This window comes from Tachysurus fulvidraco, chromosome 7 (genome assembly GCF_022655615.1).
Source record: "Tachysurus fulvidraco isolate hzauxx_2018 chromosome 7, HZAU_PFXX_2.0, whole genome shotgun sequence".
Taxonomy (NCBI): Eukaryota; Metazoa; Chordata; class Actinopteri; order Siluriformes; family Bagridae; genus Tachysurus; species Tachysurus fulvidraco.
This window is the reverse complement of record NC_062524.1, coordinates 8729759-8801847: the sequence shown is the minus strand read 5'-3', so window position 1 is coordinate 8801847 and position 72089 is coordinate 8729759. Positions and strand designations below refer to the sequence as shown.

The following is a 72089-nucleotide window of genomic DNA, read 5'->3' as shown; positions in this document are numbered from 1 at the left end:
TAGCTCACTGGTGCTGTAAAAGCTCTTTTCAGTAAAACTACTACCAGCATCCAGGCCCACACAAAACAAGAAGGTGCTTTCTTTTCCACTGTTTACAGCCATGTAAGAAGTGGCAACAGGATGATATTAAAATTTAATGGTTCTAATATTATTTTTGGTACGGCTTGGGGCACCATATACAGTATGCATGTGCATGAACACTGGGTTCAGGGGGAAATTTAAAGCAATTTTCTAGATAATCAACCCAAGACAAAATTGGGCTTATTTGGTTTTGCTAATGCAATGGTAGGCTAATGCAGTGTGTAACAATGTTAAATGTAGCTGATTTTTTTAAATTAGTTTTTTATTGAAGGGTTTTTTTAACTTGTGAATAGCAAAACTTTTAGATACTATAAGACACTATAATTATATTTATATAAGATAATATAAGATATTACATGAAGACACCCGACCATCACGTCTATTAGTGCTTTTTGAACATCTCAGTCCAAAATCTTGTAGTTTCTTCTAGATGCTGGACCATGGCTGTATGGGATTTGTGCCCATTTAACCATGTGAAAAAGATTGGGTACTGATGATGGATGAGAAGGTTTGGTACACAGTCAAGTACACAGTTGAGTTGAGTCAGCTTCAGGAGTCCCTAGTTCTTTCACTCCAAACTTAAAACACTATGTCTACATGGAATTTGCTTTGTGCACTGGAGCATTGTCATGCTGGGAAAAGCTTGGGGCTCTTAGTTCCAGTAAATGGAAATTGTTAATGCTACAGCATACAAATACATTGTAGACAATTGTGTACTTCTACACAATGTGGCAATGGTTTGGGAAAGAACCTCCTGATGTACTGTAGGTACAGTAGATGCATATAGTGACAAGTCAACAGTCAAGAGAGCTTTTATTGTCATTTCAACCGTATATAGCTGATGCAGTACATAGACAACGCATCTAAAGGACCATGGTGCTGCTGTACATAAAACAACATAGAACTTAGGACTTAATGTAAGTAACAACCTAGTGCAAACAGCGCGAGACAAAAGACAATGCAAATAGACAATAGAAAACACTATAGGACAGATACTCAAAATACCGCTGACCAGTGTGCAGCATACTACAGTATAATTGTAAACAATAATACTTATTATTTTTTCATGCAGGTCAGTTTCATATCTGGACCTCTGTAAGCAAGGAATTTAATAATAATTATATATCTGCGTGTTGTTGGTGACTGATTTGTGGTATTAAGTTCCTGAGGCAATGATGAAAGTTTATGACTTTAAGCCACTGCCATGCCTTTAAAGAAGACCCCTAACTTCCCATAGCAGTGCTATGATGGTATTCTACCACATTCTGAGCTCTAATGCAGCACCGTTTGCTATAAATGCACTTTTCTTGTGAAATAGTCAACACAGGAAATGGAAGTGTATGTTTGCTATACACGTTAGTCTGTTCATGCTGTAGAGCATCTGTAATGAGAATGTGTTTTGTTCCCACCGTGAATCCCTGCTCATCTTTTTAAAATGGAGTTATATATTTTACTATTCTCAGGCCATTTTAAAAAACAATTTAGAAAAAAAGGACAACGTGGCAGAAACAAAAGATTTAAAAACCGTTCCCCAGGAGCCGATGAGTTAATGCTTGATGGGGTTATTGTTGCTGAAGTGTTTCCATAGCTGTGATTGGGATTTTAAGTGGAAATTATCTCACTGGGGGGGTTGGCATTGTCCAACTGTGAGTACTGTTCATTAACACAGTCTCTTTCTTTCTTTGTCTGTTTCTAATATGTCTGTAGATAACATCCTGCAGCAGCACAATGAGGTGACTTACTGCCGCATGCTTTTCACACCATCTGAGTTCATAAACACAATTCTTATCTACACTGCTCTCGCTGTATGACACAGTGTGATCGAACAGCTAAGGGTGCCGAGGCTATCAGATAACAGGCAGAAAAATCTGTTTCTGGAGTGAGGCCCAGCATCATGGATGGAACTAAGGGGTGGCAGTTATCACCCCAGTGACCACCACAGTGCTGGATGACTGTTCAATTTGAATTTTAGAGAACAAGCACATAAATGAGCCTGGCCTTTAAATCTGATAAGTGGATAGAGTAAAAGAAACTGGGCTACACTTGAAGTGGGAGGTGAGCAGATTTACACACCATGATACCATGGATGTATCAACATTTGTTGCCAAATCAGTTGTATATAAGCATTCTCAAACTTGTCATACATACATGATCTGGCAAGCCTGCTGGCAATGACATCAAACACAAAAAAAGATATGTGGACCTTCTTTAAAAAACAAACAAACGCATACGTAGCAGTGACAGTCTGGAGTTAATCTAGATCACTAAAGATTCTGTGTAGAATGATATAGGATAGGCGGTGGTGTTGGTGTTGGTGGTTGTGGTGGTGGTGGTTGGGGGGGGGGGGTAGTTGTGAATGGACGGAAGGTAGTGCTTCAGGTGTGGTCTTTCTCCCAAACTTCAGGTATTATAGTTTAGGTATAAATATGGAAAATCACTTTAATAAATATAGCTTTTTGGTGCCTGGTGACTTAGCATGATTGTCTTACCACTCTGTGTGTCTACGCATTCTTGCTGTGTTTCAGGTGTTTCTACATGTTCTCTGGTTTCCTCTGCTTGTCCAAAACCATGCATTGTAGGCTGATTGGCATCTCTAGATACATCATAGTGTGTGAATGAGTGTGTGAGGGTGCCTTGCTGGTTATGGTTTGGCAACCTGTCCTTACTTTGTTCTCCTAATCCCCCAGGGTATGCTCCAGGTTCCCCACAACCCTGTGTGCAATAAGCACTACAGAAAATGGATAGATGCTCATGAAGTCTTGCTTTGCTATATCCATCCTATTCAAAAGACAAAAATCCAGAACCAACTTCAGTGTCGTGGATGAAGAGGATTTTAAATATAATAGTGCAGATGTGTGGTTTGTCTCTGAATAACTGGTTGTTACAAATCATCCAGTCCATCTTCATTATCTTAAATATAATGTGTGAAGCTTTGTATGTTGTATATGATATGTTGATGGTCACTCTCACGTTGCATGTTAACCTCACTCTCACTTTGCATGGTTGCAGCTGATGGGACTCGATGACATGATTGGTTCTTTTTTCACACATTCTGCCTCACCCCCTGTGTTAATTTGACAATAATTGTGCGACCTCTTCGGGCAAAAATGGCTGTTCTGAAAGTGCCATGGCCACTTGGCAGTCACACTCATTTAATCACTGAGTGCGTTATTACAGTCAAGCACTTTCCACCTCTCTCGTGTAATCACGTAATGGCTTCTCATGCGTCGCAATGACATTTCCTTTCATAGTCAGCCACACGTCTACAAATGCCAGAAACCCATGTTTGATGGTTCTAGTCAGGAAAGAATTGAAGGATTTAAGATGGATATCTTACATCCCTGATCCTTTATTCCTTCATTATACTTCTTTACAATATCTTTCTGATAACCACAATGTTATATGGAAGTATAAAAATAATAAATCTACACATTTGTCCTGATTTTTCAAAGACCATCAATTGGCCAAGACATATTTGCTGTGTCCAAATGTTCTTAAATTTTCCATTAGGTTACAGAAACAACTACGCTTATTTCTAGCCATAAATGTCCATTACTTAATATATACCTAGCACTGATGTCGTAAGCAGTCATGTATCTAAAAATACAAAAACAATTTTGAATCTCTAGGGTTTAAGAGATAAAAGTGTTGATTAAATGCTTTATTTTTATTATTCACTTATAAATATATATATGTTTTTTTAAATGGGTCTATGTCAGGCTCCATTTATGTTTTTAGTATTATTAGTTAACTTCAGCAATAAGTAAAGCTAGTAAAGCTTCAGCAATAACAAACTATAAGGATGGCAAGCAGGTAATAAATGATTTTCCTTACTAATAACCTGTCTCCATTAATGTAACATGTCCACAACAACCAATACAAACAAATGGCTTGATTAAATATAATGAATATATTTGCTGCAGTTAAGTAGTAAAATTCAGACATAAGGTTAATAGTGGGTAAAGTGGATATAAATACACCCTGAGTAATAAGTTTAATTAATTCTCAAAATTATTTGTGGTAATTTGTTAATATTTATTTATAAACTATGGGTTGATGCAATTGTATTTAGATCAACAATTAACACTTTGTTAGCATTAATTATGCTGAAATCCATGATCTGGAAATAATAAGCTCAATAAAAAACTTTAAAAAGATTAATTATTTGAAACAAAATAATTCTAATAATAATTGCATTAAATAAAAATGATAATTAGTTTTGTTTAAATTCGCAAGGGTGTTCGGCTTTATAGAATGCTGACTAAATGCAAAGGCATGTTTTTATCAGAGGCTTTCTTCATCAGTCCATCACCATCTTCCTCACTGGTTTCTCCTTGCAAAATGACGTGTTCTTCTCCTAGTAGCAATCACAAGGCATTGTCTGTGTTAAGTCAAGCGTATCAACTCCCATGGCAACCGCAGACGATGCTTTATGGCTTCTACCAGCTTTTGTTTGTTGTTATTGATTATTCTGAATGCACTGATGGATGCGTGCTCATACGTATTGATTTAAGTTGTGGTTTTCACCGAAGTTATTTAATGCAAACGGCTGTTCCTACTGGAAAGCCTTCTGTAGGTAGTAGTGTATTGTCTCTTCAAAGAGATTAACTTAATGAATAAATGCTAAATTGCTATAATAGTGAAGAACAGTCGAGTTGTCTGGCTGTCTATGTCAGAAGTTGCTATCATGTAATAAGTAGGGAAGAAAACACAACAGGAAGTGCTGCTAAAGGAAAATAATCAACGCTAGTTTGATGTGTTGCTGCCTGAGAACTAAGATTTAGTCGTCTTCTATGACAACACACCAATAACTGCATTTTTTTCTGAATGAATACATGACGGGAACTTTGTATCTTTTCCCATTATCTTTAATATTGTGAAACGTTAATAAATTGGGTACATTTTACTATTTCTTCAATATCTCAAGCTACAAAGTGCTGACTCTGGAGGCTTCTTTTAAAAATGCTAATTAAATGTCTCCTAAACAAAAAACCATGACCATATCAATGATTTTTTAACGGTGTTACTATAGAAACAATAAAATATTAGAATGAATAATTTAATATAAAGCTTAAAGACAGAGCTGCTGTTATAGAAACTTTATCCACAGCATCTGACCAATCAGAATCCAGCGTTGAAGAGCATTGTGGTACAATACGCAGTAATGTGTACTATATTCAAAATTCAGACAATATGGCATATTTCACATGGTTCACCTGGAGGTTGTAATTTGTGTCATAAGAATACATTGATTTTACTTTTCCGCTGGTTCTGCAAGGTTTCGGTGCACAGAACCCGAGCTTTCTACAACAGTGTAAGAAAATATGTGAAAGCGCAATGCCATTTTTCCCCCTCCAACAGCCATCATGACAGAAGATGATGAAGGTCTTGCACTGACTGATTATAAGACATGCCCTACAAAGCCTGCCTCTATAAAGGTTAGCTAGTGATCCGTGACATAAAGAGCACTTTTCCGTGTAGTTAAAGCCTGGCATCGGTTAATGGAAGACAGGGACAGGGAGAGACAAGCAACTGAGGGAGCTGTCCTCATCCCTGAAAGCAGAATTAGGTTTTAATGTTAGCAAGGGTGTCAAGAGAAAAGAGATCTCAAACGCCTCCACAATTAGCCAGATCCTGGCAGTTTGGCAGGGAAAATCATGCCAAATTGATTTTCTGGAAATGAAACTTTGATAGCCTGCATGTATTTAAGGTCTTTGTGTGTGTGTGTGTGTGTGTGTGTGTGTGTGTGTGTGTGTGTGTGTGTGTGTGTGTGTGTGTGTGTGTGTGTGTGTGTGTGTGTGTGTGTGTGTGTGTGTGCTTGCTAAATCATGACACGTCTTTTCAAGAAGCACAAAGAAATTGTTTATTCAGAGATATTTGATTATTTGCAACAACAATACATTAAGCAATGGTTTTATAACATGTTTATAACATGTTTCTAAACGTTTATAAGACATTACATTATTGTGCATCTCTCTATACTTCCTTTACTCAAATGATAATCTTACACTCGTGTATAGACTTGTTCCCCTGCTCATTTATATAATTCAACCAATCATGATGCAGCAGCTCAGTGCATAAAACTCATGCAGATACAGTCAAAAGCTTCAGTTAATGGGCACATGACACATCAGAATGTAGAAACAATATTATCTCAGTGACATGTTTGTTGGTGTCAGATATGCTAGTTCGAGTATTTCAGTAGCTTCTGAATGGTTTCCAAATAATGGTGAAATGATTACATTGAGAAACATCCAAAACATGGCAGTGTCAGTTCTGTGAGTAGAAATATATATCGATGAGAGAGTTCAGAATATTACATTGGAAAAACATCATTTGGACTTTTACCATATCTTTAACTGATCTTTAACTTTAATTTCTTTTCCCAAAATGCTACATTACAGCTACCTTGGATCTGTAGTAGGGTTTAATAAGCTTGATTCCCAGACAGTAATTACCCAGTAATGCATTATTAAAAAAAAAAAAACTCAGTTGTTTAGATTTAGAACATTTTTCACTATATATAATTTGTTCTGCTCTAAAACCCGGTGTTAAGTTTAGTCTCTTAACTTAAAGACTAACCTGTGACTAACAGGATGTTCACTCAGCTCCTCTGATTGTGCCTTCCTATGACTATGTTCTCAGTCAATAACTTGTTGATTTACATTTTATGATAAATAAAAAAATATATCATTTGTCCATTAGCTTTTCATGACGGATCGATTGATTTAAAACAGTCAGTAGGACCGTACCATATATCAGTGTTTGACGTGCAATGAAGAGTTTTCCTTTGTGATACCTTGAAACAGAATATTGACTGAAAGTAAAATATCCCATTCAGTTCTAACAAAAGTCTAGCATTCAATGCAGTCAAGTGGTAGCCATGGTTACAATAGTTATGGCAACCACTGTCTCTATCATTTGTGCAATGAGGCCTTGCCAAGGTCACTGACTGATGAACCTCTTACAAACTTACAGACTGTGGCTCAATATTTTTTTTTTTTACTTTTTTATTGTGCAATTCATGACTGAAATAGTGTTTTTTTTTTTTATGAATCCTTTGACATCTGCACTGCAGTATTTCAATCATCTCATGAGCAATTATGGGGATTTTATGTGTAACTCCTTCGTCGCCCCCTGATGTGGTGGAGGGAAGGGGGTAAGTGGGTGTAGGCGTCACGGTGACCTTTCTGTGTTGCCACTTTCAGTGCCGCGACCTGCCTGAGCTCATTAAAAGCAATGTAACGGATCATTCCCCGCTAATTGTTTTCCTTGACAAATTAGGTCTTGGACTTAAAGCGTTCCACAGAGAATGAAGTTCTGTCTAATGACACTGTTTGCATTCTGGTTTGTGTGTGTGTGTGTGTGTGTGTGTGTGTGTGTGTGTGTGTGTGTGTGTGTGTGTGTGTGTGTGTGTGTGTGTGTGTGTGTGTGTGTTAAACCGTATGGAAGGAATGTTATAGCTGGAAAATCAACTGGTTTCACCTCCAAGAGCTTCACTTAGCTTTCAGAGTTAATGAAAAACTTCCATTAATGTCTTGTTGCTCAGTAATGAGTAAGTATTTTTATTTACTTGCTCGCTATAGTAGTTTCCTGAATTCTATACACTATCTGCTGTATATACTAATATACAAATACTAGAAAAATATATATTATAATACTATAATAATGCTAGGAGTATACCTACATCACTGCAGTCCATTGGTGTTACATCGCAGGAACATTTTTAGGATCTCAGGGTTTTCAGGTAACGTGTTTTTCAGTAACATGTTTGGAATGTAATAATAAACAGTTAAAAATGATTAAAGAAAACAGCTTAGTAGGACAATATTTTTCTTTCATTTGCATTTGACTATTATTTATTTATTTATTTATTTATTTATTTATTTATTTATTTAACATCATATTTCGTCATATACTGCATATATCATATATATTCTCCAGACTGCTTCAGGAATTGCAGAGATGAGAGATGAGTGCAAGCAAAAAGCAGACAGACTTGCAGAGAGAGACGCTGAACCTGAGGAAATCTCCTACAGAATACTGATGACATGCTTTTCCATAGTGGAATTACAGATTTCATTTGACTCCTCGTCTCCTAAGATGAGAGTCCTTATTTGAACTGTGGAGATTTTGCTGTGAGAGAAGAAGCCTTATTTTGCTGCAGTGGTGCCGAGCTGTTGAGAATTCAGCATCATTGGTATTCAGGTGAGAGAGATATGTGTAGCTTCCTATCCCCTATTCTCCATTCACCTCAAACCTCAACCTCTCTATGCATTTATTCTCTCTCTCTCTCTCTCTCTCTCTCTCTCTCTCTCTCTCTCTCTCTCTCTCTCTCTCTCTCTCTCTCCTTCTACCTGTTCCATGGTCCAGTGAAGGGCTGGGAATGCTATCAGGGGAGAATGCCAGTCCATCACTGGGGCGCTCAGGCATTCTGCCCAGCTGCCCCCCTTCACCCCACCCCCAACTGCAGCATTACAGCATGACGGATGGCTTCATATCAGGTGTTTAAAGCGAGGGGCCACTCCATCTGCCCAAGGATTTGGGAAGTACGAAGCTCATGCTCAGTGAACGGTGAATCGGGACGACAACCAGGCCGTCTCTGTCTCTCTCTCTCTCTCTCTCTCTCTCTCTCTCTTTCTTTCTTTCTCTCTCTCTCTCTCGCTTTCCTTAATCGCCTTTCTCTGCCCACTCTGCACGGGAAGTCAGGAGTGGGAGTAAGGCGCCAGCAGGCACTCGGAAAAATCAGATGTGTTCTGTACACGAGCTATCTGCTGGACTCATTTCTCACTGCTAGTGTGTACACCACCACCGCAGGGTGCGAAGAAAGCCTGTTACCATCGCATATGTGCAGCAAATGTGGTGTTTCACTCAAATCACTAATGTCATTCAAGAAACGTTCCAGCATCTTTACAACATAATCGCTAACTACAGCATTTGTAGCATGTTAACACTGGCAGTCATTTCAACTTGTGTTTCCCATTTACTCAAAACTGAAGACAGTTATTCGGGCATCAATATCATAGTATTTTATAGCACATTTTGGCAGATTATTGTGTCAATTAAGCTGTGTGGCTGTGACATCATTTCAGAGAAGCATCTCTTTTCCAGAAAGAAGAATTTGTGGTTATGTGGTTCAAAAATGGCTTGTCTTTACCCATCATTGCTCAAGATACGAGAAAGATGTGCATCCCTTTACTGACAGCCAGGAGATGGAATGAATTTCTTTTTATGTCTGATGAACATTTGAATTGTAATCATTTTTCTCTAAAAGAAAATCTTCGTAGTATTCCTGAATACTATTCAGACCCCTCAGATATCCAGAATCCATTTGCAGTGGGTTAGTGATCTCTGTTTAAATCACAGACACCACAATCCAAACACTGGACAGATTCCTGCTCTTGGCTGTCAGGAGTAGAACCTAATAAGATCTTCTGCTGTTGTAGTCCAACCACCTAAAGGCTGTGCACTCCGTGGTGTTTTCTGTGCACCACGATTCCATAGAGTGATTGTATAGGATACTTGAGCTTTTTATCTTGTCCTCTGTCTTCTCTCTCACGAGCAAGGCAATTGCATCCACACAATTTATGACTCACTGGATGTTTTTGGCTTCTCACACCATTCTGTATAAACTCTGGAAAATGGCATTTTCTGAAATCCAGTTCATCTGACACTAACATATTTGCCATGGTCAAAATCACTGAGCTGACACTAAGTTTCTCCATTTTGATGATTGATGCCGAAGATTGTATGAAGCTTTTGACCCTGATCTTAATGATTTTATGTATTTCGTGATTGGCTGATTGAACAATTACTAGGTTCAAGCTGGCATACAGGTGTTCCTAATACAAGATGGAGACTACAAACCATTTCTCTTAAGCCCTTTTTCATACTGGACCAGTTTAACATGTGGAGGTTGAGTAATAAATAATAATAAATAATTATTCCTGGAATATCTTTGGGATTTTAGTCCTGTGCGAACCCATCATGTCAGGTTATGTTTTTTCTCCACTGCACATATACACATCTGGAAAGGTTATGCCGTAGTTTACCAGCTATAAAATGAGCAGTAAAAGTAAAACCCAGGTAATATACTGTGTATCCTGTCTGAATTGACATGCTGGGTCATATCCTGTGGTTTGCTGCTTTTTCCTAAGTGTACACACAGTCCAGGAATCCTTCGTTTTTTACTGTTGTCCAAATCTAAAGCTAAAAGGAATCAAAGACCTGGCTTTAGAGTTTCAAATGGCAAATTATCAAACAGTGACAACTTTATTAAAGGGTAGGGAAAGCTTCTGTCAGCTATACCTAAGTAGCTCACTACTGCTAAAGCTTAACTTATGCTAAAACTTTTACTTTTTTTTATAATCATGTCATAATGACAAAAATGAGCTTGCATTAAAGATATGTGTTTGTGTAGGATTACAATCTGACAAAAAAAAAAAAACTGTACTCTAGTTCTATAATAACCTATTTTTTATGACAACCAGGCGTACAAAATAACATAAAGACACTTCCATCTGTCATTTATATGGACATGCTTACGCTTGTCCAGAATGAATTGTATGTAATCATTACAGACGTTGTCTGGCAACATTACTTAACAGAAATATGTCTGGGAAGCTTAAAAGTAGTTAAGTCACACAGGATCAAGATGCCTGCCAAATACTGTGTGTGTTTTATTGATCTCGTACTGAAAAAATTACAATAACTGTCATTTCGAACCATTCTATAGTTTGATGCGTTTGACGGATTTCAGCAACTGCCCTCAGACATGACGGTTTGAATGAGTTTTTCGTGCTTTGCCTTCTACAGGGAGGAATGGAAGCGAAATATAGGTTGAAATATGTTACAGATGTGTAAATATAGAAATATTACACATTCTTTAGTTGTTTCATTCTGTTCGGATCAAATCTGATTTTGAACTTTACTAGCAGTTTTCCAACATGAACTGATTCTCTAAGAAACATTAAAAATTGTATTTATATAATAGAAGCTGTGTTCAGGTTATTTTGACCTGAGAATTCAAATGCCTGTTCTTTAAAAAAAAAAAAAAAAAAAGAGCAATCGTTACTGTTGGATAAATGTGCAGGAAAATAAAAGGTTTATTTAGGACCTGAATGTTCTATTCAGGTCAGCTTGACTCTCATTATATTTGTCAGAAGCACAAAGTGACCTGAATCGCAAATGCAAGGCAAAGCTTTTTAAATGAACGGAGTTATTTAGAAAGGTGAAACAAAATATCATAGGCACAGACTCACTGCTACTGGGCAGCTAAAGACTGGAAAAGAAAAAGGTCAGGTCATTTATTACTAATCATCAGCTCTACATTTGCTTCAGATGCCTGTTCTTGGTTGTCAGGCATTTATGCTGATGTGGTCTTCTGCTTTTGGAGCTCATCCACCTAAAGGTTTTAATGTTTTGTACTTGCTGAGGTGCATTTCTGCTCAACACGGTTGCAATGAGTGATATACTCTAATGCCTCTCCACTCGCTTCTCTTTTTCAACCGATCACAAGGCATTCAGTGATTGTTCCAGCTCCAGTTGTGTTCCATGTGATGAAGATTACGGACTGCACAGTGAGAAGATTCCAAACCTGTGAGGACCCTGACATTCAAAGAGAATGTGGTCTTTGAGGACAACAACCTTCTAATCAATACACAATTATCAGTCTGTATCTGAGTGTAGAAAGGACATTATACATTCATAACCTTCTCTGGTGTTTATAACAGTTTGTCACCCAAATGAGGATGAGGTTCACTTTTGAATCTGGTTCCTCTCAAGGTTTCTTAGGGAGTTTTTCTCACCACGGTCACCTGAGTCACCTCAGGCTTGTTCATTGGGGATAAATACAAACACATTTAAATATAAGTCTAATATTAATCTTGCATTTTTGTATTATATTAATCTTTGTATTCATATGTCCTGTTAAGCTGCTTTGAGACAATGTCCATTGATAAAAGCGCTATACAAATACATGGGAATTGAATTGAATTGAACTAAACTAAACTGAATTGAATTGAATTTGAATTACAGGTCTTACTACTGTATATCCTTCCCCTACTGCAGATCAATCAGGCCATTTTCCTCTGATTTCTCTCAACATTTTCACCCACAGAACTGTCTCTCACTCAATAAGCCCCAGAGACTGCTGAGTGTGTGAAAATTCCACAAGATCAGCAGTTATACAGCAATACTCAAATCTATAAAAAAATAAAATAAATACATAAAAATACACAGACTTCACACTTTTCACTTATTGTGATGTAAATATAAACAACCTCTCCTAACATGTAACTGATCACTACACAGCTGCCACATGATTGGCTGATTGTATATACAGATATTCCTAATAAAGTGGACAAGAAATAGTGATAAGGAATCCTATTATATAAAAGTTAACAATCTATTATCTATTATTTTTTTATTTACATATTAAGGAACTAACATTTTTGATTTGTTCATTATAGTTGCATTTACTTTACTGCAACATCTTTAGCATTCCTGTTATCACTTCCCCTACAGCAGCTATAAACAATTGCTTGCTCGCTTTATTTGCTTATAGTTACTATTACAAAAACTTCGAAGTCTAAAAAAATTCTGTTTCTTCGATTTTTCCTGTGAAGGAAGAAGTTACAAAGCCCTGACACTGGAGACTCCTTCTATACATTTTTAATAAACATCCTAAAAATTTTTTTGTTATTGTTGTTAAACTACAACACCTTTCTGAAACTTATTTGTCTTGTGCCATATGCTCTAAATCTATGTGAGTGAGTTTGTTGCTATAGAAACAATAAGATTTTAGAAGAAGTGCAATAATATAATCCTGTGATTTGCTTTGCTGTGAAATCACTACTGCTGTTAATCGACACCTCCTGACCAATCGGATTCAAGACTTCAGCAGAACGTTTGAAATTAATTCTAGAATAACGTGGCTTAATTATATAGTAAATGATGCTATCAAGTGTCTATCTACTAGCTACTATTTTTAAACCCCCTAAAAAAGAGAAATCACATCTGCTTCAAAAATCAATTATTTTTGACTTAGTTGACAGAGATACTTCATATATTTTTCATATGACAAATACTTCAAGGAGAAAAGCAAATATTTATTTTATAGCAGTAAGCTCTCTGACCTTCTTACAGAAGACTTGACTACTCTGTGTGTGTGTGTGTGTGTGTGTGTGTGTGTGTGTGTGTGTGTGTGTGTGTGTGTGTGTGTGTGTGTGTGTGTGTGTGTGTGTGTGTGTGTGTGTGTGTGTCTGTATGGCGTCTAATACTGTATCTGGCTTTTTAATTTGTCTGTGCTGCAGACAGCACTCTGGAAAAGTCATTCAACTGAGTGCACTTCCAGTTGCGGCAATGAGGCAATTTCATTCTGTCTCTCATCTACATGCTTAGATTTCAGTGAGCGTGATTCACAAGGCTGTGTTTGTGTGTGTGTGTGTGTGTGTGTGTGTGTGTGTGTGTGTGTGTGTGTGTGTGTGTGTGTGTGTGTGTGTGTGTGTGTGTGTGTGTGTGTGTGAGTGAGTGAGTGAGTGCGTGAGTGTGTGTGTGTGACTGACAAGAAAAGCGACGTTACACTTCGTGTGCCTTGTCTGTCGACTTTTAAGCATCAAGGGGAATAGAGGCATTGAGATGGTTTTAACATGTGTATGCTTAAAAAAAACAGCCAGAGAGAGTGCACAGCATAGACTACACTATGAACGAACCTAGATCCCTAAACAGGAGCACTAGGAGACTTATAAATCTGCTATTTTAGACTGATCTGACTCACAACGCTTTCAGGCATGAAACAGTATTCCTTTTTTGTTTTTTTGTGCTTGGTTTCATTTTAACAAAAGGAGCTCTGTTGTGTGTGATGTCCATGGGATTGTCTTTTTTTATTAGCTCTCTTGACAGAGAGAAGTGCCTTATGTTCAGGAAAATAAAACTGTACAACAATGTGGAACAAAGTGTGTGCAAGGATGATCATGTAAGGTGGGTCCACATGGGTTTGTTCCAAGTTATTTGGTTTCTTCTCACCTCTTAAAACATGCCCAATCGTTCCCCAATATCAGATGCAGTGACAGATAAAGGGCTAATGATAAATGGTTAATTGTTCATGGAATCAAGCAGCTACAGTCTCTAATGGTGTAGTTTTCATGATAGCGGTGCCTAATAAAGTGTCCATAAAGATTACACTTCTTTTAAATCAGTGTAGCTTTTACTAATATTTTAGCTGGTCCTGTTTCAGAAATATGAACAAACTAGAGGTCTAACCTAGACCTTAATAACCATGTGAAGAACCAGCTTACTAAGAACGAATAAACTGATGGTGAAAATTCAGGTTCATGAACATGATCTTTGTTTGTCCAGTGAGAAAGTAAACACCTCCCTTTCACACAGCTTTTTGTTGTCTCATGCCAGATACCAGTCGCGATGCAGACGTCTAGTCTGTGTGGTGTGCATCCTATTCTGTATCTCTGTAGTTGTATCAGTTTCAAGCACATTATCTGTTCATTCAGAATAATGTGCTAATATTCAGCTTCATCTATAGTGTATAATGTGTTTGTGTTAATTATTATTATTATTATTATTATTATTATTATTATTATTATTATTATTATTATTATTATATTTTGACAAGCTGATGTCATGGCAAAGCTGTGCATTGTTAACATTTCTTTTGTCAAAACATTGATCATCTGTTCTTATTATTACACAAGTTCAACATAATAGCTCTCACTGATTGTGTGTGTGTCACAGGTGGCCCGGTGGTAGCTGGGGAAGTGCAGGAAGCCTGCGATGTTGTGTGTGTGTGTGTGAGAGTGAGAGAGAGAGAGCTCACAGGCGAGGTATCCTGTATGTTCGTGGCCCATCACCCTGGGCGGCTTCCACTTCCAGGAACCGCAGCGGCAGAAAACAGTGCTGTGTGTTTCCTGGTGTGGGCTGCTGTTATCAGCGGCCACTCGAACCTGTGTCTTTTCCCTTGCAGGTTTCCTAAAGCACCGTCCTTGCACCTCCGGTGTCAAGATGTTGCCTTCTGATTGTGACGGCAGGCCTTTCTCAAACACACAAAAGAGAGCTGAATGAGCCGTTGTGATAATGCAGAGCGGGGGGAGATTACTGATGTTCTGACCTAAGCTTTTTTCTTTCTGTCTTCATCCATAATGCACCAAGTTACAAACTTCATATTCCGTCCATAAATGAGTACTTTCTATTTCCTTATCTTTTGACTTTATAACAATGCAATCTGCAAAATATATTGATCAATAAATATTCCTTTTTTCAACTGTTCATATGCAAACATTTGGTAAAAATACATATACACACATCCTATGAGATGTTCCTGATTGCACGGTTCTGTGTACTGAGGTGTTAGGTGTGATATTGGGTGTGACCCAAAATGTGAGAAAATGAGTTAGGCATGAAAAGTATGAGATTTGAAAACAATATGGTTTCAAAAACTAGACAAACTACTTAAGGTTTGGTGTCCTATCATATCACTAGCTATGTGTAGTGTGTTACAGTAAGCTCTTGACACAACTGGAAAGAAACGCAATAACATGATAGAAGTGTATGGACTCCTTATTACAGGATTCAATTGGAAACACAAATCTCCATGGAAAAAAGATGCTGTATCCTAAAGTCTAGTATACAATTTATTGGTTCCATTGGGGTTAAGGGAGAGATTGCGAGTACAGCCTGCGATGCATTAACTTCAATAGCATCTGCGTGAAAGAGGCTGTTATCATCAGGCTGTAAACGAAGCTTCTGCTTTCTCTGGCTCGGCAGGCCAAGATGAGATCCAGATGGCAGAGGGAAAAGTGTTTGCCTTGAGTTATTGCAGAGAGAGAGAGAGAGAGAGAGAGAGAGAGAGAGAGAGAGAGAGAGAGAGAGAGAGAGAGAGAGAAGCAAGTCAATACACACACACACACACACACACACACACAAACACACTCTCTCTCTCTCACACACACACACACACACACACACACACACACACACACACAAACACACTCTCTCTCTCTCTCTCTCTCACACACACACACACACACACACACACACACACACACACACAAACACACTCTCTCTCTCTCTCTCTCTCTCACACACACACACACACACACACACACACACACACACACACACACACACACACACACACACACACACACACACACACACACACACAGTGCATTTAAGTAAATATCCACACAAATGAACAAGAAAAGCTATAATTGCCAAAGTTAGTTTAACGAGTAAGATGGCGCGAGGTGTTTTTAATGCTTATTCTGCGCATGCGTAACGCGCTCGCTCTCCAGATGTCCGCTCGCTCAGGCTCCGCCCCTCCGCCACACACAAGCCCCGCCCACTCCGTGCACCTGGGTCTTCCCCGAGCTCGCCGACTAGAGGCACAAGAGCAGAGCTCCTCAGTGCGCGCGCGGCTACGCGGAGCGACAGCGCGAGAGCAAAGACCTGCACCTTAGGACGGGGTTTTATTTTTCTCCCTTCTCTTTTATCGGATCAGTGTTTCCTCCTTCGGTCAGCGCAATTACGAGTAGGACGCGATCAGCACGGGGTTTAAAAGCGGACGAGTCTCGCAGCATCCTCTTCTCTCTCTCTCTCTCTCTCTCTCTCTCTCTCTCTCTCTCTCTCTCTCTCTCTCTCTCTCTCTCTATTTATCTCTCTTGCGCGCTCTCCCTCTCTGCCCCGATCCAGGCACGCGCGCGCGCTCCCAGACGCAGCGCTGTCCTCGCGCGCTGGACAGATTGCACAGACTGAGCGCTGATAATTTAACGTTTTCAACCGGAAGCGAGAACTTCCAGGACGTTACGCTGACACGACTCAGAGCACCCGTTTGTAGGCTTACGTTTTCGACCGGAGTCCAAAACCGGGGGATTAATTTTGCCCTGGTGACCAGCCGTGACGCATGGTTGGAATTTCTGCCTCTTTTCAGTGTAAGTTCATTTTGACACATATTATTTATTGATTACGGTTTTGCTCTCAAGCCTGATATATATGTTGTGGTATTGTTGTTTCGATTGTTTTTTGTTTTTTGTTTTTTTTTATTACTCAGTGGATGTGTCAGTAGTCCGTGCATTATAACCCCTTTATAACGCGCCTTAGGCGATATACAGTATAGTGGTGTATTATTTATAGCAGTAAATTACTCTTGTGTTTAGAAATACAATAAATTCTACTAGGATTCTCAATAGAAAATGCATTGAATTGAAATAAAATGCAAATTTAGAAATGTCACACTTTTTCTCTTATCTGTAAAAATAAATAAATAAAACATAAAAAAATAGATCTAGATGAAATAAAATCATATTCATTTGTGATTGGTTTAATGTTTGTATTGTGTTTGGTCACGCGCGCAATATTCAATATTCAGCACGCGCAACTAATCAATAATTACAATAAAACAGAAAATTAATGTTTTAAGAGAAAAAAAAAACATTCCAAGGTATTGTTCTGTTGAACAGACCCTTACAAAGTTAAACCAATTATAAAAAATCAATCAATAAATAAAATGTAAAAATAATAATAATAAAAAACAAACATCCTGCACGAGCTCTTTATATAGCAGGTCATAATAACAGAAGCGCTCGTTCCTCAAAGACTGGACGAGTTATTGACAATACGCATGCGCGATTCTCCTGTCCGACGATTCTTCTGTCACGTTGCTTAAATACCGGGAAGACTAATAGACGTGGTCTGCTTGGATGGAGGGGGGTTTTAAAAATCACTATGATTTTGTATTTGCCCTGGAAAACATGGTGATTTAACAATAGACATGTTATTTTCAGACAAAACTAACTTTCTATTCTGTCCTGGAGGAGAAGTGATGAGTAGATACTAATTTGCAAGGTTTGTCACATGGAAGAAGAATAAGAAGTAGAGCCACGGAAACGCTGTGATCACACGAACGAATCGTAATCATTTGTATGACAGAAAGTTAGAAATAGGGCCGGTAGAAGGAGGTCGCATCGCCTCGACATCTTACAGCTCCAGGTCCATCGGTTTGATCCTGAGCTCGGGTTACTGCAGCGGTGTCCAATCTTATCCAAACCAGAGTCTACTAAAAGCCAAGAACAAGTGATTAAACAGGTGGAATCAAGTGTGGCTTCTGCTTCGTTGGAATGAAAACCTGCACCCAATCTTTGTGGATAAGATTGGACACTGCTGGGTTACTGTCTACACATAGAGTTTCTTAAGTTCTCCTTGTGTCCATGTAAGATTCCACCAAGTTCTCAGATCTCCTCTATCGCGATTGGAATAGGCGATACCGCCGTCACTGACACTGACACTGGGTAGAAAGGTCTGCATCACATGCACATCTTGCCGTACGATGTACCACGTCCTATATACGCGTATGTCCGACCACCTCAGCTCACTGGCAACTTTGCACCGAATTCTTCTCTTTCGACACTAAGTGCATGGTGAGCCAACTGGAAGCATTTCAGCTTAAGGTGAATTCCAAGTAAATGATCAATGTTGAGAAAGTGTGGGTTATTTTGTGGGTTAAACAGAAGAGGACAGGTTTAGAATGGGATGGCAGGTCAGCATCGTCCTCTCGCCACCTGCACAGCCGCAGCGTCACACCTGTTCTTTTTCTCGTTCTCCCACTCAAGCGCATGAAACCAGACACGGACACAAGTTAACGATGAAAGACTCACGCTGCCTGAGCACTATTAGTGAGCCGGGCTCGTTATTTTTATTCTTGTAAAATTGTAAGGAACCAGTGATAAAAGTTATGCGCTATGTACAATCTAAATCTAGTTTTTCGAGCACCTGCTATGTGCGCACGAACAGCCAGCTACTGAGTGATTACTGTGCGCTTTAGCAAAGTAGGTGCAGACATTTTGGCCAAATACCAAGTATCAGGATGTGACTTGTTAAATTAGAGATGTCACCCAAATGGCAAACTCTAGCTGATTTTCTCATCATAGCCATGCAAGGACTTTTTCTTTGTCTTGTTTTGTTTGTTTTATAAAGTGTGGAAATGTTTTGTCGTGGCTACAACAAAAAAAAATGACCATGCATTTTTATTTATTTATTTATTTATTCATGACACTCATTTTTAGGAATTTTATGTTCTCTAGAAACTGGATCAGCTGAATGTATCATAAGTGAGGGTTATATATATTTACTGGAGCACTACGCAGGCTGTGAAGGTTTTGTGTGTGGAAGCTTTCTTATTTTCATGAGGGCTGTCAGTTTGCCTCGACATCAGTTACCGTGCAGGGCAAAAGATGAATTATTGATGGCCACGCCATCTCCAAGAGCCCAAGTTCCAGATCGATAAGAGGCATTGATGTCTTACAAATTTATCAACAAGAGCAGGATGTATCAAGTGAGACAAGTGAGTGACAAGTAGCATAAGGACAGAATTTGAGGCGGTCTAATAGAACTATAATTTGGTCTACTTAGTGTACTGAGGTTAAGGAAAAGAATTTGTTTGCGTGATGATTTTCTTTTCTTGCAAAGTGGTTGATGAAACGACGACATCTGTAGCACCAACCACAGCTGGTCAAACACTCCTGCTTCAGCTGACAGGTGTCTGGACTTCCTGCTCTCTCTCTCTCTCTCTCTCTCTCTCTCTCTCTCTCTCTCTCTCTCTCTCTCTCTCTCTCTCTGTCTTTCACTCCTGTTAATCCAGCGCTCACTTGCCAATTAGCGACTTCTTCTCTTCGCCTTTGTTATCCCGACATAACACACACACCACACACTTTTTCACTTGCATTCACACACAATACGTACAATCTCTCCCACCCAGTCACACACATTCAAAATCCACCTCCCTGTCTTCCTCTGCGCTCTCTCTCTCTCTCTCTCTCTCTCTCTCTCTCTCTCTCTCTCTCTCTCTCTCTCTCTCTCTCTCACTCTTTCTCTCTATTTATTTTCCTGCCTCCATCTGGACCAGGCTGATATTGTAATCGCCCTAATGCACATTGCCTTCCCCTCACACTTGCACACAATGTGCCATCCTGACAAACCCCCACCCCCACCCCCCTCTTTTTTTTTTTATTTCCGATAAGCCGGGGACGTGCGTTTAATGAATACAAAAGCCCGCACGCACCGCCAGCAGCTAATCTTATTGAATAGGTGCTTTTCAGCGATGCAGAACAGCGATGATGGTGCCAGAAGTGAAGATGTAACCCGTTATCTCGGCACCTCCTCCATTTTCTCGTCACCGAATTTACATTTAAAGATTAGCTGTGAAAAGGTAGAAAAGACTCGGGTGGCAAAGGTGTGAGGACGGCAGCGCGTGCGCACGCTGGGGCTGGGGATGGACGGAGGGATATGGGTCGGTGGAAGATGAGTAATGGCAGACAAAAGGGAAAGAAACTGCTTGATTTCAGTTGAAGCGTTTCTTGCAAAGACGTATATATAGATCTATAGACCTGAGGGTTTATATACTGATAGATGAATCATGCATATTGACGTGCTTTAGGTGCTTGAGCCCAATGAGACACCGAACATAGAAAGGTATCGTATTGTTATGGACGGTACATGGGTCTTATCTCAAGAAAAATCCGGAAGCTCGATGATCTTGTGTGAGGTTTGTACTCTGGTCCATTCTGAACATGATCTGCTTTCAGAATCCTATCTAATTCATAGGACATTTTCATTCATTTCTCATTTTTGTTTTCGCACTTTATGGACTTCTCTCGCCTATTAAATCTGACGCATAGATTTCAACGCACGTTTATTTATTTAATGAAAAGGCCAGCCTCTGTGGCCCAGTAAAGAGGAGCATAATTAAGATTTGTTTTGAGCCCCCGAGGCTTCAAGAGCTCTGGATCAATACACAAAGACAGTGGGCTCCTGTAGTTTCACTTCACATATCGACATGTTCAGTCGATCGCTGCTCACCCTGTAGAAAATTGAGAGGCAGAGAAGTAAAAATATGGATGGATAGAACTGACGCCAGCCACAATCATTTCTTAAAGCAGTCGGTCGATCCGTATTTGAAGTAGTACAGTCGGTTCCCCCACTGAGAATTCACACACTGCTTAAGAATTAAACCTGATATTGAATTTCAAATGACAGACACTGTGATGGAATGAAAGAGACAGAGAGAGAGAGAGAGAGAGAGAGAGAGAGAGATGGACTGGGTGATGTTACTTTGACCAACTCTGCTCCTGCTCTCTCTTTTTTCCCTCGTGTCTTCTCTCATTCTCCTTTTCTGTTTCCCCTTTGCCTACGATTCTGTCTTTCACGCACCTTCCTTTCGAAGCCCTCTGTATCAGCGCTACCAGGGAAATTGCCGTGATCACTCGCTCGCTCGCTCGCTCGCGCAGCATGCAGGAAAATTGTGTTGTTGCCAAACGATCAGCAGGTGCCTGCGAGAAGAATGCCCAGTGTCAATTATTTTTCAGCAGAGCCAATTCATAAAAGTGGTGGAGGCATAAAACAGCAGCAGTAAAGAGAAAATCCAAGAAAGAGGGGATGAACCTCTGCTTTTCAGCACGTTCATTTTGTTAAATGGCCGCCGTTGAATGGAGCAGGACCCCTGGCGGATCCGAAGTGTGCGAATTGAATGGGGAATTGTGGTGAATTACTTGGCATTATCTCCCCATGAAAGACTGAAGAGACTGTTTTAACACAACAGCATGTCAGACATCAAGAAGCGGCACCAATAAGGATGCGCAGCCATGTTAGAAACCAAATACCTTGATGGTTTTTTGTTTTGTTTTTGTTTTTTTCTTCTGTAGCGACACAGGAACAGATCTGGTTAGGTAGGGTTTCACTGGCGAATCAAGAACGGCGATAAATATCATAAGTACTTGCCCTAAGAGACGCACACGTAAACTTCATCGAAAACGAGAAGCGGAGAACAAAGCAGGTCTCGTTTCCTGTTTACGTGGCTTTTTTTAAACTCCTGGGAAGGAATAGCCCCTTCCAGGAGCCATTCCCGAGTGGTCATGGCTTCCGGCAAGAGCAGGTTACTTCAGTTGATACAGCGCACAAATGATAAAAATAGCTTTACCTGGAAAACCTGAACAGACTGGTGGAAGACTAAATGGAAAAGCATGCTTAGAAATTGACTTCAGGTCACCTCGATGCAAGAGTAATAGTGAAAATGTGCCAGAACCTAAAAATATCTCCTGTCACCTGACCTCCATCTCTAATTTCCATGTCCACCTGAGCTTTTATGTGCACATGTCTTTATTTTCCTAAGCATTACACAGCGATGTTGCTGTAGACAGGATGAAGATGACCTGTCCAACAGAGCATCGGTCGCTAATTAGTGAACAGAACAGGGGGATAAAGGTCTGGTTGGAGAGAGCAGAGGACAGTGATCCATGACATATCGATCCGTGCCGACAATAAGTGTATCAATTAACCTTTATATGTGTGACAGCCATTAATGACTTGAGCTTCTGGCTGCTGACCCACAGAACCCCCAGCAGCATCTCTAGTACTGTTAAGTGAAGCGGAAAAAATGGCTTTATTCCTTTAGAGGATTGTTGTTTGTAGACCCAATAAACAAAGAAAGATCTTAATAGACTGTACAGTTCTACATAACCAGGACCTCGAACAGGCTATGGTCTGCTTTAAGAAAAAAAAATAGATGATCACGTTATAATCACTAACGATTACTACGACGACTGAAAGGATGACAAAAGATTTTAATGGGTTTTTACTGGCCGATAGTTAAAGCTGTTTTTTAACGACTTTTTTCTTTGCGTAATTTGTAAAGCGGTTGAATCTCCATGGGGAATTAAGACCACTAGGTATTAGCAAAGTTTCAAACAGACGAAAGTTTCCAGAGCATGGTTTGCTCATAAAAAAATAAAAAATTAAATTTGCTGACCAGCACCGTAAAAAAGCATAGAGACCGAGAAGGTATGGATGAACTTGGAATACCTGTGGTATGGATTTGCGGTATGGAGTGTTATTTCATGCCCTTGCGATCCCTCTCTGATTTATTCCTTCCAAAATACACTTCAGCGCCAGCGCTTAAATAAGTGCAGATTGTGGCAGAGTGGAGATTAAGACCATACCCCGTACATAGAAAAGGGGTTCTCATGGAGCAATAAAATGGCCGAGCGTATAAATCTGTCTCGCCTTATAAGGTCAGAAATGTTTTAAGTTGTTGCAGGGTGTTTTTACACGTGCCAGTAATCGCATTTCCATTCGTCTTTATGTCTTTTTATCAACATCTGGTTTCGTGCACCATATTTCGGTAACAAGTATTCTTTTATAGGACAAGCATTCCCAGCTCCGCTTGTGCTATTAGCTTAGCCTTGACTACTGCTCCGAGTGCCGACCTCCACATATGTTTGCCATTTCTCCATACCATTTACAAAATGTAATAACTTTTCAGGGGAAAGCAAGTAAGTTTTTGTGTATCTGTGTGGGTGTTTCTTCGTTCTTCTCTCTTTTTCCATAAGCTGTGAGACCGTTTTTTTTTTTGGTTTGTTTTTCGTTTTTTATTCTTGATATTCCTTCAGCAACTCAACAAATGACCTACAGGCAGTAAGTCCTGTCAGGATTTTGTGAGTTTGGTGAGAAGGGTTGATCCCCTAAAGCACAGCTCTGTCTACACTTCCCCTGCTTATAGCCACATAGAGAAAGAGAAGAAGAGCGAGTGGGAGGAAGAGAAGGCAACAACTCGACGCTCGCAGCCCAGCCATTTGGCACTTAAAAGGATGCGTCTGTTTTGAGCCGTTCCCCTCCTCTGAGGCCGATCAACAAGCACACACTTTGGCAGTGGTGGAAAGATATGATCTTAATCTGCTATTTCCTCTTTGGCAGCATTAAATTGTCCACATAATAATTCACAGCTGCACCAAGAGAGAAGGTATCGCTACAGCTGCACCGTTTGGAAATTTTCTGTATTCTTTGTCTTTATTTGTATTATTCCTTTCCTTCCAGCTCCTTCTATTCACGGTATACGTTGTTTGCGTCTGATTATGTGTGACAGGTGCTACGTTTGCTAGCGCTACCATTTTTTTCGCCAATAGCATGTCCCGTAATTTGAAATGAATCGTATAGCGATTAAAAACAAGACCAAGTAAACAAGCAAGTCCATATTCGGAGCCGTATTCTTTTATAAAGCCACGTGGCAGTAACTTTATCACATCATCCTGCTGAAAGTCAGTTTGTTGATGATGCGAAGCCTCAGGCTATCTCTTTTAACGACTGACGCGAACGGAAATGTCGATCGCTGATTAGGGATCAAAGAGCTGTACATGTATTAGGATCCCTTTAGCTCCCTTACAGCACATGACTATCTAAAAAGGCCCTTTGAGTCAGCTGAGTGCTGCAGGCACTCATGTTTGTGTGCATGTGTCTTTGTGTGTGTGATAAATTAGAGCTGTAAACGTAGTTGGCTTTATCTACCGTTGGCACCGTACTCCATTCCCCTCTTAGGATTTTGGGGGCCCGAACGAAGAGGTGGGTTGAAACAAGAACGGCTTTATTCAAAACAACTGTTTGTGCGTAATTACCATATGAAAGGTAGCTTAGAGTCAGGCAAATCCGCACACTTGTCTTCAATTATTTATCTGCGTTCAGTGCGGAGGGAGCGGAGCGGATGGAGCAGTACCATGAAAAGGAAAAGAGGAGGGCCTCTGGGAACGCACTATCACACATTATGAGATGGAAATAGAGTGAAGCTACCAGAGTGGATTAGCAGTACTCACGGTACGGAGAGCCAAGTACGGACGGTGTATCCCTGACACGGATACGCCGGTCATTAGTGATGGTATTTTGTTCAATTGTGTCACAAGAGTGCGAAATGAGTGTAGACATGTGGAAGAAGAAAGAAAGAAATTCTCTGAAGGAGGAGTTTGTCGATGAAAACATGAAAAAAATTCATTTGGAGATGGGGTGAATGAAGAGGGGTGAGAAAGATGCATATTTGCACTTATTTGCACAGATGCCCTTATCCAGAGCAACTCACAGTACTTTTTTTTTTTTTTTTCCATTTTTATGCAACTGAACAATTGAGGGTTAAGGGCCTTGCTCAGGGGCCCAGCAGTGGCAGCTTGGTGGACGTAGGAATCGAACTCACAACCTTCCGATTGGTAGCCCAACACCTTAACCACTAGCCTAGCACATGCTAGCTACCAGTTTAATCTAAGTAAACTTTGGGTTGTGAATTCACAGACAGCAGTAGTAAGGTGGTAAAAAAAAAAAAAATGGACGAGCTGCTTATTATTGTGCAGCAATCCCACCGTACTGTACCTCTGTCTAGCTGTTTTCTTACTGCTTTTTTGATGCACGAGCAGTAAGAAGATACGCCATGGAAAAATTCATTTTTCTCTCCGCCTGCTAGGATTTTCGTTTGCCGTGTTGGCACTTTGGTTATTCTTCCCATCCTTTATACCTCTCCATACATAATCATACACATCAACTGTAAAGTGTAAAAGAAGAGAGAGTAGAAAATAAGTGCTGTATATAGACAGCTTCAGTTGTAGGTAGAGACAGAAGAATTTATAAGGAAGAATTTATCTGGGTGGGGTATCCCATTGTCTGGCACTGTCATTGAGTATAGATCAAAAAACGATGAAGATAATATCTGCAGGATCCAGAAACTAACCTGTACAGATCAGAGGAAACCAGGCGAGGAGAAAGGAAAGTGATTAGGGGAGAGAGTGAGAGAGTGAGAGAGAGAGAGAGAGAGAGAGAGAGAGAGAGAGAGAGAGAGATCTAATAGACATCCAGCATTAGTGCCAGAAACCACAGAAGTATAGGAGCAGAAGAGCAACAACGGGAAAACCCAAGTCTACAGGATCACATGAAATCTCGTTTAGCATGTGGGTTTGTTTCCTCATTTCACCAAGCCAATTGTGGTCGCATAGCCATATTCATCACCATAATGTATTTTTAAGATCTCTTTCCTGGAATAGCAGCAAATTGAACTTTTAAGGACATTTGCAACAGACCACCGCTGGGCTGCACTTATTAGATCGACGTCACGAGGTATCCGAGGGTATTCTCTGTGTGAAAACAGTGAGGCTGCTGAAGGAATGAGTGTGTAAAGCTGTTACAACGTAAGTGATGAAAAGAAATAAATAATAAATAAAGTGGGGGAAAAAAAAAAGTTTCAATCTTTTAGAATTAAAAAAATGAAAATATAAAGCGTACGTGTCGGATAGGATATGATCGATTTTTTTATGAGATTTTGTAGTTTTTCGTGGCATAATGGTTAGAAGTTACAGCTTCGGATTCCCATGGAGTGAAAGATATTGAAAATCATCAGCTCGATGACTCACACTTCCTTCCCTAGATTCCTTTCCTTTTCGTCTGACTCTCTCGTTCCTCCCTTTCACTCTATTTCGCTCTATTTCGCTTTCCTTCATCAGCCCCTGTGCTGTCTGCAAGTTTGATTCAGTGCCTCAGAGGGTTTCTTTAACAGCAACGAGGGAGACACAGCAGACATACGCTGGAAGACATCGCCCCCATTTTACCAGTCGGAGTCAACGAAGTACTTTGGATTTGGGCCGAGGCTGAATCATAGCTTTACTGAACCTTGTGTTCTTTAGCTCTGCTCCTGCACATCTGTATTTCCAGAAAATTGTAATTAAGGCCTTGCCTCACAACACACAATAAGCCACTCGCCTCACCCACCGTATCGTAGTTATGTAGTGCCGAGTTGTCATGGCAACAGCGGCGGCTCGGCAAGCCGGTCATCAGGGTCAGCGGACCTTCATTTTCAACGTTTCACTATACCAGCGTAGATAATGGTGTCACAAAACATTACGCCAGGACACATTCGTTAATATACACTAAAGTGGTTCAATAAAGAAAAGTGGTGCACGTTTCTGGCCGTAAAGGTTCTCATGGTTCATACTTTCAGAATCGGGTTAATTCAGCATGACGTGGATCAGGATGAAGCCACATGGAATTTATTCCCAAAGGTTTAAAAATGAAATCTATTAAATCTAGTGAAAAAAAACGTTCATCAGTAAATGACCAGTTTTAGGCAATATGAAAAATGGCAGGTTTTGACTTTCCAGCTAAAAATGCATATTTATAGTTTAATAAGGTTACACTTTAGGGCTACATCATTAAAGTGAAGTCATTTACTTTATTGAAGTAAAATAAGTTTTTTTTTAATGTTATAAACTTAATGTAACAAACACATTGAGTCTGTTAAGACCACGTTATAAAATGTTTTTTTTTAGCGTATTCGCTAGTGCTGTATAACATTTTATTGGATATTTTATTTTAAAATCCGAAGTTTCCTAACAAGACATTTTACCTTGATAAATGTTTATTTATTTATTTCTTTATTTTTTTAATGTTAAACGTTTGGCAATATTAAACTTCATCAGTATTTCTGGGAGTTTAGAGATAAAATATTATTATATTTTAATCATATATTAAAATGTTCGACCAAAATTTACCAAAAAAAAAAAAAAAAGAAACATTACAAGAGAACTTTATAGTACTGGTCATGATACACTAAACAGATGAAGAGTAGCGTTGTGTTTTTAGTGCAGCGTGGCACTGCAGCCACTGGAGCTGGCACACAGGCTTGTTGATGCCCTGGACGGATCTTGCGGAAGGCAGATAGAGGAGGCCCGGCCTGTTCAGGACAGCAGAGGTCAGGCCCTCGGGGGCTTCCGACTTTAATTACCTGAGGATGAAAACATCTCGGCCAGGCCAGGAGGAGAGAGTGTGTGAACGGAGGGGGATATCGGGGCAGAGACATCCTGCCCGCCCTGAGGTTCCTGACAGTGGCGCTATCTCTGCCTGGCCCGTGGTTCCTTCCATTCTCCAGGCCATTGTGTGCAGCAGGGCTGGGCCAGGAACGACTGGTTCCTGTTGCACTCGCGCTCTTTCTCTGTCCCTGGCCCTACTGACAGATTCCTCCTGTTTTGTTTTCGCTCATGCTTTTTTTTTTTTTTTTTTTAGCACTGAGAACCTACCAGATTGATGAGACTTTGAGATGTTGTCTGCACAGTGTTTCTGGATTTACTTGATAGTCAATTCTGGATTGTGATGTTGTCTGCACAGTGATTCTGGATTGACCTGATTGCCTGATACTTTGGGATTGTGTTATTTATTTTATTTTATTTTATTTTATTTTAATGATGCAGATTTCTCAACTGAGGTCTTTTTGTGCTGAGCTTGTGAATTATAAAAAAGGAGTCATAATATAGTGACAAAGAGACTGTATGTGTGCGTGCGTGTGTGTGTGTGTGTGTGTGAGAGAGAGAGAGAGAGAGAGAGAGAGAGAGAGAGAGAGAGAGAGTTAATCAAGGGAAGTGTGTACTACTAGCGCCTCCTAGTGAACAAGTGTAGCAGGATGAGTCATCTATCTCTCTATAGCTCTCTCGTTCTTTTTCACTTTCCCTATGAGATTAGGTACAACGCTGAATTATATCTATCATCGGCAAGCTTTGATGAATGAGCTGTGCCGTGCTTTAGAGAGAGAGGGAGAGAGAGAGAGAGAGAGAGTGTTTGGCCGCGCAGCCCACCACGAGCACAACTTGGCTCCTGTTCAAACGAGTGGGCTGATTTGTGACTGATGAGATAATTGGCTTTCATGAATCAGCAGAAGAAGTGGGGCACACTCTGTCTGGCTGTCAGCATCCTCACGCTCAGTAACTGGAAAGTAAAAAGTGTAAAAACAAATGCTAATAGTCTACAAGGTACTGTCCCGCTATATATATATATATATATATATATATATATATATATATATATATATATATATATATATATATATATAGTTTTGACATCATTTTACTGAAACGGACACACCGTATACACCTCCAGTGTGAGTCACAGTGTGTTCAGTGTATTATGAGTTAGCACAAGTCGAAACGGAAAGGAAGAAGAGTAGGAGAGAAGTCCAGAGAGAGCAAGAGAAATGAGTAGCAGTTCTTATCTACAGCCTGCTCTGGGACTCAGGGTCACCAGATTGGACAGATGGCAGAGAAGCTGGAGTCACACACATGCTGTCCCTATTTTCCTTTCACTCACTCGCTCACACACATTAGAGTAAATAAGGTAGGGAGAGAAGCTTTTATATCTCAGACACCCTGTGAGACAGATCTGTACACACTAAGCGGGTGTGTTAGTTTGGAAATTGAAATCCGTTTCAAGGTTAAGAAAAAAATACTGTATATATTACTTTGTTTTCTTATTCAGAGCACTGTTTCGCCGAATGGTGAGTTAGTGCTTGGTTAATAGAATCGATTAGGATTCATACAAAAACCCAAAAGTGTGACGGCTGTGACGTACTTCCTCTGAGAGCCGGGAAGCCAGATCTTTTCAGATAACGTTCCATCATAGGACAACACGCTGTAAAGGGCTGTCGGCCCTCTTCCTTAGACTTCCTTCCCTCATGTAGACTCAGTAGCGTGCATCGAGAGCGCTGTCGGTTTCGAGGTCGCAATCTCTAGATGAAAACGTGAACCATTTTGCGTTGCATTTTCTATTTGAACCGCTATTTCAGATGAAGCAGGACCACGGTGCTGCAAAACATAGAGGTTAATGAGACATGTACACTACAACAGACTACGTAGCGTGCGTGTGTGTGTGTGTGTGTGTGCTCAAACTAAATGGATAATGTTCTGAATATAAACCTATGCTCAGTTACGCTCTTTATAGACAATCACGTTCCTCCTGTCTCTCTTTCTCTTCCTCTGTCTCTCTCTCTCACCCTGTAACTGTATTCTTTGGCCTCCCTGCTTGCAAGGATGCTCATAGTACAGCTTTAAAAGCTTCCAGCTGTGTGGAAAATCAAGCTCTTTGGAAAAGCAAAGGCCCCGAGCGGACAGAAAAAAGAAAGTCCGGCTAATTCGTCCCCTTTGTCGTGCACAGGCAGACCACAAAGGACATCGTCTCCCTCCAGCAACAGGTCAAGCTGCGGCAGGATCACGGCAGCGACGGCTATTGATCGGGAGCTCATTGACTGCGTATTTCAAGCCATTCAGATTGCCGAGCTCTCAAGACAAAAGTCAGAGGCATTCAGGCTGGTAAAGGCAGCTAAAAAAGCCTGTGATGCTCCACCATTTCCCCCCTTGTCTTTTCATTACTCTTTCAACCTGTTAATGCAGTCAGTACTTAAAGCTAGCTGAAAGCACACTTCTCCTCCTGCTCCTGCTTTGGCGTGAGGAAGGCAGAAGTGAGATCAGGGGGCTCTCAGAATAGGCCTGTTTTTTTTTTTTCCTCTCTGTGCAATGAGCTGCCTGACTAAATAAAGGCAAGTCTTTAGAAATGCACTCGTTTAGCAGTGACGAGGGTTCCACGTGAATGTAGAGGAGATTTTCACACTCCTACTGTATAAGTGCTTGGTTTCTGGTTGTTAGGGTAAGTGTTAGGGATTCTGCTGTTCTTTGCATGCGAGCAGAAGATAGATTTCGTTAAACTCGTTAAGCCCGTCTGTATTTTACTGTTAGATGACGGTCATTCGCTTTCCTCATCCTTTTTTTTTTTTTTTTTCCTGTGTAGAAATAATCAAACTCATTTAATCATTCAGCAGCCAAATATAAGCGTTGTTTTTCGAACGCTCTTCATTTGCAGCTGATTCCAATTGTCCTGGCGTGTTTCGATCTGATTTCGAAAGCGTTAGATTTGATTACTCATGAAATGCAGAATTATCCCAAGTGTCGTCCTGCTGCTGTGCTTTAATGTACGTCGCATCAATGACACCGTGCTAATCAAAAGCATTCTCTTACAGGAGAAAAAAAAAAAACGCTGCGGCGTTTTAGATTACAAAAATGACCCTGATGCTCGAAGGAGAGAAAGAAATAGGACAGAAGTAGAAAGGATGCTGAGAGAGAGAGAGAGAGAGAGAGATAGTGTGTGTGTGAGAGAGAGAGATAGTGTGTGTGAGAGAGATAGAGAGAGATAGTGTGTGTGAGAAAGAGAGATAGTGTGTGTGAGAGAGATAGAGAGAGATAGTGTGTGTGTGTGTGAGAGAGAGAGAGAGAGAGAGAGAGAGAGAGAGAGAGAGAGAGAGATAGTGTGTGTGTGTGTGTGTGAGAGAGAGAGATAGTGTGTGTGAGAGAGATAGAGAGAGATAGTGTGTGTGTGAGAGAGAGAGAGATAGTGTGTGTGTGAGAGAGAGAGAGAGAGAGTGAGAGAGAGAGAGTGAGAGATAGTGTGTGTGAGAGAGAGAGATAGTGTGTGTGAGAGAGATAGAGAGAGATAGTGTGTGTGAGAGAGAGAGAGAGATAGTGTGTGTGAGAGAGAGAGAGAGAGAGAGAGAGAGAGAGAGAGAGAGAGATAGTGTGTGTGTGTGTGTGTGTGTGTGTGAGAGAGAGAGAGAGAGAGAGAGAGAGAGAGAGAGAGATAGTGTGTGAGAGAGAGCAAGAGAACTACTTAATTGTGGAAAAGAAAAAAAATCTTTATCCTTTCTCTCTCTCTGTCTCTCTCTCTGTCTCTCTGTCTCTCTCTGTCTCTCTCTCTCTCTCTCTCTCTCTCTCTCTCTCTCTCTCTCTCGTTTCTCCACATGGAGCTCATCTGCTGTTTAAGGCGGCTGGGAGAAATGCCTTCAAGCTGACAGGGACTGAAAGCCCAGACATATGTTAATCACATGCGGCGATGGCAGTTTGGGAGGAGAGAGAACGAGAGGGAGAGAGAGAGAGACGGGGAGAGAGAGAGAAGGAAAGGAGAGACGCAGGAGGGGGGAGGAGTGCCACTCTAGAGACTTAAAACCCAGCAGCAGCAGCAGATGAATGCCTTTGTTAGGACTCTCCAAATTGATTTTTCTTTTTTTAATGAGGCTGCTGCTGCCACAGCTGTATGTGCTCCTGACATGACGATGGAGGGAGCGGGATGGAGGGAGGGAGGGAGGGGTTATGTTGTTCTAAAGGAAGGGAAGGAGGGAAAGAAGGATGCAGATCAGCTCTTACAGATGGAGAACGATGTATGCCTTCATTTTCACCAGCCTTAAAATACGGTGCTGCGCATCGATGGCTGTCAGGTTTAGCACATAAATCCGATACCTGAGGTCGATACTGTGAGCCGGAGCTGGTGTAATACTCTGCATACTGCACATTCTACACAAACCCACTCTCGGACCAGAGTTTTACTTCATTTCTTTTCAAGTCATGCTTGATTTAGGGCCAGGCAATATGACAATACTGCGATCAGAGCTGTTGCAGGTATATTTATATTAAAAAAAAAATGTATTTTAATAACAAGCAGCTGCGTTGGTCATCATTTACTATTGGAATATTTAAAACTGTAAAACCCATATTTTTAAAAATACATTTTTTTTCTAATAATTTCCCTTTCCCCTTCATTGCTATTTATTTATTTATTTATTTATTTATTTATTTATTTATTTATTTTTTCAGAAATAGTACTGTTCCCTTAGCTAAACCCTCATTATATATTCTAATGACATCTGATACCAGATCGATTTCTGATATCGATCGCTTACGTCGATCGTTCGGTGCGTACGGCGCTCGGTTTTACGCCAAACAAGACGGCAAATTTTTTCCCCCAAGAAACTGTAATAAGAAAATAAATAAATAAATCATGACCCCAGATTAATAATGATCTCCTCCATTATTTTTAACCTAAGGAAGAAAAGACAAAGTCCCTCCCTCTCGTTTTGAATCGGCTCACGAGATAAACTAAAAGCAATAACAAGCTCCTCATCTTCGTGTCTAAGTTTTTGGTTTGGAAAATAAAAAAAAAAACGAAAAAAAAAAGCTTAACCTTTATTCCATATCGCATACGTCTCACATTATCACTGTAGCAACTTTGTAAATATTCCACAAAACCGTAGACGTCGACACGTCTGTATTAATGCACGAATGGAATACACAAGGTCGTGTTTTATGATTAAATTCATCACCTCTTTAACATCTAAACACGCTGTATAAATCCCCAGACTCAGATGTTGCTTTCCTTAGATGCCGTAGTAAAAAAGAAGAGCTGAGTGTGCATAAGCAGGAGCAGATGTATGGGAAATAACAGAAGTGGCCTGCGCTGCTTTCTGTTACCCCCCCACACACCCCTTGAGAAGGAGAGCCTCAGACAGCACTAGGCTGCACTTTATTTCATCCTGCAGACAATCTAGCTCTTTCTCTTGCTTCATCTTGTCTGTTTTGTAAATGCTCATCAGACTTTCTTACTTTAGTACTTCAGTCTCTCTCTCCTCTTTCTCTCATGTGCTTGATACCGTGTGGCTGCATCGAACCATCTGGGAGGCGGCAGTAAAAGTGTGTGTGCGCGTGTGTGCGTGTGCGTGCCACAAGTGCCACTGTCAGTATTTCACATCCATCCTACACACACAGTTCGGTGATGGTGTGGATCATTTCCACACCGTTTTTAAACATTTTTGCAAATCTATGGACCTGTGGAAGGAAAAATGTTTTCGAACAGAAATCTTTCTTGGATTTTAAGGAGAGATGCATTGTGTAAAAGTAAAGTGGAACAGGCAGAAACAGAACAGGAGAGAAAAAGAGAGAGAGAGAGAGAGAGTGAGAGAGAGAGAGAGAGAGAGAGAGAGAGAGAGAGAGTGCAGCTGGCAGCTTGTGTGTGTATGGGGGTTGAGTGCTGTGTGCTCTCTGGTCTTCACAGATGGTGTTGTGAGACAGTCTCTGCTGGCGTTGCCCGCCATGCTGCTCTCCTGTGTGCCATGGGCACTGCAGCACTGCCAACCTACCCACCCGCTACATACGCACTCCCTCTCGCTGACTTCTCATCGATTTGCTGTTTTTTTCAGTTATGTTTTGATTCTACACACAGCGCTTTAAATCCTATAAATGCATATATTCACTTGTTTGCATTCTGGCCTGATTTACATGAGAGCTCTCCAAAAGCTTTTACTACTCCTAAATGCATGCCTTTGTTTTCAACTAAAGAGAGAAAGAGAGAGAGAGAGTGTGTGTGTGTGTGTGTGTGTGTGTGTGTGTGTGTGTGTGTGTGTGTGTGTGTGTGTGTGTGTGTGTGTGTGTGTGTGTGCCTGCTGGAGGGGTCTGGAGGAAGCAGCTGCGCATGAGAGCGCGTGCCAGGTCAGGGACACTTGAGCAGAACTGACACCGGGCTATTTCGGACACCCATCTGCGCTGGAGCTACCGTTCCTCCAGGCCTCGCGCGACGGGCAATCTGTTCGCTCTGCTGGCGCCATGCCAATCTCAGTGCCATCCATCTGTGGCAGGGACTGGCGCTCTCTCTCTGCTCCGCCTGCGCTTTCTGCCTCCTGCATTAGCCATAGCCACTGTAGATTTCACTTATACAGTCACAGGAACGTGTTCTGATCAGCGAACAAAAGACAATAATGAATCAATATAGGCTTGTTCTTATATTCCACTTTATTCATGATTCATAATTAATGATACTACATCCTTATAGCTCTATTATTATAGCTGTATTTATTATGACTAATAGTCTGTGAGAGCAAAACAAGCATCGGTGCATATGTTATTAAGTGAGTTAACATGTCTTTCTGATAATAATGATATATGTATATATTAAGAATAGAAATGTGAAACTCTGAACAGAATAACCTCCAAAGTTTATTATAGTCACTGTCACATAACAACACATCCTACAGAGCTGTATTCCTCACAGACCTACAGAACTACACAATGCATTTATAAATAACACAGATTATAGATTACTTAGATTATAGATACCTTAGATTATAGATTACTTAGATTATATCTATAGATTATATAGATTACTTTCTATCCATATTGATATTTAATCATTTGCTCATTCACCAGTCGTTCTTTTTTTCCCCTTACTAATGTGAATAAGATAAAACAAGGCAGATTGTCATGTTGAACAGAAACAGTACAGTCTAAAGTGCTTTCCCATGAAGGAACGCTTCCTGGCTTTTACAAAATGCTGCAACTGGAGACTCCTTCCATAAACTGTCTCCTAAAATACCGCTTCACGTTAACTTTTTAAACTGTTTATTATTAGGTTTCGATTACAAGGCAAATCCATCATTCAAGTGAATTTAGTGAATTTAGATGTTGCTATAGAAACAATAACCTGTTATTCGGATTACAGCTGGAACAGCTGTCTGTAAATCAGCAGCACGGGACTATACTCTATATATCGTTCAGCGGTAACTTACGTTAGGATGAGAAATCAGTCTTGCAGAGGAGATCCTTGTCTTTGGCTACACAATGAGACAGGGTTGGAAGATCTTCCTTCTTTAACACACGCTACATGACCCTGACTGTTGGTTTAGCCAAAGTTCACAGTCAGAAAAACATTGCCGCCTTACAGAGACCCCCGGTTTGATCCAGAGCTCAGGTTACGGCCTGTGCAGAGTTTCACATGTTCCCCTGATGTCTGCATGGCTTTTCCTTGGGGGTTCTTTGGTTTCCTCCCACCTACTGTGCTGACCACACACACAGTCATGGAGATATGAGCATAAACAGCAAATCTGTAAATGCAGAAAATCTGTTTGTCACACTTTATTGCATCTTCTTCCTGTCACGCTAACCTGGCTTCAAGTAAAAAAAATATATATATATATATTTGTAGAAGTTTTCGTTCAGGTCTCTTTTGTCACAGATGTCAGGTTTCATTAAAAACATACAGGTTAAAGCTTTATTACTGGATAGTTTGTCTAACTCTCTGAGTTAAGTTTAATAACACATGAGAGTCAGGCATGTTTCTCAAGTTCAGGCGTTAAACACATCCTTTTAGTCGTTTAAGAGCGCACTGACATTCGGTGTGTTTAGGATATAGCTACCGCCTGAAGCTAAGCCTCAGTCTCTTCCACTTAAAGCCATTAGCAAGGCCACCACACACACACATACACACACACACACACACACACACACACACACACACACACACACACACACACACAAAAGCACTCACAGTGGAAGTGCTCTGATGTTCAGTCACATACTCCACCATCTCCAGCGTCTCCAGCCTTCCAGATGTGACTCACATCGTTTTTAAGGGTCTCATGAAACAGGAGAGAGGAGAGAGAGGAAGCGAGAGAGTTTTTTCTATGCACACACTGATGAAGGGCAGCATTAGTTATTTTCTAAATCTGGTTCTACTTAGTAAATTTCTATCCTGGGCTGCATTTTATAAATTGTCCACATATTTTTCCAAGCAGAGGACTTAACTCGCCTTAATTTTTAACACATGGTTCCTGTCATGTGATATTTTCAAAAACGCTTGCACACAGACGTCCCGGCAGAACTACACCGTCATCCTGCCGCCAGGTCTTGCTGTTGTTGTTTTGTTTTGTTTTTTTTCCCTACCACTCCCCTTTTACTCTATTTAGCTCTCGTTTTATTCCCGCTCTTTTATCGCATAGCCGTGTTTTCAGTTAGCAGGGTCATATATTACCAGCTCACGCAGTAAAATAGCATTTCCCTGATGTAAAACATGAGCCTCTTTATTATCTGTCAAAAACTGATTTGGCGTTTATAGCTGCAGCGTCGACTCGTCTTAAGACCAGAGGCCGCATGAGCGGCGCAACCACTGGATTACATTACCCACACAGGATTGTGGGTAATGAGAGAGAGTGCTATTACAAACTCAGTTATAAACCCTAATACCGTCTGATTGCTGAGTCGATTCACACAGAGACCCTCTGTATACTGTAGCTACTCCAATAATACTGTAAGTGTTTGGGTAATATAATGACTTTGAAAATTACATAATTGAAATTGTTTTTATTTTATACTATTGTCCTGATTTGAAATTGTCTCCAACGGCATTCCTGATGATTTAAATCACAGGTTTATTTTATATTAAATCACTCGTTCAAACGCTTTTCTTTTTCTCTCATTCACAAGGACTCGTATAATGAATGCTTCACATTATTTAAGCCTTTAAGCTTCACAGTAAGTGGAAAGTGTTATTGTTTAACAGCAAAAAAAAAACACATATCAATTTGCTGTGATGAAATTTTCCCTACAGCAAAGCTTAATGTTTATGAAAGAAGACTTTAGTCAGTGTTGATATTTTAAGGTAAAGCAGTTCCTTCAAGATTTCTGCCAAAGGGAAAGTCCTCTGCATTCCTCTGCTTTGGGCTTTGTGGTTTCTCACACTGCATTTTTCTTATTAGCTTCGAGTTAAAGAAAAGAAAAGCTGGTGACGGGCTGTGTATAGGTTTAATAAATGGGATAAATTGCTGCTTTGGGGTTGTAACCTACTGCTCTGGGGTAGTAACCAGCATCACAATACCGTGTCATGAGGTGTGTTATTAATTAATATGTGTGTTCATATGCAAATAATTCACATATTCAACCAAAAAAACAAAGTATGGAATGTTGGAGAGCTTTGCTTACCAAGTGGAACAACATAATGATGTAAATCAGTCGGATTTCAACATTTTCAAAATCCACTTTATTCTTCTAAAGCTCTTAGAGGGTTATTACCTGAATTCATGACATGAACTTTATTAAAGATCAAATTCCAAAAACGGCTTTGCTTTATTAATGAACGTTTATGAGTCGATACGAATTCAATGGTGACAGAAACAAAGCCATGTCTAGGTGTGGAACTATCTCTCTCTCTCTCTCTCTCTCTCTCTCTCTCTCTCTCTCTCTCTCTCTCTCTGTGTCTCTCTCTCTGTCTGTCTCTGTCTCTCTCTGTCTCTCTCTCTGTCTGTCTCTGTCTCTCTCTCTCTCTGTCTGTCTCTGTTTCTCTCTCTTTCTCTTTCTCTTTCTCTCTCTCTGTCACTCTCTCTCTCTCTCTCTCTCTCTCTCTCTCTGTGTCTCTCTCTCTGTCTCTCTCTGTCTCTGTCTCTCTCTGTCTCTCTCTCTGTCTCTCTTTCTCTTTCTCTCTCTGTCACTCTCTCTGTCACTCTCTCGCTCTGTCTCTCTCTTTCTCTGTCTCTCTCTCTGTCTCTCTCTCTGTCTCTCTCTCTCTGTGTCTCTCTCTCTGTCTCTCTCTGTCTCTGTCTCACTCTCTGTCTCTGTCTCTGTCTCACTCTCTGTCTCTGTCTCTGTCTCTCTCTCTCTCTCTCTCTCTCTCTCTCTCTCTCTCTCTCTCTCTCTCACTTCCCTTCTCTCTCCTCACCATCTTCAGTCAGCTGGCATCTGCCACTGCCAGGAGGCTGAGTGAGTCATTGACTTGAGGGTTGGATGAGTTTCAGATTAGCGTCTGAAAGCACTAATCTCAGTATAAAAGCCCTTTTATTGACAAATGCTCTAATTCTGCCTCTTCAGATAAGAAGTTAGTAAATAAGTATTTGCAGTTTATTCAAAACATGTCGAAAATTGCGGTGTTGCAGCACAGCTTGGAGCGCAATTACAACATTTTCTTGCATACATTAGAGAGGTCGAAGATTACAGCACAAGACACCTATATTTTCATTTATGCGAGTTTCTGCACAAGGTCTTCTGCATACAAATCTGACAAAAGATTCTCTCTCTTTTTTTTTTGCCTAGCAACAAGCTTCTGCACAAATCTCTGCAATTTTACCAGAAGCATTAGTTTTCCTTTTCTATACTAGAAGCCAGTAGGGTCTTATTTCAACAGATGTTTAAAGCAGACCATGCTGTAAATCCATTTTGAAGAAGGAGGAAGGAGAAACGAGAGACTTCCGTTTTTATGTGCTGCATCTGTTTTGTTGGTCAGCTTCTTTTATTTTCAGACCGGGGGGTCATTTAGCGTATCAGCTGATGGTCCTTTGTGGTCGGTGTTTCCATCAGAGAGACAGTGAATGCATGATAGACTACAGTATAGAGCTGTTATTACTGTATGTCCAGTGGGTTGTCTTTTAATCAGTGACGTGAGTTTTAAGAGGCTTTATCTGAATCATTTGTATTTTTTTATCCATCGAATGAATAGATAATATTTGATAAACAAACAAATACAGGTTTAAATTATAAATACACAATATATATGATTTTTTGTTTTTTTTAAGGGGCTGGCATCATACGAAAAATACCAGTGTTGCTGCCAGTTATGGTGCTGGTTTCCATGTTAAAGCCCAAAGCTCCATTCTGGCTGTAGTGTGTAACACATTAGCACTATCTGTATCTGCATCTGTTTAGTGCTCAAAATATTCTTTCTGTTTTGAATTAATATGAACCCCACCATTTTGCCCCCAGAAACACTTGAAAACACTAAGGACAATGAATAAATGGTAATGAACATGATGTTAGGCTCGGTTGTTTCCCCACAAGCTTCGTATCTAACTGCTCTCTCGCACCCCCTAGCAAAACAGAGACGTGCATCAAAACTGGGATCGTACGGGTCACTCAAGCAGGAAGTTTTTACTTTCGTACGGGTGCAAACAAGCAGTTAGATACGAAGCTTGTGGAAAAATGTTGAGCACTAAACAGATGCAGATATTGGCAATGCGTTACACCCCCTAGTCTGTACGATGCTGTGGGCTTTAACCCCAGTGGCAAAGAGCAGCATAAACAGAACACCATTGCTATTTTTCAAGCTCCTATTAGCAAGATTTATGAGTGTTATGATGAGCACCTCAGTAGAAACACGGTGAGGGAATTAAAGCAGGGGGCTCTTTAAATATTAAAGCAGCCAGGTTGGGTTGGTAACTCTTGAGTGAGCACAGGCATGTGAAGGTCCCCTCAGCGCTCACGTCATTTGATGGGATGGAATGAAACGACGGCACACCACCTGGCGCCGGCCAAGCGAAGCTCAGAAAACAAGAGCGCCTAGAAAAGCAAGAGGTTCAGGGAGTGTGTGTGTGCGCGTGTGTGTGTGTGTGTGTGTGTGTGTGTGTGTGTGTGAGAGAGAGAGAGAGAGAGAGAGAGAGAGAGAGAGAGAGAGAGAGAGAGAGGGTTGGGCGTAGAGGGAGGGGGGTTGTAGAGTAGGGGGAGTAAAGTTAGATAGAGGTTTGAGGGGATGCGGGTTTGCTGTAGGGAGAATGAAAGCAATAAGCATGGGGATTGAGCTCCAGGACGGCGGAGGACGTTCATACATCTTTTCTGACAAGCAGAAGGGGTTTGATAGTCTGGTCTTCCATCTGGCAGAGATGATTGCACGGTGCACAGACATGCACAGGTTCATAATGTATTTAGGAGAGCGGAGAGCAACACTTGCATACCAATGCAAGCCTGGCAGCTTTACCGTGAGCCTCTAGTACTCAAAACATCTTCTGAATTCCAATGAAGCTTGATGTTCCTCACACATTCCTGAGCATCTCTAGATCTCAGAATTAGCCTTCATGTAAATCGATATTATTTTTTGATCTCTGCATCAGAGCAGCTTTCTGTACGACAGTTGCTTTCTCAAACTTCAGGCTAGACCAGCACCATCGCTGTCACCTTCATCTGCTCAGCTTATTTATTCACTTTTGTGTGGAACATTTCTTCACCTTTTTTCTTTCTCACCACCTGACTTCCCTTTGGTTCCTGCTGGGAGCTGAACTAACCGCTGCGATCTCTTCACTGTTAATGTGCAGTCAACTGGCTTTCTGGCTTCCTGTGACTGTTTGTTGTGGGTTTTTTGCACCAGAGAGATACATACAGGGCTGTGCTTTGTTTAAGTTCTAGAGAATTTCCTCTGGAGAAACTCTGTGTCCATACAGAACTGTGCAGGGGTCTAGCTATAACAGGCTGCAGAGAAGGCACGGGTTCAATCTCAGCATATCAGATCTGTGTAAGATTCGCAGGCAGTCTTAATATGTCACTATTTTTTTTTCTCCGCAGATTAGATTTGATGGAAATTTGGGAAAGTGAGTGCCAGAGCTGCACTAAAGGAGGATAAATCTAGTTTCATGTTAACTCCAAAATTTGAAACGTTATTACGAGGAACTGGCTGTGCCGCTATATTAAACCCGTTTCCGCATCTCTCCATACGATCACTCGACATATTGTTTTACAGATGTTTTCATACGTATCGAGCGTACTAATGGGTTGTATTTTATATTTTATTCATGAACTTGTTTTCATTCTGTACTCCATGTGCACAAACAGTGCCATCGCTGCAGCGAGTGATGTAACAGATATGCAACTGGCAAAGCATTCGATATCAGGCCACGAAAAGCAGATTTCGCCTGGGCTTTTAGATGTTCATGCTGGAGGAAGAAAAAATAAAAAGCGGTTACATAAAAGGGACCAGATCAGCCTGGTTGGCGGAGGATGATGAAACTGAAGGCATGAGTTTCAGGCAGTGGGATTTGCTGCATGTGTTTATATCCAGAGCTGATAAACTAGCCAAACTCTTTGCTTAAGTAAAAGTGAACTGCTCATCTGAATCGCATAAAATCTGAAGCTTAACATTCTTCACTCAAGTCAAAGTGGAAAAGTATAAACTCTTACTTCACTTACACAAGTACAAAAAGAAAAATATCACCAAGTTGCAACTCACCAAAAAAAATGTCTTCTGCCTCAAATCACACACATTTTAGTTACCCTTAGTTCCCTTCTTTTAATCAAACAACTAGCATCAGCTTAGGCTAACTAACAACCTAGCTTTATTGCTAATCTCCCAATTCTTATCTAGCATGCTGTTACTCCAGTATTTAGGCAAAAGTGAATGAACTAAAGCTAGCTAACAACAGTTTTCTCCCTAATCTCTCATGTTAGCTAGCATGCTAATACCTCTGAAGTTATTTACAATGGAGTGCTAATTGCTAGCTGTCATTACACTGCCTCAAAGTACTGTACAAATCATTTTAAAAGCAATTTCAGTGAAATGTTTAGTGTTATTTCTTCTTGCATCTATTTCCTTTCTTATGCCACCTCCCTTATGTGATATTCAAACACACATAGTCAGTTAGTATTTTTTTTTTTTTTTGATGAACGTTCATGGCATATCCAGAGCCATATCCAATCCAGCAGCTCAAATCCTGTTATGATAATCATTCAGTAGCATACACACAGCTGCTCTCTGATTCTCGTCCACACACACAACTGCGAGAGACTGATAACAAACACAGCAGATGTTCTGGAACTTTCTTTCACATCTTACTGCAGTGTGAGATGAGGAAGTGCGTACGTCCAAACGTATAGCAGAATTCACTAAGGTATACAGGTATGACCTTTTCTCAACATCTTTTATTTTACAGAAGAAACTTTTATACGTTGTACTTTTATCCCAAGTGGTTTTAGTTACCTCTGACTGCTACAAAGCTCCCAGCATCAGAGACTCATTACAAAAATCCTAAATGTACTTAAACGTAATCTCCTCACAGAAAACCTCCCCCTATCAACATGGACATGTGAAGCGTCTGTCATACAAGTCAGTTGTTACTAAAGAAACGATAACTATAAGACCGAGCTCATTGATATAAACGTTGCAACCAGACCTGTTTTCACAACTCTGCTGATATATTAATAGAACTTTAATCTACCCCTTTTGACCAATCAGAATTGAGCATTTAAACACAGTGGGAAATCATTTTATTTGAATGATTTATGCTTTAGAAAATGTGTAACTGTAAACAGACAGAGTGCTAAATTTCTATTCTCCATTTTATCAATACAAAGTATAATAGAAAATGTCTCAGTAGGTGTTTTTTTTTTTTGGCTTCACAAGATCAGTGTCCTCTTTGGATCGGTTCTTTTCACTGGTGGCTGTTAGGGATGCCATCGCAAAAGAAATTCTCACTTTTTTGAAAAGCAATAGCTCTTAAACGCACTATTTACCGGCACTCACTGCTCATGACAAATGACAGGGCATGGAGCGAAGATGCGGCTGTTTGCGATTTCTGTGGCTCTGCTCACAGTGGTGGTTAATGGCGAGCTGTATTACTCCAGCTCTGTTTTGAGAAGCAATAAAAGACCTCGGCAAGAGGAAAATGGAAAGCACTCTAACAGCCTTGCTGGAAGTCGCATTAAATTTCCTCACTGCATCTTTGGTCCTCACAGACCACCTAATATTCATTTGTGTGTTGTATGCCACCGTTTTCCATTCTGAATGGGAAAGGAACATGAAAACCAACACACTGATTACCTCTATACTGTGTATGGCTTAAGGTTGGTTTTAAGCCTGTTTCCACTTTTAGTAGCATTTTAGAAATGTTTTCTGATATTATTACTGATACTTACTTTAACGCACATGTGCTCTTCTTATTGGTCAGGCATTAATCCGGAAGTTCCTACTAAAGCAAGAATGACTACTAAAGCAAAATATGAGATATTACATATTTTGACACACAGTCCTAACCCCTGGATAACGTTTTACTAATGTGTAAACTGTAAACCTGGTTAATGTTTTAGCATTATTTCAAAATTAAAATAGGATTTAATAATAGGATCTAAGGACAATGAATAAATGGTAATGAACATGATGTTAGGCTCGGTTGTTTCCCCACAAGCTTCGTATCTAACTGCTCTCTCGCACCCCTTAGCAAAACAGAGACGTGCATCAAAACTGGGATCGTACGGGTCACTCAAGCAGGACGTTTTTACTTTCGTACGGGTGCAAACAAGCAGTTAGATACGAAGCTTGTGGAAAAATGTTGAGCACTAAACAGATGCAGATATTGGCAATGCGTTACACCCCCTAGTCTGTACGATGCTGTGGGCTTTAACCCCAGTGGCAAAGAGCAGCATAAACAGAACATTTTGCTATTTTTCAAGCTCCTACTAAAGCAAGAATGACTACTAAAGCAAAATATGAGATATTACATATTTTGACACACAGTCCTAACTCCAGGATAACGTTTTACTAATGTGTAAACTGTAAACCTGGTTAATGTTTTAGCATTATTTCAAAATAAATATAGGATTTATTGTAAGCAGGGATGCCAGGTCTAACCAAATGTTCTCAGAAATGCACAGAAAGCCCACACGTAGCCCAAGAATTGCCAGGATTTTTTTTTTACTTCTTTCTTTGCATAAGAATCAAGGTCAGTGTGGTTCACATGCATTTTAGTTTTTCACTGATTTTCATCTGTAATATGTTTTTTTGTTTTTTTTTGCCTTACTTCATTGAGGATATTATCCAATCCATAATCTGCTTTTCCCTCTTTTACTTAATACTTTCTTCCAAATTTGGTCTATTAACCTGTTGTAGAAGAAGGAACAAGAAACACCTTAAATAAATGACGATTAGTTAGTTTAATTGGAGACACTCTCGCACAGTATAAATTTAACTGTCTTTCACACAACTGTGTGTGTGTGTGTGTGTGTGTGTGTGTGTGTGTGTGTGTGTGTGTGTGTGTGTGTGTGTGTGTGTGTGCGTGCGTGCGTGTGGATTAAAGCTTAACCCATTACTTTATCGTCCATCTCTGTCAGTCAGAGTGCGTAGATGAGTCTCAGTTGCTTCAGGCTTGTGTTTCTGTCCTCCGCTCTGCAGCTCAGCTATAACATTGTAACACTGACCCATAACGTTAATCTGATTTTAGTTTAGTGGAAGCAAAGACAGCCATTCGAGTTTTGAGAACATTTACATTTAGATTTGTGGCATTTTTTCAGACATGCTTACTTATAGAAGTGCTTTGAATTGCTATCAATACATACATGCTGATGCTGGTTCAAGACACAGATAAAGAATACCATCAGTCTAAAGCACTATTCGGACGGGACTAGTTTTGCATGGGGGTAAAGTATTACCAGAGCTTCTCTGTGATTTTAGTCCCGTCCGAATGTGCCATCTCGGTAATCATTACAGACAATGTCAGTAAAGATTACGACGATTTTTACCTTCTGTAAAAAGGTCCAGAAAAATTACCTCAGGTAATACTAATCCCGTCCGAAAAGACCCGCTGTAAATATGTACGGTAAAATTCCGTCATTTCCTGTTTAAAGGTAGTTTTTGGCGCGTTTTGCAAGCATGGAGGCGCTTGAAACAGGAAGCAACGTCATACGCACATGACGACAAGGAGGTTACTGTTGTGTGTAAAGTGAGTTACCCCTCCCACTTCTGCTAATTTTACTGAGATGTCTTGTCCCGTGCGAATTGGCCAATTAATATTACAGACGTCCTGAGGTAAAATTGCATTACTCCACGTCCCCACGTAAAACTAGTCCCGTCCGAATAGTGCTAATGTCAGTAAAGATTACGGTGACTTTTACCTTCTGTAAAAAGGTCCGGAAAAATTACCTCAGGTAATACTAATCCCGTCCGTAAAATTCCGTCATTTCCTGTTTAAAATTAGTTTTTGGCGCGTTTTGCAAGCATGGAGGCGCCATGTTGTCTGTTTGCGCACGTGATAACAGGAAGCAACGTCATACGCACATGACGACAAGGAGGTTACTGTGGTGTGTAAAGCGAGTTACCCCTCCCACTTCTGCTAGAGATGTCTTGTCCTGTGCGAATTGGCCAATTAATATTACAGACGTCCTGAGGTAAAATTGCATTACTCCACGTCACCACGTAAAACTAGTCCTGTCCAAATAGTGCTTAAGAAGTCTGTTGGTCGGGCTTTAGGTAGGGCTTTAGACGTTGTTTACAGACAGCCAGTGACTTAGTTCTTCAAACATCTAGGGCAGCAGCGGTGTCCGATCTTATCCGGAAAGGGCCGGTGTGGGTGCAGGTTTTCATTCCAACCAAGCAGAAGCCACACCAGAGTCTACTAAAAGCCAAGAACAAGTGATTAAGCAGGTGGAATCAGGTGTAGCTTCTGCTTGGTTGGAATGAAAACCTGCACCCACACCGGCCCTTTGTGGATAAGATTGTAGACCGCTGTTCTAGGGGAAGTTCATTCCACCTAAGTGCTGGAACAGAGAAGAGTCTACCTTGTACCCTGAGAGATAGGAAGAGAATGAATACAGTCTCTGGAAATCATTTTCACCCTTCATCCTTCATCCTTTTAATGAGACATTATTCACCCAGGCTGTTGCATGTTACTGATCCCATACGCTTCCAACATGTTTCTTTTATTAATCCGATACTTACAGCAGCACCGCTGAAGAGCATTAGTCATGTTCTTAATATTTACAACACAAATGTTTGATTTAACTGTTCAGTTCGGATCCAGAAACGCAACGTCTTTCGCCATCTGAATCAGGATCGTTTGCCTTGCAAACTGCGCAAAGGACCTTATTTGATCCTTTAAATTGAAATAGTTTTGGGTTCCAAGTTATGTTTTTTATTTTTCCAAACTTTTTTTTTTATTACTTTTTTTTACTTTTGTGGAATTACTATTTTTTACTTTTGTGGAAACAAGTACAAGAGCACCACCAACGGTGGTAAGAAAAATACAAGAAGTGTCGCTGAATGCGTTCGCACTCGAAATACAAAAGTACCAATGACAAAACTGTGAGTTTAAAGTTTTTTTCTAAATTAAAGCTATAGCTTTTTTTGTTTACCCTGTTTGCTATTCAAAGGAAACTCACCAAGAGCCCAATAGAGCATTAAGATGAAAAACTCCTGTCTACTATCACAGCCAGTCTTCATTGTTCTTTACATAATGCAGCAAAAGCGGGTTAAACGTCTTCCTCCACTTGCTGTATTCAATAATATTTACCCAACTGGAAAGCAGTCTTCATTTCATCAGGGCCCAGATGTCTGTTTTCTGTGAACAGAGTGCAAATGAGTGAAAGAAAGATGGTCAAGAAGATTTGCAGTACTGCTTTTACTGCTGAAACCACATAGAAAGAACTGGACGGTTTATAAAAAAAAGAGGAGGTATGGGTCAGATTAAATGTACAAACACACACATGTGTCTAGGAAATGGTAGCCATGTGGAGTGGAAATTCCCACCTTCTTTATCTCTTCTGCGTTGGCAAGAGTCCTAAAAGAATGGCTTGTCTTTGTAAGAGAGAGTGCTAATCACCCCCAGGGCCCTCGGCTTAGACTTAACACATGCAAGAAAATAAGCTCTGCTTTTCATTAGCTTTATGGGTACTTCGTAAGAGCTTGAAGACACTATTAATTTTCTCTGTATGACTTGTTCCTTCACTTAGAAGCCATAGAGGGCAAGGTTTGTGAAAATAAATAAATAAATACGAAATTTATAATGTACAACTGGAATTTATTATCTAGGCCAATTCTTTGCTGGAATTTATGATGTCATGTGTAATTTGGACTAGTCTGGAAAGTCTTCAGTCCAGATGTGCGTGCTTATAAGTTGCTTGATTAGGATTTCTGTTCTGGCATCAAGGTTCAAGTTTGATCAGACAGCAAAGTTGTCTAAGGCTACAGCTAATCAGTCTGTCAACTGGTTCTTACGTAGCTGAAAAATAACGTCAGGTTTGCTGGTGTAACAACATGCTTCAGGCTGGGAGTGTGACATCATCCATACGAACAGGTAATGACTCTCACAGGCATCATTGTAGTTAGGGCTGCAGGAATAAAATGTCATTTTTAATCAGGTTGAATTTGACAAAATGTGTCTGAATGACGTCATTAATAACTTCCTGTGGCATTGTGCACCCTATGCAGTGCAGGCCATGTAGTCCAGACTTTAGACACTCACCACTAACTAAAGTTTTTTGTTGTTTTTTCAGAAAAAATAGAAATATAAAAGTTACATTTAACCAAACTACAGACTTATGCAATAATCTTCAATAGCTACATATTTTTACTATTAAAACTAGATTAGGTAAAGCAGACTTATGCCAATATTTCATATTGTAGACTTATACAATTTAAATAAAGCAAATAAAAATTAAATAAAATTGTATTTTTTTTTTGTATCATTTTAAAGTCTACAACTTGAGAGTTCTGTGTCTGTCATTTCATTCACATTGTAATAAATAATAAAAATATGACTAATAAAGCAGAACTAATTGTTTTCGGTCTCTATTTTACACGCGAGTCTTACAGCCTCACAGTAGTCTAGGGTTTATTGGCTTGTCACCTTACTTGCGTGTACTTAAAATGGACCAAACGGACAAAAACAATAAATTTTAGAGCTCATAAATAAAATAGACAAAATAGAAGACATGACTGGAGATACCTTTGTAGAGTCCTCATTCACAACTCTGTACATTTTAAATTCAGGTGAAGTCTGAATTTAACTAAAGTCTGAACTAACTATGTCACTAAATTAGCTAATTATTATTGCTATTTAATAGTGGTCAGAAATAGGAACTGCAACAAACACTAATAGGGGTCATCTGAATCCGAAGCATTCCTGACTGTTTTAATGAGTTGCCAGTACTCCACAGTGAGATGATGGTGGATCATACACACACACACACACACACACACACACACACACACACACACACACACACACACACACACACACACACACCAGAGCTCACTCTCTCGAGCTCTCTCTCACACACACACACACGCACGCACACACACACACACACACACACACACACACACACACACACACACACACACACACACACACTGTTGTGACTGTGGGAAGATCATGCATCTGGAACATGTACTGACCACCCTGATTCCAGCTGTCACATGTGCGTCCCCTCCTTCAGATAGTAATGAGAAGGCCTCCCTTCACCTTCCACTCCCTCTTATGTTTGCTGTTACTCCTCTTACTTCCTTCTTACACAACGTTCGATATGGCTGCCTTGATAACACTGTTTGCTTTTACAGTAACAAGCTGCATATAGAGCCTTTAAAACACCCCGACAGCTTCGTCTATTTGGAGATAAAAACAGAAAGTTTTGGTATTCAATTTTTCACGTTGTCTTGTTTACTCTTTTTCCTTACAATAAAATAATCAAATGCTAAACAACAGAAAAAAAACATTCATTTGCGTTCAATATATTTATGTGAATTGAAGCTAATTAATATCCGTAATAATAAAGTGGTTAATAAGTCAAATATTTAAGCACCGTTTGCTTTTAAGTGTCATTTGTTCTGAAATTCACAAATATACTTCTGACACTTTCTGTGGTTGTCCTGGAGTAAGAGGACGGTTTGATATGAGACCTGTGTCCTGCTTTTTGCTGTTTAATGAGTTAATTGCCTCGAAAGCTCCTCTAAACAAGCGATACCTTGCGATACCTACGTGCAGGAACGTTTGCTAGTCATTTTATTGCATGTTATTATTATAGTGATAACAGAATGGATATCCTGTGACTTTGCTGGCTGTTTTTTTTTTTTTTTTTGTCAGAAGTAAAATCTTAATTCAAAGCAAATAGTTTAACGTACATTTAGCGTAACCACTATTTTCCTTCAGACTTCCTGGATCATTGGGATTTTGAGATACACTGGACATCTTACTCCATCGCTTAGTCCATCTTAATTCCAGATGTTTTTGCTTCTGTTCTACTTGACATAAAATCTGTATTTATTTTTCTGATTTTTTTTAATATACTCTCCATGCCTACTTGACCACAAGTACACTAAAGGAAAAAGAGAATAGTGAAGAACACTGAGCAGCTGGTTTTTGAGCTCTCAGCAGGCACGCGCACGTGTGTGTGTGTGTGTGTGTGTGTGTGTGTGTGTGTGTGTGTGTGTGTGTGTGTGTGTGTGTGTGTGTGTGTGTGTGTGTGTGTCTTAGCTACAAGAGCTCAGGTGTACAGGAGATAATTGAGGTCTCACCAGAACTGCTCCACTTTCATTTTCTTACATATCCATTATTTTCCTCGTCTCTCCTCACGGGTGGTTCATTACAATCACGTATAACTATCGACAACGTGTGTAAGACATGCGCTTGTTTGTGTCTCCCCGCAGATCGTACTGAGAAGCCCTCCACCATGCCCGACTCGCCCGCCGATGTGAAAGCACAGCCCAGGTTAACTCCACCTACCATGCCACCACCACCCGGCACACAGGGAGCCCCCAGGACCAGCTCGTTTACTCCAACAACACGTGAGCATCACACACACACACACACACATTATCAAGTATATTATACATATACAGCACCGTACCCACAGTCAAGCACACGCTACACAGTAACAGCACAGAACAGCTGTTGAGACAGAGACAGAGTAATCGGTGTGATCTGAGCTCCGCTGTACTATCAGCGCCTCTAACACACTCCTCGCTTCCTCTTCAATGCCGGATCTCTAAAACACAGATCACTGGAACTCTGCAATTAGCGCTTATACAAAAAAAAAAAGAGAGAGAGAGAGAAAAGAAAAATACACATGCAAGCTTGCACCGAACGAACGAGGAACCTTTTAAAAGCTGATTCTAATTACACATGCTGAAGGTTTAACAAAGCGAGTGCTTTGATTCACCCCACCCCCCACCCCCCACCCCCCACCGCTCCACAACACACCCGCAAGTCGTAATTGTTAGCAGATGCAGCCGAAGTATCCCGTTTCTTTGCTGCTGGAGAGAGGCCACAGCCTAATCTCATTAGCAAGACGTTGACGCCGTGGCCCGTATGGTTCGCATCATCATTCGACCACATGTATTCACCGCTGCTACAGTTCATATGGCTGATGTGTGCTACAAGAGAGCATGGTTATGCGCTTAAGGCCACCGGCGCTGTGGAAGCAAACGCAGCACATTCGGGGTTGCAGGAGCTTGCAGGAATGTGAAAGTCAGACATTATCCGAGATCCAACTATTCATCAAGTGCCACTTAACAGGGAGGCTTCAGCTTTAGGGATTTTCATTCACATGTTAGTTGATATATATCTTCCCAACAATCTAGGTCATGTCTTTTGATCTGCTTTTGCATTATTGCAATCAGTATATGTTACTATTTTTAATATAAAGAAAAAAATTTGAATAAATTGTTCAGATTTTCCAGAACGTGACATAAGCATTAAAATATTATAAAGAATATATTATGGATATTATATATTATATTATGTAAGAGCCATGGAAATACTTGAGTAACTATACTCTAATTTATCATTTTGCACAATTTATAGTTTACTCGAGTATTACTGAAACTAAATACTTTAAAATTTACCTTGTGAAATTAATAAGTGGTAGCCTAGTGGTTAAGGTGTTGGGCTACCAATCGGAGGTTGTGAGTTCGATCCCAGGTCCACCAAGCTGCCACTGTTGAGCCCCTGAGCAAGGCTCTTAACCCTCAGCCGTATAAAATTGAGATAATGTAAGTCTCTCTGGATAAGGGCAACTGTCCAATGCTGTAAATGTAAATAATAAAAAAGCTAAAACATTTTTATCTCTTCAGATTTCATTTTGACATTTAAAGTACTATTACAAATCACTTACAAATCTTTACACATCACGTTATTTTCTTAGTAAAAAATTAAATACCAGCCTTTAAATTTCACAATAAAATGTAAAGCTGTAGAGAAGAAGGTTTGTGAAGATATCTTGGTTTGGTAAATGATCTGATTTACAAAACAAAACTAGCTAGCTAAGTAATTAGCAAGCCAGCTTTGTTTTTGTTTTGATTAAGCATTCATTCCAAAGAAGCCGTTACCCTTAAGATAACCCTTAGGATCCATTCTAGCTATGTTTGAGTTAGTAGAACAGATTCTTTATCTTTTGCTTGCTTGGTGAACTAGCTGGTCATGCAGAGTTGGGCATGATGAACCTATGGTCAAATCCTTTCAGCAGTTCAAAGAATACTGTATCTAATCGTTATTCTGTAAAACATCAGTATGTTTAAATGTCCGTAGTGTTTTGGTGTAGATTTTTGCCTCTGTAAGTAAGAATTGTGTAACAGACTGTACTACGCTGTATGACAATAAACCCTTAAATCTTTAAATCGAATAAGATTTTGACACAGAACCCTGACTGTAAATCAATAGTAACATTTCGATTAAGCCCATGTTCATAGCTGATTATGATTCTTCATAAGTGGTTAATGATTCATTTGTAAACATAGACAGTGTATATATATATTTTGTCTTGCAGTAACAAACGGCACCAGTCACTCTCCTACCGCACTGAATGGTGCTCCTTCGTCCCCTAACGGCTTCAGCAACGGCCCTTCGTCCTCTTCCTCCTCTTCGCTGGCCAATCAACAGCTCCCTCCGGCATGTGGGGCGCGGCAGCTCAGCAAGCTGAAGCGCTTTCTAACAACTCTGCAACAGTTCGGCAACGACATCTCACCTGAAATCGGCGATCGTGTCCGCACACTCGTGCTGGGGCTTGTGGTGAGCGCACACGTATACAACGAACATTGTGGATTTGAACCATTTATTGTGATTCCACCCATAGAGAGATGTATTTTTAGAAACACATGGTCTAGAATTTAAGCACTTATTGTACACAGTAACGTTCACATGGAAAATGTACACACATGCTTGCACAGTCATAAACATTCAACATAGATATCTCTCGAAATAACGTCATGAGACGAATAAAGATGGAGAAAGAAAACAGGGATGATATCAGCTGGGGTGTTAAGCAGGAAGTGGCAGCAACCAGGGTTGTTTAAGGTCACAGTTCACAGCTCAGCATTGTCAGTCTCCTGCCATGAGAAAGGCCTTTCAGGGATGATACCATAACATTTGTAACCTTTTTTAGTGGCACTGTTGGCTCAAGTGGTTAAGGCTCTGGGTTCAAGGCTCTGCCAAGCTGCCACTGTTGGGCCCTTGAGCAAGGTCCTTAACCCTCTCTGCTCCAGGGGCAATCTATGATAAGCTAACCCTGTGCCCTGACCCCAACCTCCAAAGTTGGGATATGTGAAGAAATAATTTCACCATGTACAGTATATGTGACAAAATAAAGGCTTCTACCTCTTACACTTTGACCCCAAAAACAAGCAGATGTGGAAAAAAGCATTTAACTTAAATATAGTGTCCTGTACTTGTTACTACAAATATTTAACCCTTTTTACTCCAGTACACTGGAGTTTTGTTTTGTTGCCATTTTCATTTTATGAATCGATATGAAATGAATCAGGACTCTGTTCTCTTTCAGCGTGAGACATGGCGTTTTTCCCTCTGTTGAATAATCCGAAACAGAATTTGAGTGAAAATCATTATAGGGGTGTTTTTTTGGAACTTTTCTTTGAATACATTGCCTCTGGTGAGCTATAAACCGACAGACATACTATTGAACACTACAAATACTTAAAGCTTTGAGTGTCTACATTCATTAGTTATAAATCAACACTATGGATTGTGACACGATAAAGACATTTAGCGCTAAACACGGACACAGCAAAACAGGCGCAAATTCATATTTTGTCCTCCGTTGAAAAGAGTGAAGGAAAAAGTTCCACTCTGAGCAACTTTATTATTACATTTTAGAATTACTGTGTGATCAATAAAATCCAAGATCCTACAGAGAGCGATGCGGCAGCACTTTAGTCCTTTAGTCTGTAGTTCTGCTGTCTCACTGTTTTTGTTAAGGCTCTGGGTTGTTGATTGGAGGAGCAGGGTTGAAGCCCCGGCACTGCTAATATACCAGTGTTGGGCTTTTGATCAAGGCCAGGGGTGCTGTATCATAGCTGACCATGCGCTCAGACCCCCAACCTCTAAGAAAGAATTTCATTGTGCTGTATGTATGTGTAACAAATTTAAGGCTTCTTCATCTGTTTACTCAAACAGATCAGCGTGCAAAGCTATAACTTTTCTGCCAATACAAAGCTCTCCATCAACTCTGACGCAGATCACTAACTAGCATTATAACCGATGTTCGCTGACTGCACTACTTCTTTTCTGGAGTTCTCACCAGAACATGTTCGTTTGCAAACAGCCAAACCTGATGCCTACAACACAACACCAAGCGACAAATTAGCCTCAGAATAACACGAAGCATTCACAGCTATTTTAATAGAAACATATTGAATGGGTTTCAAGGTGGATTTTTTCCTTAAATAATGGGCAGAAATTCTGTGTTGTAAGTTTACATACAGATTACTATAAACAATGCTACATGATTAGCTGTATTTTTTCATCTCTCATTCATCTTTATTAATTTGTTCGATTAAAGTAGTGTATTGTATCCGGAAACCCACAGCACAATATTGTAGCTGCTCTGTAATATAACTGAAAATTGCAGAAATCAGGGACCACACAGCTACGTCTGAGAAAGTCATTTCCATGAATAACATCCAGCACTGAAAGAAACAGTGTTAAAATAACCATCGCCTGTACCAGAGGAGGGCTGCTTTAATTAGCCACTCGGAAAGAAGGCTCCTTTTTTCTGGCACGTGTTTGTTTATTTTTCACAGTGTCTACACGCAGAGGGATTCTTGTGTCCCCTTGGCTTGCATCGCTCGCTTTAATACACTCCCCTCTCTGCCTTATTGAAAAGAGTGACACACTTAATTAGCGCCGGCAATGCCGGAGAAAAGCTCAGGAGGCTCTCTGGCTGTCAAAACAGGCCGCTGCAATCTGGGCGAACAGATGTAAGCCTAATGTAACAAAATTCAGGTCTGGGAAATGAGGTAGAAAGCAGCGTATTTTTTTTTCTCCCCCTCTTCTCCGACGCAGTCCCTCTGTCTGTCTCTCTTTCCCTTATTTTTTTTTCTCGCTTCTTCTCAGAAGCAACATCTTGAAAATTGAAAATAGTGTCACCGTCCTGTCAGTCTGTTAAAATGAGATAGAGCGGCGAGAATGGGAGTGAAATTAGTTGCTTCTCGTTTTTATTTCTTTCTTTCGTTCTTTGCCAGATAGGAGCTGCACTGAGCAGCTGGAAGGGGCGATATGCGCAAAGTCGGCAGAGATCAGAGAACGTAGAGAACCAAAATCTTAATTAAACAGATCAAACTGTAGCTTTCCTACCTCTTATTAAAGCAGCCAGTGTCCTGCTACGTGCCTGTTATGATACGCATTATCTTACACTCAGACACCGAGCAGAAGCTTTGTGTTAAATTTAACACCGATATTTTGCTACAGTACGTGTATCCTCATGCTCATAGGCAATATTTATCATTCATTGTGCTACACGTAGCTTTCCTTCCGCCTCCCTTCAAAGCAGCAGCAATCTGTTGTTCTGCCTCCAATAAGCAATTTTATCACATAATGTTTTCCACATGCACTCACTCTCTATCTCTCTCTCTTTCTTTATTTTTTTTTTTTTTTTTTACAGAACTCCACGTTAACCATTGAAGAATTCCACTCCAAGCTGCAAGAAGCGACCAACTTCCCCCTCCGACCTTTTGTCATCCCATTTTTAAAGGTACAGCACAAGCCAGCAATCTGGAAAGCATTTACAGAGCCCAGACACAGATGTGCATATTTCTTTCTTTCTTTCTTCCTTTCTTTCTTTCTTTCTTTCTTTCTTTCTTTCTTTCTTTCTTTCTGTCTCTCTCTGAGTTCAGGGAAGTAAAGTCTACATGCACAAATGGAGCCTTGGTTTCCCCTTTAGTTTAAATATCCTGTCGATAGAGACCTCATTTTGTTTCTCTTCTCTCTAGGGATGTAAATAGGATTTGTTTTGTCAGAGAACATCTACATGTTTTAGGTAATCGTTGATACCAATATGACTAACCTAAGGAGTATTATTCAACCAGGGCTTTCACGGAAACATCACGTTCAGCTCTTATGTTGCCCTGATTTATTTTGTGGTCAAGGAAAGCACACATACTGAACATGTTCTAGCAGTTAAGCTACACCTGTGTTTATCATGTTAGCCCGTTGATTTCAAATTAAGGCTTAGCTAAATACGTTAGGAACAGAGTCGAGTTGCATTGTGCAGACTTACTTTTGATGCCGTAGTTTGCATTCTGCTTCGTTTGGATTGGGAGCATTAATCAAGACGTGCATCACGTCTTCGGCTCGTTAGCAAAACAACGTACGCTAGGTGACATATTTTTTTCAGCCCATACCAGTGCCAGTCATTCATTTCTTACTGTTATAGTTTATTAAGTTTTAGCCATTTTAGCTCCTGACACAATGTGTCCTCCTTTGTTTGAAGCTGCCTGATGGACTCCCGTGTTTAGCGATCGATTTTTTTTCTCACACGGTTGATGTCTGAAGGCCGTACGCGTTTGAAACCATTAGCAGGGCAACATGAACCACCATTGTTCTCTGGAGGAGCAGCAGCCTGCACGCTGCTCTTTCTCCATTTGTCACTTATTTTATTACAGCTCAGTGTCTGTTTACACTGAGCTGCTTTAAGTGAAATGCTTTAAGTGTTTCATTCTGGATCCTGCTTAGGCATGAAGAAAATGAAGATGAAGATAAGATGGCCACGTGTGCTTTTAAAGGAGTTAAATATCCACCGTGCATGTTGATCTTTATCATTAGCACACGATTTTCAGTAACATCCGAGATTTATTTTGGGAGCAGAATCAGAATACTTGGAACATTTATTAATCCCCAGTGGGAAATTGGGTTTGTTACTACAGCTCCAAGTCCCCACAATATAATACAAGAATATTGTAAGATCTTCTATACGCTAAGATAATACTGTATATGCAAAAAATAGAAAGTTCAGTCTGCTGCCCCAGCATGCAACAGCAAAAAAGAAATTTTGTAGTTGAAACCTTTCACTGACATTTCCACATTGGTTAAAAGGTTGGTAAACTTTCCAACCTGCTGATAGTTGAGCGGTTAGATTAAGGCTCTACTTCATGCAGCAGATCTTTAGTCCTTTAGTCTGTCCAGGTCTCTCACCTCTGATGTCTCAAACAGATCCAGTTGCAGAGCTTTAGTTCTCGTGCTAACACCGAACATCAGTACCAGTGCGCTCATTGTCTCGTAGATTGCTACCCGGCCGAGGCGAGTCTCTGCTATAACTCATAACTCATGTCACGTAATTGAACTCTGAGTCATTACGATGGATCACTCCTTAATGAGACATTGTACAAAAATGATGAATAATAAACGAAGCCCTTGCTCTTTTGTTTTTAGAAGCTAACAGCAAATTCTGACTGTTATCACCAACCTATGAGATCATTCATAACTTTTTCCCTGTTAATCTGCACCCGCAGTGTCACCCTGTGTCACAGGAATAACAAAAATACCGCACCAGGCGACAATCCACCAAAGGAATGACTAAACACATTACAAATATTTTAATAAAAGTCTATTTAACGTGTTTCAGGGTGGAGTTTTTCTTTAAACTGGACTCATTCATCCTTATTTGCTTAGAAATGACAGATGTTATGCAGCATGCCTGAACTCCTCCCTTTTTATATAACCTCCATCCCCTCTCTAGTGCACACACACACACACACACACACACACACACACACACACACACACACACACACACACAGTCAGCCTGTTTCACTCTCTCGCTTTTAACAACGAGATAAGCCATTAAAATAGATTGAGTCTGTGTAGTTTACTACAGCGAGCGTGAGGGAATGGGGTCTCTCGATTCACTGAGTGCAGAATGTGGCTCCTTTCATAGGGAGCAGGATTCTGTCTCATACACTGGGAGCCCCGGGCGGCTTTGCACTGCAGAAATTGGTCCCATTAGGGGTCGCTGATGGATGCAGAGAAACATACAGGGCCACTTCCCCCTCTCCAGCTCTTCCTCTCTCTCTCTCTGCTCCGTCTCTCCACGCCGCACCATATGGTTACTGTATCATCCAGGCGGGAGGGGTACTATCAAAGATGCAACTTGTGTTCTCACTGTTTCTTGCTCTTTCTCTCCTGTCTCACTCTCTTACTCTCGCTCTCTTTCTCTCATCTAATTTTAGTGCTTTTCCTCAAAGGAGCCTTTAATGACAAATACCATATGGCTGTGGGAACAGGGGCTTTTATAAGCGCACAGAAGCTCAGCTGCAACAATGTGCATTAGAGGCGTTTTTTTTGTTGTTGTTGTTGTTGTTGTTTTTTTTCCCTTTCTTTCATTAGGCTAATGTCATCTAATGACCCCACCTCCAGTGTTCAGTTTGAGGAGAAGTGCTTACTGGAAGGGCAACATGCACCACACTAATGATGTAATCAGGAGTCTGCACCAGCTGACTGCCTTTGTGTTTATATTGTTTGTTTGACTTGTGCTTTAGATGTTACGTCGAGATGTTAGCTGTGGCCTGATTGCAGAAAGATTACGATAATACGTATTAACGGTATGGGAACGTACAACAGAACAGGGAATGTTTTTATATAGAAGTATCCCTTGTATTCATGAAGTATTCACGATGAAAACGAGCCAGGCGTGGAGAACTCAGAGTGCCAGATGTCTGGGACAAAAAGATGATACTCTATAGATTTCACTAAAATATGTTTTTTGATATGTATGATTAAAGAATATGTAATTGTGCTGTGGGACCTCGATGCTGTAACTATTCATAGTGAATCCCACCACCAGCTGCACTACATACCTTTTACTATTCAGATGCATGAGCTGTGACCTGTCTTACATCCTCTAGCACAGAATGCACTACCTTCCTGGTCAAGAAAAAAAATAATAAAAACGCTAACCAGACTCAAAGAATAGATTTTACATCCAATGTGAGGAGTAAGGATGCATCTATAGACATTTTATCACGTTAATATATACTCTTAAGTCTGCAGTGATACACTTACGTGGTGATCTAGCCATAGACTAAAATTCTGCAAGGGATCTCTGAGCATTATTATCAACAGAAGGGAAGAAAGAAAAAGCACAGGGAGAAGTAATGGCCTTTTGCTGTAATGCCTGTGCAGTTTACAGATGAAACATTTCTATCCTAAAAATGCTCTTCAGCATCACTTTGAAATGGTAAAACCTACAAAAAGGGTCTTGTGCACAAAGCCAGATAACCCCTTAGCAATCAGTGTCAAAACAGACAGGAAGGAAATGAGAGATGATGTTGCTTTGAAGAAGACACTTTCCACGTTGACTGTGATTTCACATGCCCCTGTGCCAGGCAGTGGGCAGACTGAAAGCACTAATGCATGGTCTGGGTCACAAAGTACCAGAGAACTGCTGCTTTTTTTTTTTTTTTTTTTTTTTTTTTACCTCCAAAGAGCTTCTACAATCACTGTAATGGGTAAACAATGCTTGTAAAAACCCTGGAATATGGCCAAGTGCATTGTGATGTTTGGTCTTTGTCTAACTAATGCAGCCTTTGTCCAAACAGCCAACACTAACCGACTAACCGCTATCTCCCCCTGCAGGCCAACCTGCCATTACTGCAGCGGGAGCTTTTGCACTGCGCACGCCTGGCCAAGCAGAACCCAGCACAGTACCTGGCCCAGCACGAGCAGCTGCTACTCGACACCAGCATCACATCTCCCGTCGAATCGTCTGAGTTGCTGATGGACGTCAATGAGAACGGCAAGAGGAGGACCCCGGACAGGTGAGCCAGAGGAGGACAGAATTATACACTCTGCTTTAGTTCCAAAGCCAGAATTGTAATAAGTGATAGAAATATGGTGACTAGAAAACTAAAGTCCTTGTAAGAGACTACTGTAAGTATTTGAAAACCTAGACATAAAGAATATAACAAGCAGATATAAAGGTACGGTAAGCGTTACATTCCCTTCATTTCTTATTCATGCATCAGGATAAAAAATAAAACACAATTAGTATTTGTATTGCTGTAGATTATAGAAAGATCCATAACAGAGATTCAAATCATATGACTAAGCCTAGCCCTTCCCCAGTTAGCTGCACTGCAAATACTACAGATTCTTTAGTTCTCTTTTCCATAAAGCAGAACTTTGCTTTCCAAAGGAGAAAACGTGTGGGATAGACCTGGGGAATACGGAGAATACGGAAACTTTATGTATGTGTGTGTTTGGAGGTGTCTGTATCTAGTTAGCGTAACGGAGATTCAGTGAGTCGAGCAAGCCAGCAAGTTAGCACTTCAACACCCAAAGAAAACCTCTAATACGCTCAAATATTAAATTCTACAGTATATTACATCGACTGTAATATATGTGATGACAGGAACTAAATAAGTTTTGTGAATGTTCGACAAAACGAAATGAAACTATAAATGGTACGATGTGTCGATAACAACATGCTATCAGGTAACATCACATTACTCCAGTGTTTATTATTTTCCTACATTTTAACAGAATCCCCCGTTGTGTTTATTCCTTACTTAAATGAACATTGATTCGATGCAACCTGGCTTATAACCGAGTCAGAATCCAGACTAAACACAATATTTAACAGCTGCTTGTTAAGGCCCTGGATCAAGAACCCTTACCAGAAGGTCTCCATTTCAAATGTTACTCGAAAATTTCCATTCGATTCTCATAACTGAAATAACTACGAGTCATTAAATGATATACACTTTATATATATATATATATATATATATATATATTTTTTTTTTTTTTTTTTTTTTTTTTTTTTGGGGTCTAATGCTTATCACCTCAGGTCCCCAAGGCTCCTTTACTGTTTTATCCTGTAATACCTCCATATTTGTGAGAGATCTAACGCCCAGCAATTAGAGCCTAAGGGAGAGGCTGATAACACATACAGATGAGGCAGAGTTCCCATCCCGCTGGCTAAGCGCTTCTGTTTTTGCTTAGCTCGGCACGCACCGCCTCGCCTCGACTCGGGGAGAGCAGCAAGAAAACGTAATGGTGGAATTTGAATGGGATCCACAATGTTCTTAATCACACTACAAAGCAGTGTCAACTTTTTCCTGATTAATATCAAAGTGATCAGAGAGAAGAGAATGCTGGCAGAGCACTTTTAGCTTTATTGGGATGTGTGAATGTCCGTTAAAACAAATCGCATGTAGCTTCTGTCTGTGTAAAAACAAACGTGTATGTAAACAAGTTTGGTGCACGTGTCCGAATGGAAGTTACGTAAAGAAACCAAAAGTTTTATCATACAATATTCTTACAATTTTTCAGCCTTGTGCTGGTACAATTTCCTTGGCCTTGTGCTGGTACCATCAAGAGTACACTTAGTATCAGTATTTTACTATAATATGCTGGACATTTTTTATTCATTTAAAGTATGTAATTGGACAACTGATGTTCTCTTAAGGCTTTACTACATAAGCAAATTGATGGTACACCACATGTTCCCATGAATCCCTAAAGATACATACTAAAGATGTTCACCCTAGATGATACCACCTTCAGAGCCCCAGCAGCAAGGAACGATGCAGAATGATCTCAAAAGCACCAAAAGACAAAGTAGAAACCTTTGAGAAATACAAATTGAAAATATACAAGATCAGTAGAAGGGAAGCAGGAGTATTTCTCAGGTGACAAACGTACAGGGGGTAGAGGGATCTTCCAAGCAGATGGACTGTGATGGATGAGCATTAGGTTGCCATAAAAATGGCTCATTAGAACACTGGGACTGTGCTGAGGGAGGGCATACACACAAACATACACTTTTTTTGGAGTGACAGACTGTTTACTGTCCTAGATTGCAGGGTTCTAGTTCTTCTACACAAAACCTGCTATTTATTTTTTATGTCATCTTATTGTCTCGCTTTGAAACTGCCTCAATAACCAGACCTCCCATTATTTCCACCTTCCAGAACCAAAGAGAATGGCTTCGAGAGGGAGCCTCCACATCCAGAGCACCCAAACAAGCGGCCATGCACCATTAGTCCTGGTCAGCGTTTCAGCCCCTCCAATGGACTTTCATACCAGCCCAATGGCCTTCCTCACACTGCTCCACCACCCCCAGGCCACTACCGGCTTGACGAGATGGCTATCGGCCACCATTACAGAGACTCGTATCGCCACACCAACCACCGTGAGATCCGTGAGCGCCCACGGCCCATCGGTACGTGAAAGAGAAAGTGGTTATAGGGATCTTATGGGATACTTCCACTAGTTGTGAGATATTTGTTTAGGGTTCAATAGGGGATGATTATGATTACTATAGCTAAACGAAAGATTTATTTTGTACTGCTAGTGTGACTTTACGGGATGCCATTGTAAATCGATTTGTCATTTATCCTGTTAACACCTTATCACGCATGTTTAATATTTACTCTTAAAAAGAAGCAGTCTTTGGATACCCAGAGTTCAATTTCCTGTTTCACAAACATTTTTTTTCCCCAGGATGCAGGATTGCAAGGTTTTAAAGAAAATGGTATTTGAAATAGGATTCAAAACAGGGTTAAAGATGTGCTAAAAATACATGAGCATACTGCTCTGTGATGTATGAATGAGATCTATCTGAGCCTGGCAGGCCTAATTCCACCCAGAGAGAGCCTGTGCCCACAGGCAGTGCTGTAGAGGGTGGTGAGGAATGAAAGTGCGTGGCAGGAGGGAAGCGTGTAAGTGATGAAGAACATGTGTGTGAGGATGTGAGAGATGGTGTGTGTCATGGAGCGGCTGAGGGATAGCTCCAGTTCAGACTAGCGCTCTGCTGTAAGGGAATCATAGCACAAAGAATAACGAGTGCATGCTGCCCTTTCTTGTTCTCATCTCTCTCTCTCTCTCTCTCTCTCTCTCTCTCTCTCTCTCTCTCTCTCTCTCTCTCTCTCTCTCTCTCTCTCTCTCTCTCTCTCCCTCTCTGTTGTTTTCTCTCGCAGGCATGCACGGTGGCACACGTCAGGAAGAGGTCATCGATCACAGACTCACAGACAGAGAATGGGCCGAGGAGTGGAAGCACCTTGACCATGTAAGAAAAGTAATAACACTTTCTATTACTATTCCAAAGTTTTTGTGTATTTGTTAGTCTGTGTGTGTGTGTGTGTGTGTGTGTGTGTGTGTGTGTGTGTGTGTGTGTGTGTGTGTGTGTGTGTGTGTGTGTGTGTTGGAGTGACCAGGAGATCAAAAAACGGATAAAAGTTAAACATATGCTTTGGGTGTTGGTAAAGCTGAAAGGTGAAATCCCTTTTAATCTGCAGCTTACTAACAGACACCAGAAGGTTTTGCAGTAATATTGACCGGTATTTGGAGCCATTCATCATTTATTCCTCCTTGATAAAAATGTCAGTTGAAAAGCAACCCTAAGGCATGATGCTATTGCCACCTTTTTGAGAATTATTACACCTTTTGGAAATGTGTGTACAGATCATGTGTTTTTAAATCAGTGTTATTAGGCATGTTCATTGTTAATCACATGCCTTTATTGTTATTGATTGTAGCTGCTTAACTGCATTATGGACATGGTGGAGAAGACGCGGCGCTCGCTCACCGTGCTCAGGCGATGTCAAGAGGCGGACCGCGAGGAGCTCAACTATTGGATCCGGCGCTACAGCGATGCCGAGGACTTGAAGAAGACCTCCAGCAGCAGCAGCAGCACCAGCAGCAGCCAATCGAGGCAGCAGAGCCCCGCAGGCCAGGATAGCAACCCTGCAGGTAGCAACTAAATATATTTACAGTGCTATCAACAAGCATAATGAAGGATAGTGTCATTTTAGTTTTTAACTTAGGGGCAACTTTACTTTTTGCTAGTAAATATTGTTTATGTTGCTATGATAGTTCGTTCGTTAACTTATTTTGGGTGTAGAACAGTTTAGCACATTAACTATATCATTTTCCAATATGTTGAAAATGTAAATTGTACTTGAAGAGCATGTTCTACTTTCTGTGTGTCAGAGATCCACCGGGAAGTGCTCCACAGGCCTGTATCTGGCTACGTTCCTGAAGAGATCTGGAAGAAAGCAGGTGATTACAGTAAATAAACACTTACACCTGAATTTGTCTGATAACTGCTAGATCTCTGGAGCATTCGCTGTTGTCCAGGTGGAGCATTTTTGCCATTGCGTGATGGATTCATTTCTGAGCTCCTTAATCATTCTGCTTTACTTACTTCCTCTGCACATTCCAGTCATGATGGCGGATCATAAAGCGAACGATCAGACAGGGTTAGTGCTGCGGAGCTTTAGAGCACTTAACTACTTTTGCTGTTAGGAGTAAAGGAGATGCTGCTAGCTCTAACGCTCTCAGAGGTACCATTTTATCAGACCGTCGGTTAGAAAAAAATAGACAAGTGTGATTAAAAGGCTTTGCTTTAAGGTGTAGGTGATCTTTCGAAGACAGATGATGGATACTGTAATGGAAAACTGTCCGCTGCTTATTTAAAGGCATCCGTTAAAGCAGTCGGCATCAAGCTGATCTTTTTCAATGAAATAAAAGTAGTTATTAGACAGTGGTTCTAAATACTAATTGGTCAGAAAGTACTGATTTTTTTTTTAATATAACAGCAGGTCTGGACATAAAGTTTACATTAACACGTTGCTGTTTCCATAGCAACAACCGAGCCACATGGAGGACACTACAATGGCTAACAATTAACAGATAAGGATGTGTTCCCTTTAGGTTCATGATTTTTGAGGTTTTCCACCAGGGCTGGGGACTTTGTTGCTTTCAGTAGCATTATTTCACAGGATTTAACTGAAATAGATTAAATGTATAATTCTAAATTGATCAATTCTTTGGTCTTTAATAAATAAAGTGCTGTGATATAACATATATATTTGGGGATACGGTAAGTTCAGGGTTAGTAACTTCGGGGCAGACTTCATCACCAGACCACTCCAGCACAATCCAAACAATGTGTTTTATTCTATACATCTTTATCTCTTTTAATGCCCTTTATTCGAATTATCACATTCTCAAAACTGCGGTTTAAAATTCCATGTGAGCCATAGGGATATCATCAGACGCGTCTCCGTCCTTTTTTCCATAAACTCAGCCCACAAACTGAAAAAAATAAAATAGATTCAATTCAGGTAAAAAAAATAATCCTCATTTTGAGATATTTCTAATTTAATCCAATATAATTGAGAAGTGTGTGTGTGTGTGTGTGTGTGTGTGTGTGTGTGTGTGTGTGTGTGTGTGTGTGTGTGTGTGTGTGTGTGTGTGTGTAATGTATTTCTCCAGTAGACAGACAAGCACTTTAATTCGAGTTTCTTTCATAAATGACACTAAAAGTGCACCAGAACACACATTGACACGATGTCTCTGTCCATTTGCCATTTGCTTCGACAGAACATGGAGCTTTAGCAATAATAGCATTATAAACCTTATAAAACATTATATACGTTATAAACCAGGAAATGCAAACGGAGCACGTTAATATTCATCGAGATCATGAATATTTCTTGTTTCTTATGGATAATATTTAATTACCTGTGCTTGTGTAGGAGGTGACAAGATGTAGATTGATCCTTTTGTGTTTGGATCAGCTCTGTACAGTAGGCAGTGAATATTCATATCTATTCCATGCACCATCCTGCCAGTTTTTCATATCCTGTACAGCACGGGTCGTCGGGAGCACAACTGAAATGCGTAATTTAAATATAAATTGCCTGATTTGCATACACAATTAGACAAGCTGCAGCTTTGAATGCTGTAAACATAAAAGAAAAAATCGAATCCTGTCGCTCAGATGGTACTCTGTGTCAAAAGTAATAATGCGTCAGTATTACAAAACACAAATAAAGCGTGTCAGTCTATCGAGGAACGGCCCTCTGCTTCACAGGTGGAAAAATCAGTCAATAACGGTTTGTTTTCGGTGCTAGTTTTGTGTGTTTTAAAGCAAAATAAAAACAGCTGTCCTATTTTTCTCTCGAATACTTGTCATACTCAAACAATAAAATGTGCTTGCTCAGGTTTCTAATTAATCCCAGAATGCCTTTTGTTTGTTTTCTTGTGGATCGAGCTAATATATCAAATTAAATGTAAACGATGAGTTTTTGATTGACAACAGAGTCAGTGTACAGTACAGCAATTCATTTTTCTGTTTGTTTTTTCTGTTTATTTTAAAGAATCTTTATAAATAAAAAGAAACAAAAATCATTTAAATAAGAATTGCTGTGAAAGATGTGTTTCCTGTTCCTGTTTCTTCACATTCGGATGGTATATAAGTATTAAACCCATTTATCCTTCTTTAATTTATTCTGCATGACTTTGAATTGACCGACTCCAAATGTGTTTCAGAAGAGGCGGTGAACGAAGTGAAGAGGCAGGCGATGTCTGAGCTGCAGAAGGCCGTGGCCGAAGCCGAGCGCAAGGCTCATGATATGATCAGCACCGAACGAGCCAAGATGGAGCGCACCGTGGCTGAGGCCAAGAGACAAGCTGCAGAGGATGCGCTGTCTATTATCAACCAGCAAGAGGACTCGAGTGAGGTAAATGTCCTTACAAACACGCTTTTCTCTCCTGGGTTACACCTCTAATACAGTATATCAGCACTGGGAATACATTCAGTGTCGGACCATTAAACATCTCACAGCTAAAGCAATGTCATTTGCACTGCTTTCTTTTAAGCTATTTTAAAACCATGTTTATTGTTCTTAATTATCCTCATGTGGGTTTAAACCATGGACCAAAGTGCAGTCCTGTTAGTCACTATATTCCAATAACGTTTTTGTTAGGAAGGAATCCCTTTATAACAAAACGTATTAAACATGGTCGGAAGAGTGGAATGAATGTTTTGTTTAGTTGTTGTAGGTTTCTGTGCGATCAATACACAAGAATTTTGACCAATCCCTCATGCTCACGACCAGTCCCCCCCAATGCTCCTGAATAATCCCCCCACGCTCCCAACCATTTCCCCTCACATGCCTGACTAATCCCCCCACGCTCCCAACCATTTCCCCTCACATGCCTGACTAATCCCCCCACGCTCCCAACCATTTCCCCTCACATGCCTGACTAATCCCCACATGCTCCCGACCAGCTCCCCTATGCTCCTGACTAATCCCCCCACACTCCCAACCATTTTCCCCCAACCTGCCCCCCATGTTACTCACAAATCCCCCCACACTCCCGACTAGTCCCCACCATGCTCCCGACCAGTCCCCCCATGCCCCCAACCTGTCCCCTATGCTCCTGACTAATCCCCCCACACTCCCAACCATTTTCCCCCAACCCTCCCAACCTGTCCCCCCCATGTTCCTGACTAATCCCCCACAGTCCAGACTAGTCCCCTCACTCTCCCGACCAGTCCCCCCCATGCCCCCAACCTGTCCCCATGCTCCTGACTAATCCCCCACACTCCAGACTAGTCCCCTCACGCTCCCGACCAGTCCCCCCCATGCCCCCACCCTGTCCCCATGCTCCTGTCTAATCCCCCCACACTCCTGACTAGTCCCCCCTACTATCCCGACCAGTCCCCCTCCTATGCTCCGACCAGCCGCCCCCACGTTCCTGACTAATCCCCCCTACACTCCCGACTAATCCCCCCACGCTCCCGACCAATCCCACCTGCTCCTGGTGGGATATCCTTGTTTAATACCACAAGCTTTGTATCTGACTACTCATTTCTTATGCATGAGAATAAAAAACACTCGCCATCACAAATGTCTTGTAAAGGTCTCAGTCCTAGGATCTCTCGAAATGTTTTGTTTTTTAAGCACGCTGGTCTCTATTCTAATTTTCTGGTTTCAGAATCCAAGCTCACATTTAGTAAATAACATTATGCAGAAAGATTATTCATGAAGCATTTTAATCTCAGGTATAATTATGGATTATTATGTTTTATGGTGAAGGTCATTGCACACTTTTTTTATGACCTTAATATAGCACTTTGATGATATTTATGATAAAACTGATTATAAAGACCATTTAAAAATGTGCTACATAGACAGACTGAAAGGAAGCCAGAGACAATTTCCCACATACCCAGGTGATGTGTAGAAGACGACAACATTCGTGTTATTTGTCCTCTCGGGCACGGCCTGCCCTCCATCACTCTAAATAATACGTTTGGATGTTTAAGTTGGTCCTGATTTGATGGGGGTGTTACAAAAACAGACTAAGGCACAGTGGGGGTTCAGCTCATTTAAGCAGTTAGTGGGGGGGCACACACATCTGACTTTAATTGTGAGAGCCCTGTTTATGCACAAGTCTCCCAAGAGAATTGCGTCGGTAGCTGTTTATAACTCCGACTTCCCGTTTCTGCTTTACATTAAGAACTTTCTCCTAATTGCTCTTATTTGGCCCAAAGACAAAGACAAAGAGGCCCTGGCTGTAACCTGAGAAGTGCTGGAATCTGTAAGCGTTTTCAACTTAACCTGTAGCAAATGTGCCTTTACATCCCATCATGTGTAACAAGCTCGTGTTATGTTCAAACCTCCAAAGACGTCATGAACAGAATGATCTTTTTTTTTTTTTTTTTTTTAAGAGCACATCCAGATAGCAGAGTTATCAGGGAAATAGTTGAACATTTCTCTGCAAGTACTGTAGGTGATCCTCTGTGCCACACTGTAATAATGTGTAAAAATCTGTCCAAGCTGATCTTACACTATAAAACCTGCAGCTTGTTGGATTATTGTACACATGTAATTAATTTAGTGTAATCATCAATGTAATCATCTGGTTTCAATATAAATAATATCATTTACTCACAGTGTAACTATGACAGAGTTCATTTAGCTGGACATTACAACAACAGTTTGTAATGCAACTGTATTGTTGTTTTACCTGTCAGTGTCATTTACTTAGATGTAGCTTCCAAAATGTATTCGGATTGAATGTATTTCTGTGGAAGAAACAAATCTGCATGCATTGAGATGCTTGGGAATTTGTGGATGAAGAGTTTGGGATAGAATTCTTTTGGCGTGGGGGATTGTGGTTATTAAGGTGGCTTGTGTTAACTGTATGGTGGATAAGCTTAATGAACTTCTCAGTCTTTTTTTTTTTTTAGCAAACAACCTAAGATGGACCCATATTTAAAAAACAAAATGTATTTGTGTGTTTTCACGACTGCGTAATAATCCCTCGATCTGTCCATTTTTATTGCAAACATTCTACAGTTCTACTAGTACAGTCTCCCAGTAATATTTCACAATATTAGTAGTATTAATTAATTTGTCAAATAAATGAATGAAACAAGGAGATTGAGTTACATCTAAAAACCCATTTGTCAATCACATAATGTTTGGGAAGAACATGTTCACATCTCACACGAATTTTTTTATATCATTAGTTTTTTTTATATTACTTTTTCCACTGTTAGTTCTAAAATCCAAATATCAAATTTTTCCCTCTAACTTCATCTCTCCCTCTAGAGCTGCTGGAACTGTGGACGCAAGGCAAGCGAGACATGCAGCGGGTGCAACACGGCACGCTACTGTGGCTCCTTCTGCCAGCACAAGGACTGGGAGAAGCACCACCATGTGTGCGGGCAGACGCTGCAGGCACAGCAGCAGGGCGAGACGCCTAGCACCGCCAGCTCCTCGGGCACTCCCAGTAGCAGTGCTGGCAGCCCCGCCGACACCCCCTCCGCCGCTGCCACGCCACGCTCGGACACGCCTGGCACGCCGGCAGCATTAGAGCCTGTGCCGCGCTAGAGCCAAACCCATCACAGCCCCACCAGAACTGTCTCACCGCACCTCGCTTACTCAAACATGCTAAATCTAACATGCTAACTGAGAAAAAGAGGACTGGTTCCACAGAGCGATCGCCCAACCGGAGGTCCATATCGGGTCATATTGACTTGTTAGGACAGAGAACACAAAGATATTCTTTGTTTAAAATTCTCATCATCCTTTAAAGCGCCCAATTGCTACTATAGATTATTTTTTGTTTGTGTTAAATGTTTCCTGTTAATAAGCAGAAAAAAAAGACCTCTGGATCAGCACATTAAACCTCCCGTTTGATTCGTTTGTTTGCTGTTTGTTTGTTTTGCCTGTTTTCAGCGCTTCTTCTCCTCTCCACTAGCTGGGATATCAAACTAGTTGACCTCAACAAAAGACACTTTACCAAACAACAAACCAAGGGATTTACTTCATAGCTGTTGTAAACAAAGACGCAAGAAAATGTGATTATATGGTAGACAGCATTCCGTGAAAGGAAGACAAAAACAAAAAGAGTAATAGGGAAAATAAACCATCAGGGCAGGACATTGTGGAGCAGAAGACGAGTAGCGTTTTACTGAACTCGGCAGACCCACGGCATCGCATGCAGATGCGCAGCAGATTGTGAAGGAACGCAGATGTTCCCTCCTCTTTTTTTCTTTACACGTCTGCAAGACATTTGATGGTATCCAGGTCAGTGGTCTGAAAAATAAGAGTCTGTTTTTCGCAGAGGAATGTAAAGGCACGGAGGACCGAGCAGCTTGACAAGCACAGCTCCAATGATGAGCGCGCTTACATCAGCTCCGAAACAGGAAGTGAAGTCATCAGCCCACCCAAGCACGACCCTCTCTACGACAGCTGTTTGGGATGAAGGGCTGAAAAATGGCACGATCCTCCACTTCTGCCCAGCTTTTAAGCCCTACCCTAAATCCTACTTTTTGTTCTTTTTGTTGTTTCCTCTTCACTCTTGTTGTGTTGAACATTTGTGTCCCATACTGTCTCTGATGCTTATTTATTGTACATGTGTTGGACAAAAATCGTGATCATGCATAATACCTAAAAAAAAAAAATAATAACAAAAAAAAATAACAAAAAAAAAAATTTAAAAAAACATTTAGGCCCATCCTTCTAGCTGGTGCAAAATAACAAGCATATCGCGAGCTGCTTTCCTGTTTGTGGGTGTTTGTGGTAGTTCCTTAGTAGGTGTTTAAGAAGAAAAAAAAAATCCCATTGTCCTAAAAAAAAGGAGACAAAAGCTATCTCTCAGAGCTGCTGCTTCAGTCTAACGCCGACCTTTTCTGAGAACTAGCATGTTACACGGAATGCTAACATTAATGTTTTGTACATGAGACGTACATAATTGTATTTGCACTGTCACAACGTTCCCTTCAGCATGCTTCATTTTTGCAAAGTTTCTCAGTAGAGAGCCTCACGTCACTGACTCCGCAGTGCTTCTTTTTACGTATCTGTGACCTTTTATTTTCTTTAAGGGGAAAAAAAAAGGGAAAAATAGTATCCAGTCCTGCTTTGGTTAGAAATATTTTCTTTGTCCTAAAAGCGATGGCGAAAACGTCGTTCTTTTGCTTTGAATAGTTACAGTGCATGCACATTTCTGAATGTTAAAGTATATGTTCCTTCTTTTTCGTTTTCTTTTTATACAAAAAGGGAGAAAAATCGTTTAAAAAAAAGAAAAGAAAAAAAAAAAAACATATGCTATGAATCTAACTTTCCAAATGCAGAGGTGTAAACAGACAGCTTTAACACTGCAAAGCACCAGGATACACAGTATTACAAAAAGAATTAACATGGAAGACAGCCAAAGACATGACACGAAGGACCAAATCCTGATTTTATCTTATATTTAAATGTAACAAAAACAAACAAACAAACAAACAAAAAAAAAACATTAAGCGCACCATCGATTCTTTTTTTTGTTTGGAGAATTCATCAGGGAAACCATTTTCGGTTTCCGTTTTGAAACCTTTAACATTTTCCTGTCAAAAGCCAAGACCAGCCCTGCTCAGCCTGAATGGAGGAGAAAGTGAAGCCAAGTCACACATACACGTGCTACGGATCAGATCATGGATGTGACCTAATGAGCAATAACAAACAGAGACTCTGACACGAATGCGTTGTTTTGCATAATTCTAGCTAGTGAGGTTTTCCTTCAGCAGCCCCATGGTTAAAAGTATCACCCAGAATGCACTGCGGTGTTCAGACCAATTCAACTAAAGCAGCGCTTATTCATACGTTCGTTTCTATCCGTGGCACCTACAGTATCGGTCGAGAAGAAACACTAAAGCCATGCAATCCATGATGATCAATTTAAAGAGTGGGAAGATTTCTCTCTTCAAACCCATGGTGCTAAACACCCCACCCCCACCCCCCACTCTCCCTTCAATGTTTCTTAAATCTCTGAGCTGAAACGATCCAAAAAAAAAAAAAAATCTGTTAACAACCAAGCTGTCCTCTTTTTTTTCATCCAATATGTTGTGTGAGATCAGGGCAAACCTGATCAAAACAAAACAAGTACTGTGGAAGTCTTATCAAACATCTTGGAAGCTCCTTTTCTCCTCCTTCTTCTAAAATCTGTTTTTGCTACAAGTTTTTTTTCCTCCGTGGCAGAAAAAAAAATGAAAAAAAGAAAAAACCCCTCACTCTACCTCTGACAGCATGTTACGAGCACCAGTCGCTGAGCAGACACTGGTCGAGTCAAACCAAAATGGGCACGTGAGAACAGGACTAAAAAAAATAAAAAATAAATAAATAATATTAATCCAAAGTTAAAAGCTCATACAGCTGCGAAACCATATCACTACTTGGTAACAATGCAGACCTCATAAAAATAAAAAAGATCTTAACGAATAGAAGAAATATGCTGAAAAAAAAACAAGAAAAAAAAAAACAAAAAAAACAAAAAAAGAATTTTTACGTTTCATTTTTGCTTGTCTCACACACAGATCGCTTCTCTGGTGAAGAATAAAATTAATTGGAAAGTTTCGACTCCATTTGACATTCAGGAAGTGGTCGAGAGAGAAAACACGTGACCGCGCCCCCTTTACACTTTTCCTTCCTCCCTTTTCCTATTTTGCTGTAAGAAGCTCTAGGCCACTTGTCAGTGTCGTCTAGGGTCATGTTCTAAACACGAGGTGTGCTTGAATTAAAGAAGGCTGGTCGTTTTCTTTTTTGTTTTTGTTTTTTGTTTTGTTTTTTGGACGGTATATAGAAAGGGAGATGTACATGCGTCGCATTATTCAGTTTGTAAGTGAATAAACGTGGAGCCTGACCGAACCCATGAGTCAGGTGGGGAAAGGAAAAGGGGTGGGTTTGGAAAGAAATGAAAACTTTTTATT

General features: G+C 40.5%; 1 protein-coding gene across 3 annotated transcripts; it reads left to right on the top strand.

Moving 5' to 3' along the window:
* The first annotated feature begins 16472 nt into the window (after positions 1-16472).
* On the top strand, positions 16473-71687 carry runx1t1 (RUNX1 partner transcriptional co-repressor 1). Of its 3 annotated transcripts, none has more exons than XM_027133862.2 (11): positions 16473-17024; positions 49456-49593; positions 51573-51814; positions 54702-54791; positions 58670-58851; positions 61009-61259; positions 62017-62105; positions 62575-62788; positions 63029-63097; positions 65375-65565; positions 68449-71687. In XM_027133862.2, exons 1-11 carry the CDS (start codon positions 16997-16999, stop codon positions 68728-68730), a joined length of 1776 nt encoding a protein of 591 aa, XP_026989663.1. In that variant the 5' UTR covers positions 16473-16996; the 3' UTR covers positions 68731-71687. The 3 variants fall into 3 exon arrangements, with proteins under 3 accessions (XP_026989663.1, XP_026989662.1, XP_026989661.1); XM_027133861.2 differs by having other exon boundaries at positions 62017-62114; positions 65378-65565; XM_027133860.2 differs by having other exon boundaries at positions 62017-62114.
* Positions 71688-72089: the final 402 nt, after the last annotated feature.

Excerpts from the sequence above, each read along its gene's own strand:
- runx1t1 (XM_027133860.2), top strand. The coding sequence starts at position 16,997 with ATGGTTGGAATTTCTGCCTCTTTTCAGT. Across the intron at positions 51,815-54,701 it reads CACTCGTGCTGGGGCTTGTG|AACTCCACGTTAACCATTGA; the intron begins GTGAGCGCACAC and ends TTTTTTTTACAG. Across the intron at positions 62,789-63,028 it reads CCAGGATAGCAACCCTGCAG|AGATCCACCGGGAAGTGCTC; the intron begins GTAGCAACTAAA and ends TCTGTGTGTCAG.